Here is a 72,089-nt window from a genome sequence, read left to right as displayed (position 1 = left end):
TTGTTCCTATACCAAAGAAGACAGCAGCTACAAAATGTGAACAATACGGAACTCTAAGCCTAATGTCACATTCATTAAAAATTCTCATAAAAATAGTTCTGAAAAGAATTGAGGAGAAGGTGGAGGATATGCTGAGAGAAGATCAGTTTGGTTTCAGAAGGGGATTGGGAACAAGAGAGGCAATTCTGGCTGTGAGACCTCCTTATCGAAAATGAGTTACAGAAAAATAAACCAACTTATATTGCCTTTGTAGACATAGAAAAGGTATCTGATAACGTTATCTGGCAAAAGATGTTGAGAGTGCTGAGGAAAAGTGGAATGAAGTACAGAGATATCCGTGTGATCCTCAGTTTCTACAAGAATGAGGAGGCAGTGATTAGGAACTGTCACCAGGAACAAGGAGCATGCGTTAGAAAAGGGGTAAGACAAGGATGTGCTCTCTCTCCTCTTATATTCAATGCTTACATCCAGGAAGCTATAGACCAAGTTCGAGAAACTACTGAGGTAGGGATCAGAATTAATGGGCAAAAGACATACATGCTACATTATGCAAATGATATTGCTGTAGTCACGGAGACAAAAGAAGATCTAGACGAAGTCCTCAGAATAATGGAAAAAATCTATGCAATCAGTATGGAGTGAGAATAAACAAGAAAAAGACTAAAGTGATGGTATGCAGTACAGGGGCAGAATATGAACCTCTGAGAATGAGAATTGAAAGAGAGGAGCTGGAAGTGATAGAGGAATTTACTTACTTGGGAAGCAAGATCACAAGGGATGATAGAAGCCGGAAAGCAATTGAGAGCAGAATACAAAAGGCCAAAATTGCATTTAATCGGAGGAGGAACAACATCAGTCTGAAAATAAGGAAAGGTATCATGAAAGGTTTCGTTTGGAGTGTGATCCTCTACGGATGTGAAACTTGGACAACTGGAAGAGAAGAGAGAAGACGGCTTGACGCCCTGGAGATGTGGTGCTAAAGAAGGATGATGATCAGCTGGAGAGACAAAGTATCAAATGAAGAGGTGCTTAGAGGAGTACAGGAAACCAGATCTCTGTGGAGGCACATCCAAACAAAAAGGGACAAACTTGTAAGGCATATCCTACGACACAACAACATCATTGGATCAATAGCAGAAGTAGCTGTTGAGGGAAGAAATCGGCGGGGGCGACCAAGGATATCATACATACAACAGATCATGAATGACGTTGGATGTAACACATACGTGGAAATGAAGAGGAAGGCAGACAGGAGAGAGGAATGGCGCTCTGCTGAAAAACAACCTCAGAGTTGAACACTAAAAGAAAGATTTCCCTTATTTTCTTCGTCTACAGAGATGCCATGATGCAGTAAAAATAGCAATATCACACTTTTGTTTTTGACGGCCACGTAAAGTATACTTGTGAAAGTGTCTTTCAAACCAAAAAGATGAAAACGAAATTTCTGTGGACTTGGACGCCATCATTTATGGTTACATTTACTTTATGCATTGTTGCACTACCATTTAATGCAGCAGGAGGAATTTTCATGATATTATGCACGCGTATTCTGCTAGTTGATGGCACTAATTTACTCTATGTCCATCGTCCATCGTCCATCGTCCATCATGACCGATAAGGAGAGCACCAAAATGTAATTTGTATCATGTAATTCTTCGCTGCTTACTCTACTTGAGACATCAGAAGACGCGAATTGATCATCCTGAGGGTCGTTGGTTTCTAAATGTCTGCTGTCTCCCTGGTCAGAGAGAGTTCCATCTCCAAGTCTTTCAGTAATAATTGATTTAAAATTTTGATCACTTATGCTGAATTTAGATGCTATTCTTTTGTGTCTCGCAGGTAATATTGTTTGCCTATTATACGTATAGAATAAAAATATAATTACACTGGTTATGAAACTAAACTTACGCTCTTCTGAAAGTATTTTGTCATTGAGCAACGCACGTAGCTTCAAAAGAACACTCAGACGTAGCTTTTTCCGTACTTCTGAACTCCCTAGAGAGAATATGACTGTGTGGAAGTGGTAACTATTACCGATAAGTTATTACAAATAAAATAGTTTCTGCGTCAGTCACTCGTTTATTTTGCCACTACGCATTTCGATGGTTCAAACCATCATCTTATAGTGGAGAATTGTTTATTTGGAACGCTGGTGTTGGTGAAGAATACAGACGTTTTTCACAGTTGCAGACAAGGGAAGTGTACGTTAACTTGCGTCTTTTGAGGTACGGTAGAGTTTTAAAAAGTCTGCACTCTCGTCATTTTTTCTGTTTTCCGTCTTTTCCTAGTTCCTTTAAAATTCGTGAATGTATGTTCCGTCTATGCAACTAACTGAAGGCCTTTAATTAGTTGCATAGACGAAACATACCTCTACAAAGTCTGCGCACTGTTGCAAAGTAACCTACAATTCCCGTGGTCTGCAACTGTGGAAAGACGTATGTACTCTTCACCAACGCCAGCTGTGTAAATAAACAGTTCTCCACCTGAAGATGATGGTGTGAACCATAGAAGCGCGTATTAGCAAAATAAACAATTGACTGACACAAAAACTGTTTTAGTTGTCTTCATCAACAGTCGCACCCTCATAATGGCGTCCCTTATGGACGAAATGGTTGAAATATTCAACCTAACTTGCGACTTTAGGAAATGAGACACTTAAAGTAGTGAAGGAGATTTGCTATTTGGGGAGCAAAATTATTGATGATGGTCGAAGTAGAGAGGATATAAAATGTAGACTTACAATGGCAAGGAAAGCGTTGTTAACACCCGAGTATTGATTTAAGTGACAGGAAGTCGTTTCTGAAAGTATTTGTATGGAGTGTAGCCATGTATGGAAGTGAAACATGGACGATAAATAGTTTAGAGAAGAAGAGAACAGAAGCTTTCGAAATGTGGTGCTACAGAAGAATGCTGAAGATTAGATGGGAAGAACACATAACTAATGAGGACGTATTGAATAGAATTGGGGAGAAGAGGAGTTTGGGGCACAACTTGACTAGAAGAAGGGATCGTTTGGTAGGACATGTTCTGAGGCATCAAGGGATCACCAATTTAGTTCAAAAATGGTTCAAATGGTTCTGAGCACTATGGGACTTAACATCTTAGGTCATCAGTCCCCTAGAACTTAGAACTAATTAAACCTAATTAACCTAAGGACATCACACACATCCATGCCCGAGGCAGGATTCGAACCTGCGACCGTAGCAGTTCCGCGGTTCCGGACTGCAGCGCCTAGAACCGCACGACCACCGCGGCCGGCACCAATTTAGTACTGGAGGGCAGCGTGGAGGGTAAAAATTGTAGAGGGAGACCAAGAGATGAATACACTAAGCACATTCAGAAGGATTTAGGCTGCAGTAGGTACCGGGAGTTGAAGAAGCTCGCACAGGATAGAGTAGCATGGAGAGCTGTATCAAACCAGTCTCAGGACTGAAGACCTCAATAACAACTGTACCTCAGCAAAAGTAAACTAATTTTAAGGTTATTTATTGAGAAAATGAATAATTGACGGGTATAAAACACCCCTGTTATGCATCCAAAGGCTAAGTGGTTAGAATCATCTTGTCAGTTTTTTGATTATTATTAGAAATATCGCTTTCAATGAATAATCAACCGGATCACTTCACTCGTTTGGTGAGGCTGCGGTACGGTCGGCCGCTAGCGCCCTTAGGACCGGAACAGTGCCAGTACTGCTGCACAGCGCAGTAATTTGCAGATCAGTGGATGTCGGCGCGGCGCTGTCAACCTCCTCCCCCGTCTGCTGTCAGCAACGCAACTGCGCGGCCCTCCCGCGGCTGGCGCAGGCAGCTGCTAGCTACTGTGCGGGCAGTTGGATCCATTAACGCTGGCGAGCAGGCAACCCGCCAAACTGTGGACAGGCGGACGGGGCTCCATAACAAGCATTGGCGCGGGGAGGCAAGGGGAGGAACACAGCCCGGCTTTTGTGATCGGCCTGTTAGGGTGGCGGAGGAGGGGGGCGGGGAAGGATAGAGGGACGGCATAAATCCCAGGGGAGCGCACCCGCTAGAAAGCCATTATCCTCTGGTCGAGTAAATTGCCCGCGCCGCTAGAGGCGAAATGAGCGCTGTGGCAGGGCTGGAAAAAGAGAGAAAGGAGCCGAAGGACGGTAGCGGTTTTAAATGGGCGGCGGCGGCTGCGGGGGCGAATAAAAAGTGCCGAAGAGGCTCAACCCGGCTAACCACTTGCGGGAACACTTCCGTTTCGCCGTTATACCCACCCCAGCGGCAGGTATCGGCGGAGACACGTTCGTTAAATGTTGCGTCCGTCCACGAGCAGACGCCGTGGAGCCCACTCGCTATATATGCATACAGTACTTCGCTTTCCTGCTCGCATTCGAAAAGGATGCACAAGATACAAAACCAATCGAGAAAGGAAATTCTACGTCTGCCGTGTAATTCGAAATTATTGTTACAACTTCTGGAATTAATTTTTGTTAACATGATTTGACAAACTAAAGAAGAAAGTCGTCATAGTCTGAGATCCTAATAATACGTTTATTGAAGTCAAATGGCCATACAAGGTCAAAGTACAATTATTATAACACACGGAATTAGATATTTTACTTACTGTCGCTTGCATAGTTACTTACTGACTGCGTCCTTTTGATGCAGTGTTCTATATGGTAACGTTTGCATGTTCCATGACACACTTTGTAACTTCCCTCTTACTAATCGGCCTATCCTGCTTGCGATATAAAATATGGCCATGGATCTCAGGTATGCCTAATGGATTGTTTATAATTGGATAAGGCTATCTTTCCCGAAGAAGTGATACCGATAAGTACAGGGTGGCCAGTGGGCCCCTTCTGCTTGTGACTTGTGCCATGCAAACCGCTGCATGTACTTTTTCTGGCTGTTCTACGCCTCTGTGGCCTCTATTTTACTTCGCAACTGCTGGTGAGTGAAACTCCCTGTAAACAGACCTGCTCTTGGCTGTAACTTACGTGCTCAGAAATATTGCACCAAAACTGACTTTTCCTATCCCAAACGGTAGTGCCACTATACTACATTATTATCGTTATGTATCTTATGAAGTTAAATAACATGAAATAACTCAAAGAGAATTATTTAAGGAAGATGTAAAGTGACTATTAACTGCACTGTACTACATATAAAAATGCAAAAGTACCAGAGTGAGTCATTAAACTAGTCACAAACCTGGGTAGTGACATTAGAGCAGTGTGTATGCGCCTGAAAATTGTTTTCCTTTTCAACATACTGTTTTTGTAAACAACGTTCGACAAGGTGTCAAAAGACTGCAGAGTAGAAGTCTTGTGGCAGTGTTTGCATCTGACGAGTGACCTCTCAGCGTATAACAAGTTTATTTGGTTCCTTAAACTGTTGCAGCCCACATGACCGGTGGGTCCTGGGGGCAACGAAACATCCCTCGACGTGAAAACGAAGTGCCATCACTGAATAACCAGGGCGGCGAGGACGCTCCCTGTTTGTGATTTTTTCCTTGTCCTTTGACGAATTCCTGTTCCATCTAAACACACATTTCTATGAAATGCCGTTCTGACCATATATCAGACGAATTTCACTATGGACGTGCTCTGCGGGTAGTCTATCAGCTCACAAAAATCACGCTGTCCTATTTTGGGCACACACTCCTAGTACACCTGCCATCTTGGTCTGACTTCAGACTATTAACCATTGACCACGGAATACTGTGTACTGCTAGCTTCCACGCGACATGTGCTGCCACCTTCTAGTTACGTACAGGCGCGAAATTTAAGACGGTATGCGGCATTCTGCAGTTTGTGGCTTATTTATTGACTCACCCTTTCAATATTTGACTTTTATTGTTTTGAATTGCTTTATTTTATTTAATCCGTGACGATAACATAATCACAAATCAAATGGTAAAAATTTAATTGTTTATTTATACACACAATCACATTCTTATGACACAGTCATAACCGATTTCTGCCATACAACGACCATCTTCAGATTCTATAACAATAAAAAAGAAAATTTATATTAAAACCTAACAAGAAGTGCAATAAATAACCAGGCTTGTTAGTAATCTAACTGAATTTGTGCGAAATACATATAGTTCATACCTAAAAGCTTTTTAAAAATAAAGACTATCTTCTAGAGTACGCGCGAATCTTGCGCAAAGAGGGGGCAAAAAATATAACAAATTTTTATATCTATATAAGACCGGTGTTTTACATTTTATAGCTACTTTGACAACGCATGAACCTGTGTCCAGTGTATGCCGGCTTTAGGTATGAACTATATGTATTTCGCATAAAGTCAGTTAGATTACTGATAAGGCTGGTTAAATATTGTACTTATTTTTAGGTTTAATATAAATTTTCTTTTGTATTGTTATAGAATTTGAAGATGGTCACTGTACGGCCGAAACAGGTTATGACTGTGTCATAAGAATGTGATTTCATCTATAAATAAACAAAAAACTTTTACAAAATAATCAATCACTCACTCCATTGACAAAATGTCGTTTTTTCCAAAATCAGACAGTTTCACTTGAGTGGGGGTTGGTGGGAGATTGTTCTACCTCTTAAGCTTTACAGACTTTAGCGCCTCTGGGGATCCTGTAACAGAACTTCACTATAGTTTCTTATTTCATTTTGAGAAGACAGCACTGACATTGCGTGCTCTGCAGTCTTTTACTGAAATCAAGAAACTTACTTTGGAAAAGCAATGTTGTTCCAAATGTGACAAAATTACATTCTCATCTACCTAAGAACTAATATTGTATTCAAATTTAAATATGTTGTAATCGAGAAAATATTGAGAATACTGTATTTTAACAGACAATGTGTAACATTATTACTCTACTGCATAAGCAGGAATCAATAAGTGAAATCAAATTAAGAAATATTACCAGAAATAAAATTTTAAAATATTTTGAAATAGCAGCTATTGGCAACTGACCTAAATTTCTATTTTTCAGACGGGAAAAGTAGTTGACGTTAAAGAAACTCAATTTCTTCAATTTCTTTATGATTAGCTCACATTCTATGGTGGGTGACCTTCTTCTGTTTGCGGGTTCAAGACTGTGCACCACTAACGAAATAAGAGTTAACTGTCCAGTCGTTATGTAACCGCGTCTTACAATCATACGGTATTTTACTTTCTATAATACCTTAAACCTGAAGAATTAACAGTAAATTCCTAATTACTTTAATATATTATGCATCACGTTAGTGTGTTGAACGCGAATTATTTACTGCGGTGGTCTCTAGTGCTTATTTGTTCGTGTGAGTCTAAAAGCAATCACTAAACTGTATTACCAAGCAAAAGAAACGTCTTGTGTTCCTAGGTATATTATCCTCCAAGTGCCACAGTCTCCAGTACAGTGATAAACAAGCTATATGATTTGAAGTGTACGTCTGAACGTGGAACTTTTTCACGGACACGGAAGACAACCCATTGAATGGCCAAATGAGGGTAATAAGACAATCTAATATGCATACCCACGACGCTCTCTTCTACAAAATTTGTTACCGTTTCAGAGCTGGAGTGATTCTAGCGCTCCAAGCGGCGAGGAAGCACAGTCACGTGCGCGACAAGGACGATGTTTGATTTCATTCCTTTTCTACGTGATTTCTGAAAGATAGATTTTATGTTTTTTGCCTCTAAAAGTTGGTGAAATATTAGGAAACGTGAATGATTGCCTAATAATTGTAAAAACAGCCGAATCTTATTGATTGAGTGACATAAGCTACAACTGACCCACGAAGAAACACATGTGTAAGTGTATAACTGCTGCCTGTTCCGCTGAAAGAAAGAGAATATAAAGACATTTCATGCATGAGAAACATATATTTTAGTTGTTGTCTGTTTTTATCATTATAGGGACTTTCCTTGAGATGTAAAAATTATGAGATCTAATGATTCGTCCATTCTTACATTTCAATCGATCTCCTCATAAATGAATATTTTAGTAAGTGCGAGTGTTGAAGATTCTTTGCACTTGTGGGTCAGATGTACCAACTGTGGAATTGTTTTCTGTATTAGAAAACAGTTTTCTTACTTTTGATGCGTTATTACCATGTCTGTGAGAATTTCCATCCAGCTACAGGTATGGTGGCTTATTTGGAAACTCTAAATAATGTGGGTATTAGTTCCATACATGTGTTCTACGTTCCAAATTCACTAATTTGCCTGAAAGTAAAGCAAACAATACTTCTCGTTGTTGCATGGATGTACAACGTCTTTCTGCAAAATGTCAGGTTTTCTGGTGATTACTAGCAATTATTTGCTATGAAAGAAAAACAACAGTAAATATCTATACATTACAAGAAAATCATAAATAACCTGCCTTTTAATGTACCGTTTCATACATCCCAGGGGTCTTAGGAAGCTATAAAATGACGAATGTTGTATCATCTTTTAGTTATAGTCGATTTTTGTTGCAGAAGCTCCCTATTACTGAAACTATGTAACAAATCAATATAAACCATACTATTCACATTCATCCGGTATCTTCTTCCCAAGCGTCGCTTGCTGGCCGCCTGTGGCTCTGCGGTCGCATTGAGTAACAAAGACAAGGAGGCGGTATGTCGTGACTTATGTTAGAGTCTGGTAATATACAACAGAATTAACTATTTTCTTACTACGTTTCTCGTCTGAGATGCTTTTCCTTTTGCATAAAACCAACAACTATGTCGTTCATTTAATACTTGATGGCAAGCCGAGGCAAATGTAATGCACAAAAAATCCGAAAAGGACTCACGCACCGAGCGTTTCGTTAAAAACTTGTTTGTGTATGTAGACAGTTCATCCAACCCGGTAATCGAGATTATCGACGATTTTTGTTTGTTACCGGTATCGATATTTCCAAGTCAGATGTGTAACTGTTCCTGTCAAAAATATTTATGTTATGCCTTTGAAGAGCACATTTACACTAAACTTTATGTCCATTTCCCTGCTGTTTTCTGTTTACGTTCTGCCCAAGCTTCCCTCATGCCTTTGCTGTGTTTCTGCTTCGTTTAGGGCCTGTGTTCTCTTTGGCTGCTCTTTTTTCTTGTTCGTCCAGTGTTCCTTCATCCTTTGGTTTTGTTCTTGTCGTCTCTGTTCAGTCCACTGTCTTCGTTTGTTGTGTGGTGTCTCTTGTATTTGTTTCTTCTGATCAGGTTCCTAAGGAGTGTTTGGTTTTGTATTGTTTCCTGTGCGATGTTGAGTTGTTCCATGTCATTTCTTACTTCATTCATCCATTTGTTGTTTTTCCTTGTACTAACCCCGTCCAAGATCTGCCTCGTTATCCTATGTGGTGCCATTCTGCTGAGGTGTCCGTAAAACTGTAGTCTTCGTTTCCTGATTTGGTCTGTTTATTTTGTCTGTGTGTTCGTATAATTCTTTTTGGATGCGTTTTAACATTGCGGCTCATAAAAATGGACAGAGATCCTCCCAGAAATAATTGCTCAGCATAATCGAGCCAAACATACCACAATAACAATAAGACCAATCGACGTTCGTGATAATGGACTCATGGATACGGTGTACTATCGCATTAAAATGCTGGATCCACGCACACAGAAATTTAATGTAGGTGATTTGGTACGTATGTCAAAACACAAGACCGCATTTGAGAAATCATACCTACCGAACTGGTCAACAGAGATATTTACAGTTCCAGAGGTGCAAAGAACGATTCTCAAAACTTATATATTGAAGGATAGTAAAGGTGAAAATATTGCAGCTGCTTCTACACCGAGAAGTTGCAGAAGAGCTCAGAACTGGACTTGTTTCTCGTGGAGATAGTCATAAGACGTCGGGGAAATAAAGCACTAGTCAAATGGCTTGGTTTTCCTGCTGCGCGAAACAGTTGGACTGATGCTAACGGTTTGCTATATAATGGGGGTGCACAGCTCACAACCACTGCAGTAGAATAACATGCGTGCTAGGAAACGCATTAGAGGAGGTGGTGGTATCCTAGACAAACTACCAGTGATATTACACATTCCGGGTTGTAACTACTGTGGACCTGGAATAAAGCTTCAGAAACGCTTGTCAAGAGGTAATAAGGGGGTTAATCTGCTTGACGAAGCGTCTATGGAACATGACATTGCATACTCTGCAAATAAAGACCTCTCTGGTTGTCACGTTGCAGATAGGATTTTAGCTTAGAAGGCTAAGGCGATACGGAGAAGAAGGATATTGGTATAGGTCAACGCAATGAAATATTTGCCGTTGATAAAACCATGGGTTTAGGAGTGATGAACTTCAAGCGAGTTATGAATTGTAACGTCTATTAGCAAAGGACATATTATGTAGTAACGAGAAAACCTTGTGTATCATATTTTGTTATTGTATAAAATTATGTATTTTTTTTATTATTTATTTTAGATACTATCTGTGTCGGCGAGTACTGAAACCGCCACAGACGATAAATATCAAACAAAGATGAGAATGTGCAACTAGTATAAATAATACACAGCGAACATTAATTTCTCTGTCTTCTTCTTGGAGTTAAGCGAGTAGGATAGCCTGTGACGTTGTATTGTACGCTAGCGTAGCCTTCTTTTGTCAAGACTGAGAGATGTACGCCATTACGTACTCATTTTAAAGGTGTGTAATGGTTAACATATTTAAATGTTTTGAATAGAGTTATTTAAATGAAACCTTGCATTGTTATTTGTAATAGCTTGCTTGGCATATTATCCCATCCTTTTGAGACATTTTCAGTTATTTAAATATTATCCGTGGTGCCGAGCTGCGCTACGAACGAACGAGCCGCTGCCGCGGCGTATTCAAACTACATTAAATGAAATCTATCATACCGCAAAGAAGCGGGAAGGTAATAGTGAAATAAAATTATTTCTTTCAGCTTCCGGACTTGCAGAGCAGAGGAGCAGATTTTATGATGTGTTGCAGGTTGACGCGGGCCGCTGATAATATATATAACTAACAGTACAAAAAGATTGTTTACCTTCGGAATATAATAGGAATCTTGCTGTGCTTGGTTCTGGTCTGGCAAACCTTATAGTGAAAACGTATTTTTCTCCGATAATAGTCTCATGTTCTTGTGCTAGTCGTGGTACTGAATGGTGTTTTACTGATAACCAAAATCCAGTGCAAAATTTTGTTGTTGAACAATCATGCGAACTGTAACAGCAGTATTCATAACAAAGTAATTTTCATTTTCAATAACTGTAAAGTAGGGAAGATATGTTGACTTTTAGAGTGAGTTACAGTAACGAAAAATGTTCCTTTAATAGAAAGCCAGATACAGAACAACAAGAACCCAATATAGTCTGTTTTGTTGAAAATTAATGATTATAAAGAAATTCATAGCACAGCATTACTAAAAGGTATTTCGCGGCTCTTTTCATATATGCGTTGTTACGCAAATAATAATAATAATAGTAAAACAAAACAAAGCAAATAATAGAAAGGAGCATACGAAGGTGAAAGAATGCTGCACGTTGTGCATTAAACACGAAGAAGGGCAAGGTCGAGAAGCAGAGCTGTTCGAAGAACTGTATCCTGACAGCGATGTATGCAGCTAAAAACGTACTGAAGCAGAAAGGTGCGGGAAGAAGAAGAAGAAGAAGAAGAAGAGGATCGGTTAGAGCACCTCGAGTTCTACTAATACCCAAGACATCTGGCGTTTATCTTCCATTTCTCATACCGGACCTCTCATCACTCTCGGCGGTAAGGGCCCTCGCTGATGGTGCTGCAGCTATTGCTCGAACGATCAAGAACGCGCAAAACTCCAAAGTGCAGTTAGAAGAGGCAAGAAAACATAACCGCAGGAGGGAAGCCGCAGCCATCGGAAAAGGACTATACTTGAAACTGTACAGGAAAGGTCTTGGTCTATTCATAAAGAAAAGTCCATTAGCGGTCCTACCACATCGTCCACTCACAAATACAGATCTTCTTAAGTTTGTTAGAAACAGCTTCAACATTCCAAGATTCCGTGGTGTGTTTATACGGGATACATTGCCGAAGACTATGTGGAAAACTGGTGGATGTGACATTGTGAATTTAGATGTTGCTGGAGGCCCCGGGACCCACTTGGTATCATATATTATGAAAATGCCGATACCATCTACTATTTCCACTCATTTGGTGACCTGCAACCGCCAGAAGACTTTCAACGACACTTCACTCAGGGACTGATGACCTCAGACGTTAAGTCCCATAGTGCTCAGAGGTGTTCTATAATCATCGACGCTATCAGGACTTTAATACACACCTCTGTGGACATCTTTACATGATGCTTCTCATGACGTTTACAAAGAAGACGAAGAATGCTATGTAAGGAGGAGCTTTAAACATTCCTTCATCAGTTGAGGTTCAGATGCAATGTCGTACACTTTGACGTTAAAAGAACGATAATCTGTATTGCGTGCAAATTACTCCCCGCTAGTTGATTTGAAAATTGCTGAATGGAGTATTGCATTGATTGGTCTGGAGACGTACAATGCAGCATATCAAATATCACTGAGACTAACAACAAACAGCATCTGGATATTAATGGTGAAAGAGAGATTGTGGAAATAGAACTGCCTGCATACGATACCGATTATTTAAACGAAGTCTTAAAACAGTCTGGAAAATGTATTGAGCTACGTGCAAACATCAATACACTTAAATCTGAAATAAGGACTGTAAATACAACGATTGACTTTAACCAGAAAGATTCAATAGCGTACCTATCGGTTTTCACAAAACGACAGATTTGGAAGAAGGATCCAAGTAAACTTTACAATCAGAACAGACAGTGGACATACTTTCCGTCAGCACAATCCGAGTCGAGTGTAACATTGCAACGAACTCCTACTTCAATGACAGTCTGATTTATACTATTTACGGATTCTTCCCCTCAGTTGCAACGGGGTATAAGATTTTGAGACCCCTGCCAATGCAATATACCTTCCACTGTCAGCTGAAACATTGGACTATTTGGAGCTGCGTATTGTGGACAAGAATAAGCAACTTGTTGATTTTCGTGGTGAGGAAATTATTGTACGTTTTCATCTAAGGCAGGATGGGCGTACGGTTTAAAACAAGGGCACGCAATCCACTGCACGTCACTTCGCTACCAAACCGCAAAGTGATAACACGTGAGAACTATGAGTCTCTTAAATCGGTTGGCTTGAAACCATGCTTTGGAGTCGTTCTCTCAGTATAACCAGTCCAGTAGAGTATGATGAGACAATTATACGTCAGGAATACTTCTCTCAAAAACCTTACGCTTCAACCACATTTAATAAGAACGATGAAATTAGGATTGTCATCCAGCACCAAGACGCACTTACGCTTCCATGCAAGAATTTCATGTATCTAGAGCAGTCATTCAAGAAAACCGACGGCAGCGATACAGTGGGATCCAAGCTCACAGTAACGCTTTAGCATTCCTGTTCCAAGAGATACGCTATGAACTCAGTGGGTCTGATATCGACCGTACACGCAATGTCGGCATAACATCAACCCTTAAAACATACGTCTTTGCATCACCCGCAGATTTGCATCGTTTAGAAAATGCGAGGTGGTTTATAGACGATACGAAGGATAGAACAGTTGCAGAGTACAATCGATTTACGGCATGCATACCTCTAAAAATGCTTATGGACTGCTTTGAGGACATGAGACAGATTATTATGAACGCTAAACAAGAACTCATTCTGGTACGGAGTGCGACGGATAATAGCTCATACATTCAAGGAGCTCAAGAAGAGAATGTGATCACAATCAGCAAGATAATATGGAAAATGCCTCACATCAGTGTATCAGAGGAGGAGCGTTTGAAGCTTTTAAAAGTCCTGAATTCCAGTACATTTCTATCACTGACATTTCGATCGTGTGAGGTTTTCGAGTAGCCAGTGTTACCGACTGCGGGCAGACAAACGTGGGCTGTTAAAACCACCTCGCAGCTACAGACATCTAGATTCATCATACTTGCGTTTCAGACTGATAGAAGAGGTAATATAGCAAACTATTTCACCGTGTTCGACAACTGAAAGTTAACTAATGCCAAAGTGTACCTGATTTCAGAATTCTACCCATATGAAAATTTACATCTGCAGTGGAATGAAAATGTATACAGTGTAGCATACGACATGTAAGCAAGGTTTCGTACTTCTTACTATGAAACTGATGAAGAAGAGGGACGGGGGTGCCTACGCAGTCCACAAAGGTGCAAGGAGCTTTCACGGATCATCGTAATAGACTGCTCGAAACACAACGAGATAATTATGTCTGGACCTATAGATGTGCGATTTGAATTTGAATCTTCGACAATGTATCAGTGCTGTGCGCCATTGTTTCGGTATCTCTTCTGTTTCCCATTTCTACATCTACATTTATACTCCGCGAGCCACCCAACGGTGTGTGGCGGAGGGCACTTTGCGTGCCACTGCCATTACCTCCCTTTTCGGTTCCAGTCGCTTATGGTTCTCGGGAAGAACGACTGTCTGAAAGCCTCTGTGCGCGCTCGAATCTCTCTAATTTTACATTCGTGATCTCCTCGGGAGGTATAAGCAGGGGGAAGCAGTATATTCGATACCTCATCCAGAAACGCACCCTCTCGAAACCTGGCGAGCAAGCTACACCGCGATGCAGAGCGCCTCTCTTGCAGAGTCTGCCACTTGAGTTTGCTAAAAATCTCCGTAAAGCTATCACGGTTACCAAATAACCCTGTGACGAAACGCGCCGCTCTTCTTTGGATCTTCTCTATCTCCTCCGTCAACCCAATCTGGTACGGATCCCACACTGATGAGCAATACTCAAGTATAGGTCGAACGAGTGTTTCGTAAGCCACCTCCTTTGCTGATGGACTACATTTTCTAAGGACTCTCCCAATGAATCTCAACCTGGCACCCGCCTTACCAACAATTAATTTTATATGATCATTCCACTTCAAATCGTTCCGCACGCATACTCCCAGATATTTTACAGAAGTAACTGCTACCAGTGTTTGTTTCTCTATCATATAATCATACAATAAAGGATCCTTCTTTCTATGTATTCGCAATTCATTACATTTGTCTATGTTAGGGGTCAGTTGCCACTCCCTACACCAAGAGCCTATCAGCTGAAGATCTTCCTGCATTTCGCTACAATTTTCTAATGCTGCAACTTCTCTGTACACTACAGCATTGAAAAGCCGCATGGAAATTCCGACACTATCTACTAGGTCATATATATATATATATATATATATATATATATATATATATATATATATATATATATATATATATATATTTGTGAAAAGCAATGGTCCCATAACACTCCCTGTGGCACGCCAGAGGTTACTTTAACGTCTGTAGGCGTCTCTCTATTGATAACAACATGCTGTGTTCCGTTTGCTAAAAACTCTTCAATCCAGCCACACAGCTGGTCTGATATTCCGTAGGCTCTTACTTTGTTTATGAGGCGACAGTGCGGAACTGTATCGAACGCCTTCCGCAAGTCAAGGAAAATGGCATCTACCTGGGAGCCTGTATCTAATATTTTCTGCGTCTCATGAACAAATAAAGCGAGTTCGGTCTCACACGATCGCTGTTTCCGGAATCCATGTAGATTCCTACAGAGTAGATTCTGGGTTTCCAAAAAAGACATGATACGCGAGCAAAAAACGTGTTCTAAAATTCTACAACAGATCGATGTCAGAGATATAGGTCTATAGTTTTGCGCATCTGCTCGACGACCCTTCTTGAAGAATGGGACCACCTGTGCTCTTTTCCAATCATCTGGAACCTTTAGTTCCTCTAGAGACTTGCGGTACACGGCTGTTAGAAGGGGGGCAAGTTCTTTCGCGTACTCTGTGTAGAATCGAATTGGTATCCCGTCAGGTCCAGTGGACTTTCCTCTGTTGAGTGATTCCAGTTGCTTTTCTATTCCTTGGACACTTATTTCGATGTCAGCCATTTTTTCGTTTGTGCAAGGATGTAGAGAAAGAACTGCAGTGCGGTCTTCCTCTGTGAAACAGCTTTGGAAAAAGATGTTTGGTATTTCAACTTTATGCGTGTCATCCTCTGTTTCAATGCCATCATCATTCCGGAGTGTCTGGATATGCTTTTTCCAGCCACTTACTGATTTAACGTAAGACCAGAACTTCCTAGGATTTTCTGTCAAGTCGGTACATAGAATTTTACTTTCGAATTCACTGAACGCGTCACGCATAGCCCTCCTTACGCTAACTTTGACATCGTTTAGCTTCTGTTTGTCTGTTTTGGCTGCGTTTACACTTGGAGTGAAGCTCTCTTTGCTTTCGCAGTAGTTTCCTAACTTTGTTGTTGAACCACGGTGGGTTTTTCCCGTCCCTCACAGTTTTACTCGGCACGTACCTGTCTAAAACGCATTTTGCGATTGCCTTGAACTTTTTCCATAAACACTCAACATTGTCAGTGTCGGAACAGTAATTTTCGTTTTGATCTGTTAGATAGTCTTAAATCTGCCTTCTATTACTCTTGCCAAACAGATAAACCTTCCTCCCTTTTTTTATATTCCTCTTAACTTCCATATTCAGGGATGCTGCAACGGCCTTATGATCACTGATTCCCTGTTCTGCACTTACAGAGTCGAAAAGTTCGGGTCTGTTTGTTATCAGTAGTTCCAAGATGTTATCTCCAGGAGTCGGTTCTCTGCTTAATTGGTCGAGGTAATTTTCGGATAGTGCACTCAGTATAATGTCATTCGATGCTCTGTCCCTACCACCCGTCCTAAACATCTGAGTGTCCCAGTCTATATCTGGTAAATTGAAATCTCCACCTGAGACTATAACATGCTGAGAAAATTTATGTGAAATGTATTCCAAATTTTCTCTCAGTTGTTCTGACACTAATGCTGCTGAGTCGGGAGGTCGGTAAAAGGAGCCAACTATAAACCTAGCTCGGTTGTTGAGTTTAACTTCCACCCATAATAATTCACAGGAACTATCCACTTCTACTTCACTACAGGATAAACTACTGCTAACAGCGACAAACACGCCACCACCGGTTGCATGCAATCTATCCTTTCTCAACACCGTCTGTGCCTTTGTAAAAATTTCGGCAGATTTATCTCTGGCTTCAGCCAGCTTTCTGTACCTATAACGATTTCAGCTTCGGTGCTTTCTATCAACGCTTGAAGTTCCGGTACTTTACCAATGCAGCTTCGACAGTTTACAATTACAATATCGATTGCTGCTTGGCCCCCGCATGTCCTGACTTTGCCCCGCACCCTTTGAGGCTGCTGCCCTTTCTGTACTTGCCCGAGGCCATCTAACCTAAAAAACCGCCCAGTCCACACCACACAACCCCTGCTACCCGTGTAGCCGCTTGTTGCGTGTAGTGGACTCCTGACCTATCCAGCGGAACCCGAAACCCCACCATCCTATGGCGCAAGTCGAGGAATCTGCAGCCCACACGGTCGCAGAACCGTCTCAGCCTCTGATTCAGACCCTTCACTCGGCTCTGTACCAAAGGTCCGCAGTCAGTCCTGTCGACGATGCGGCAGATGGTGAGCTCTGCTTTCATCCCGCTAGCGAGACTGGCAGATAGCCGCCGGAACCCAGAGAGGATTTTCTCCGATCCATAGCGACACACATCATTGGTGCCGACATGAGCGACCACCTGCAGATGGGTGCACCCTGTATCCTTCATGGCATCCGGAAGGACCCTTTCCACATCTGGAATGACTCCCCCCGGTATGCACACGGAGTGCACATTGGTTTTCTTCCCCTCTCTTGCTGCCATATCCCTAAGGGGCCCCATTACGCACCTGACGTTGAAGCTCCCAACTACCAGTAAGCCCACCCTCTGCGACCGTCCGGATCTTGCAGACTGAGCGGCAACCTCTGTAACAGGACAAGCAGCCATGTCCGTTCGAACATCAGTATCAGCCAGAGACAGAGCCTGAAACCGGTTCGTCAGACAAACTGGAGAGGCCTTCCGTTCAGCCCTCCGGAATGTCTTTCGCCCCCTGCCACACCTCGAGACGACCTCCCACTCTACCACAGGTGAGGGATCATCCTCAATGTGGGCAGTATCCCGGGCAGCCACAGTCGTAGTCCGATCGGGGGATGCGTGGGACGAGCTGGCCGTTCCCGACAAACCCCATCCGGATCCCCACAGTGATGCCCATTGGCAATAGCCTCAAGCTGTGTGACCGAAGCCAACACTGCCCGAAGCTGGGAGGGATGCCAACTCAGCGTGCATCCGAACACAACAGCTGCAGTCCCTATCCATGCTAAAAACTGTTGTGGAAAGAACGTCTGATCTAATCTACAGAGAACACAAACAATTTGACACAAAATTTAAACGGTTATTAAAATACAAGATTGCCTAGTAAATGCAGTAATGCTGCTACTTGCGCACTGCTGACACACTGTTCGGCGGCGGAAGGAGACTACGCGATTTTACATGATGATGTGTTTCTGTTCTGTGTGATCCGGATCTTGTAGCTTCCAGAATTCCGCGACGATTCCATCCTCTTCTGGTGCTCTATTGTTCTTCTATCAGTGGCGGTTCTCTAGCTGAGTTTGGTGCGGGTTCCTCTGTGTCCAGTTTGTCTGTTGGTGATTCTGCGTTAATGTGTTTCTCGAAGTACTTCACTAGGAGGTTATAGTTGTTCTTGGTATTGGTCTCTAGGTTGTTGTCTGGTCTCCTAAAGCAAAGGTTCGGTGCTTGGTATTTCATCATGTTTTCTCTGAACGTCCTGTAGAGATTCTTCGTGTTGTTCCTTGTGGAGTCTGCTTCCATCTCCTATAGTTCCTGTTTGTCGTAGTTTCGTTTTTCTTTACGGATAATTTTACTTGTCTGTTTACATATTTTTAGAAATTCCTGCCAATTTTCTGGTATCTTGTTCCTATTGAACTTTTTCCTTGTGTTGATTGTCTTTCGATTGCTAGGTCACATGTGTGGTTTCACCAGCGGTGTTTCCTGGTTCTCGGTGCTATTGCTAATTTCATAGCTTCCTGAAGCTTTCTTGATAGTTGTTCCCAGTTTTGCGTTCTTCCTATCATAATTTTCTTCAGTATTTTCTTTTAGTTGACTGTTAGATATTCAGGGTCTGGTCTAATGATCTTCGTTTTCTGCTGTTTCCTCTTAGAGGTTAGGAGTGTCTTTATTGTAGTATGTGGTGATCCGAGTCAAAGAAGCCCTTTCGTGTGTTGATGTTCTGGATTTCTCTCCCGGGTGAATACAGGGCTGTGAATGCAGCGTTATAAATACAAAATCAAGTAGGGGTAATGCAGGAGTAGGTTTAATAATGAATAAAAAAATAGGAGTGCGGGTAAGCTATTACAAACAGCATAGTGAACGCATTGTTGTGGCCAAGATAGACACGAAGCCCACGCCTACAGCAGTAGTGCAAGTTTATATGCCAACCAGTTCTGCAGATGAAGAAGAAATTGATGAAATGTATGAAGAGATAAAAGAAATTGTTCAGATAGTGAAGGGAGACGAAAATGTAATAGTCATGGGTGACTGGAATTCGATAGTAGGAGAAGGAAGAGAAGGAAACATAGTAGGTGAATATGGATTGGGGCTAAGAAATGAAGCCGCCTGGTACAATTTTGCACAGAGCATAACTTAATCATAGCTAACTCTTGGTTCAAGAATCATTAAAGAAATTTTTTATACATGGAAGAACCCTGGAGATGCTAAAAGGTTTCAGATAGATTATATAATGGTAAGACAGAGATTTAGGAACCAGGTTTTAAATTGTAAGACATTTCCAGGAGCAGATGTGGACTCTGACCGCAATCTATTGGTTATGAACTGTAGATTAAAACTGAAGAAACTGCAAAAAGGTGGGAATTTAAGGAGACGGGACCTGGATAAACTGACTAAACCACGGGTTGTACAGAATTTCAGGGAGAGCATAAGGGAACAACTGACAGGAATGGGGGAAAGAAATACAGTAGAAGAAGAATACGTAGCTTTGAGGGATGAAATAGTGAAGGCAGCAGAGGATCAGGTAGGTAAAAAGACGAGGGATTGTAGAAATCCTGAGCCTAAGACTTATCTTAGAAGAAAGATTAAGGAAAGGCAAACATACGTTTCTAGCATTTTTTGACTTAGAGAAAGCTTTTGACAATGTTGACTGGAATAATCTGTTTCAAATTCTGAAGGTGGCAGGAGTAAAATACAGGGAGCGGAAGGCTATTTACAATTTCTACAGAAACCACATGGCAGTTATAAGAGTCGAGGGGCATGAAAGGGAAGCAGTGGTTGGGAAGGGAGTGAGACAGGGTTGTAGCCTCTGCCCGATGTTATTCAATCTGTATATTGAGCAAGCAGTAAAGGAAACAAAAGAAAAATTCCGAGTAAGTATTAAAATCCATGGAGAAAAAATAAAAACTTTGAGGTTCGCCGATGACATTGTAATTCTGTCAGAGACAGCAAAGGACTTGGAAGAACAGTTGAACGGAAGGGACAGTGTTTTGAAAGGAGGGTATAAGATGAACATCAACAAAAGCAAAACGAGGATACTGGAATGTAGTCGAATTAAGTCGAGTGATGCCGAGGGAATTAGATTAGGAAATGAGACACTTAAAGTAGTAAAGGAGTTTTGGTATTTGGGAAGCAAAATAACTGATGATGGTCGAAGTAGAGCGGATATAAAATGTAAACTGGCAATGGCAAGGAAACCGTTTCTGAAGATGAAAAATTTGTTAACATCGAGTATAGATTTAAATGTCAGGAAGTCGTTTCTGAAAGTATCTGTATGGAGTGTAGCCATGTGTGGAAGTGAAACATGGACCATAAATAGTCTGGACAAGACGAGAATAGAAGCTTTCGAAATGTGGTGCTACAGAAAAATTGGGGAGAAGTGGAGTTTGTGGTACAACTTGACCAAAAGAAGGGATCGGTTGGTAGGACATGTTCTGAGGCATCAAGGGATCACCAATTTAGTATTTGAGGGCAGTGTGGAGGGTAAAAGTCGTAGAGGGAGACCAAGAGATGAATACACTAAGCAGATTCAGAAGGATGTAGGCTGCAGTAGGTACCGCGAGATGAAGAAGCTTGTACAGGATAGAGTAGCATGGAGAGCTGCATCAAACCAGTCTCAGGACTAAAATAACAAATTAACAATTTTAGGATTCTGCCCGTTATTTCTACCGTAAAGCCTTGCATCTTTCATCTTGTCAAATTTCAGGATTCTGTAGGTCAAGGGGACGGCCGCGGTGGCCGAACGGTCCTAGGAGCTTCAGTCCGGAACCGCGCGACTGCTATGGTCGCAAGTTCGAATCCTGCCTCGGGCATGGATGTGTGTGATGTCCTTAGGTTAGTTAGGTTTAAATAGTTCTAAGTTCTAGGGGACTGATGACCTCAGATGATGAGTCACAAAGTGCTCAGAGCCATTTGAATCATTTTGTAGATCAAGGGGAAGTAATGTATATCTTTTGATGAGTGAGTTAGCCTACAGGGGACACCGTCGGAGGTTTGAATCCTCCCTCGGGCATGGATGTGTGTGTTGTCTTTAGCATAAGTTAGTTTAAGTGAGATTAAATAGTGTGTAAGTTTAGGGACCGATGAACTCAGCAGTTTGGTCCCATAGTAACTTCCCACAAATTTCCAATTTTAATTATTGCCATTCTAATTCTCGTATCATGTCTGTCGCACAATCTGCCCTATTTCGCGATAATACAAAATGAGCTGCCCTTGTTTGAACTTTTTCGATGTCATCCGTCAGTCCCATCTAATGCGTATTCCACAACGCACAGCAATACTCCAGAATATGACGGACAAGCGTGGTGTAAGCAATATCTTTAGAAGACCTGTTGCACCTTTTAAGTGTTCTGCGAATGAATCGCAGTCTTTGGTTTGCTCTACCGACAATATTATCTATTCGATCGAAACAATTTAGGTTATTTGTAATTGTAATTCCTGAGTATTTAGTTGTATCTACAGCCTCCAGATTTGTGTGACTTACCGCGTAATCGAAATTTAACGGATTTATTTTAGTACTCATGTGAATATCTTCACACTTTTCTTTATTCAGGGTCCACTGCCTCTTTTCACACCAAAGATCGTATCTAAATCATTTTGCAATACGTTTGGGTTATCTAATGACTTCACAAGACGGTATATGACGGCGTTATCTGCAAACAATCTAAGAGGGCTTCTGATATTGTTTCCTATGTCGGTAATATAGATCAGGAACAATAGGGGGGCCTATAACACTTCCTTGGGGAACGCCGGATATTACTTCTGTTTTACTCGATGACTTTCCGTCTATTACTATGAACTGTATCCTTTCTGACAGGAAATCACGAATACAGTCGCACAATTCAGGCGATATTCAATAGGCACGCAGTTAGGTTTGAAGAATTTTGTGCGGAACGGTGTCGAAAGCCTTCTGGAAATCTAAAAATATGGAATCAGTTTGACATGCCCTGTCGATAGCACCCATTACTTTATGAGTATAAAGAGCAAGTGTGTTCACAAGAACGATATTTTCTTCACCCGTAGTGACTATGTGTCAATAAATCGTTTTTTTCGAGGTAATTCATAATTTTCGAACACAGTGTATGTTCCAAAACCCTACTGCAAATCGACGTTAGTGATATGAGCCTGTAGTTCAGCGGATTACTCCTACTTCCCGTTTTGGGTATTGGTGTGTCTTGAGCAGTTTTCCAATCTTTGGGTACGGATCTTTCTGTGAGCGAGCGGTTGTGTATAACTGCTAAATATCAGCGTACTCTGAAAGAAACCTGACTGATATACAATCTGGACCGGAGGCCTTGCCTTTATTAAGTGATTTAAGCTGCTTTCATACACCAAGGATATCTACTATGTTTCTCATCTTGGAAGTTCTCGATTGGAATTTAGGAATACGTACTACTTCTTCTTTGGTGAAGGAGTTTCGGAAAACCATGTTTAATGACGCTGCTTTAGTGGCACTATCATCAGTGACTTAACCGTTGTTATCGCGCGGTGAGGTATTGATTGCGTCTTACCACTGGCGTGTTTTATGTATGACCAGAATCTCTTTGGGTTTTCTGACAGATTCTGAGACAGAGTTTTGTTGTGGAAATTATTGAAAGAATCTCGCACTGAAGTACGCGTTGTTATTCGAACTTCTGTAAATTTTTGCGAAAGATTTTGCGTTCTTTTAAATTTAGCATGCATTTTCGTTGCTTCTGCAACAGAGATCTAACCCGTTTTGTGTACCATGGGGGATCGGTACCAACACTTATTAATTTATGTAGTATATATCTCTCTAATGCCGTCGATACTATGTCTTCGAAATGATTCCCCATCTTTTCTTCGCTTAAAAAAATGGTTCAAATGGCTCTGAGCAATATGGGACTCAACTGCTGTGGTCATAGGTCCCCTAGAACTTAGAACTACTTAAACCTAACTAACCTAAGGACAGCACACAACACCCAGCCATCACGAGGCAGAGAAAATCCCTGACCCCGCCGGGAATCGAACCCGGGAACCCGGGCGTGGGAAGCGAGAACGCTACCGCACGACCACGAGATGCGGGCTTTCTTCGCTTACATGATCAGGTCGGTAGCAGTGGAGACTGTTTCTTAAAAAGGCGTTAAGAGCATTTTTATTAGCTTTTTTAAATATATGTACTTTGCGTTTCTTTTTTATGGTTGTGGGTGTTACGGTATTCAGCCTAGCAGCAACTGCCTCGTGGTCGCTAATCCCTGTATTCGTCATGATACTCCCTATTCGTACATCGTTATTTGTTGCTAAGAGGTCAAGAATGCTTTCGCAACAATTTACGATGCTAGTGGGCTCATGAACTAATTGTTTAAAATAATTTTCTGAGACTGCATTCAATACAATTTCGGATGATGTTTTACGCCTGCTGCCGGCTTTAAACGTATGCTTTTTCCAGTACATCGAGGGTAGATTGAAGTCACCTCCCATTATAATTATGTGAGTGGGGCACCTATTTGAAATGAGACTCACGTTTTCCTTGAACTGATCAGCAACTGTATCTTGTGAGTCGGGCAGGGTGGGGAGGGGGGGTCGGTAAAATGATCCAGTTAATAGTTTAGTCCGATTGTCAAGTATAACCTCTACCCATAGTATTTCGCAGGAACTATCTACTTCAATTTCACTACAAGTTAAACTACTTCTGACAGCAATAAATACTCCACCACCAACCGTATTTAATCTATCCTTCCAGAACACTGTTAGATCCTTTGGAAAAAATTCGGCTGAACTTTTTTCCGGCTATAGCCAGCATTCCGGACCTACAATTATTTGAGCTTCAGTTTTATCTATTAGGGCTTGGAGCTGTGGTTCTTTCCCAACACATCTATGACATTTTACAACCACAATACCGATCGTTTCTACAACTACATTACTGTGATTTACCTGCCCCCTATTAGACGAACGCCCTTTATGTGGTTTCCTGGGACCCTATAACCTAAAAAACTATCTAGTCCCTTCCACATAGGCCCCGTTATCAGTGAAGCCGCCTCCTGTGTGTAGTGGACTCCTGACCTATTAAGCGGAACCTGGAAACCCACCACCCGATGGCGCAGGTCAAGGAATCTGCAGCCTACACGGTCTCAGAACTGCCAGTGCCTCTGATTCAGACTCTCCACTCGGCTCTGCACCAAAGGACCACAGTCGGTTCTATCGACGATGCTGCAGATGGTGAGCTCCGCCTTAAACTCGCAAGTAAGCCTGGCGGTCTTTACCATTTCCACCAGCCACCTGAAGCCAGAAATCAGCTCCTCCGATCCCAAATGACACACGTCATTGATACCGACATGAGCCACCATTTGCAGTTGGCTGCACCCTGTACTCTTCATGGCATCCGGAAGCACCCTTTATACATCCAGAATAACTCCCCCTCCCCACCCCCACCCCCGGTATGCACACGGAGTGCACACTGGCTTCCCTCCCTTCCTTGGCAGCAATTTTCCTAAGGGGCCCCATTAAGCACCTAACGTTGGTGCTCCCAACTATCAGCAAACACATCTTCTGTGAGTTCCCAGAGATTAGAGGCAGAGAATCTTTCTCTGGAACAGGGTGGACGACTGCATCCGATCAGAGACTTCGTCAGTCACAGATAACACCCGAAACCTGTTCGTCAAACGAACCAGGGAGGCCCTACAATCGGCCCCTCGGAAAGCCTTTCGCTGCCTGCCAGCCTTTGTAATGATCTCCCACTCGACCATGGGTGAGGGGTCAACCTCAGTGCGGGCAGTACCCAGGGAGGTCACAGCAGTGGACCGATCGGGGGACACGTGGGACGAGCTCGGCGTCCCTCACATCCCCGCGTCCGACCCCCCACACAGTGATGCCCCGTGGCAGCAACCTCAAGCTGTGTGACGGAAGCCAACACAGCCTGGAGCTGTGAGCGAAGGATCAGCATCTCAGCTGACATCTGCACACAGCAATCATAGTTCCTATCGATTGCTGAAATCGCTCCTGTTTGAAGCTCGTAAAAATATGTAACAAACGAACAGTGTACTAGCCTTATTAGTAGCAGGAACTCGAGGTGCTAAATGACAAAAATTTTTCTATGTGATATAATCACAAATTGACAATTACTGGATTTTTTTCCTTTGCCTGTACTGTGAAACCTTTCTTAATGCCAGATTTCATGAGCCTAGGTCAACCATATGTGTACCATACGTTCTGATGAGTAAGTTTGCAAATACCAAAATATGTAACATACATGACAATATCTTTTGATTGCATTGACTTAAGCTTCAATTCCTCACACCAGTAAAGGACTGTAGACCTTAGTATATGACAGAATTTCAACTAGATACGTCTACTCGTTACTGAAGAAAGGGGTTCGTAACAGTCTGACAGACACACAAGAAAACAGAACAAAGTGATCCTATAAGATTTAATTTTCTACAGACTGAGGTACAAACCATAGAAGTGTCAGTGTAGTCCTTGAAAATGGAATTCCAGTTCGTAACACATTGGATCAGAGCTGGAGGATAAATTATTTTAACTGAAGACGGTGGATAAGCATGAGTATTCTTAAGTGTTGTTGTGTACAGATTATTTGTATTGTCCACCCTGTGTACATCCATGCCACTTTGTGAGCATCGCTTTGCCCACGAATGCGGGCACCACTTGGTGGTGAGATGGGGGAGAGCCCCCGTCGGTTCGCCGCCATCACGCCGCCGGCCCTGATGGCGCCCGCGTCAATACGCGCCACTGGAGCCCGCTGGAGAGAGGGGCTGTCCAGGCCTGGAAGGCAGCCAGCAGCCGGCGCCGAGTCATCAGTCCGCAGCCAGTAACCACGACACTGCTGGCGGTCCCAACACCCGCGTAGTCTGTCGTTAGTTGCTTGTTCTGTCGATTATATTCGTGATCAACGTAATGACGGGGATCGTGTTAACATAACGAAATTAGACCACACAATGGAACAAGTCAATTATTACCAGTCACTGCTTATGTCTGCAACGCACTTAGGAGTAAATCCTAACCATTTCGCTTCTGTGGCCGTGAATACAAGTCCTGCTACGACATTTTCCAGGTGTTGTGGAAGTGTACAATCACACCGCTTGGGTTTTCCTGTGGTGCTGTGGCGTCTGAACTCATCCTGAGCTGCCAATCTCTGTCGCGACGAATTACTTCAATTTTTTGGCAAATAAAAAGGCTTCGAGTATTTATCATGCAGCATATGAACCACATTGCGTGCTATCATTTCCAAAAAAAAAAAAAATAATAAAATAAAATAAAATAAAATAAAAAAAATGAAAATAAAATAAAATAAATAAATAAATATAAAGGTGGAAGTAAAATAAAAATATCTTTAGTGGTCACGGGCTCCTTTCCTTGTGATGTCATGTACACCTTCAGTTTTCTGACACCGACAGAAAAAGATGGCGTTTCACACGTCATTTTAACGTCGAGTTCAATATCGACGGCCGCATGATCGGCTATCCACTTTATGACAAAGAAAAATATTAATGTTATTGCTCCTCGATTCACTCGCAACAATTTAAGCTGTTCTCTCAGATTCCTGCCTAACCACACGCTCGGAAGTCGCTACATATTCGGAAATAAAGACGCAAATATTTGTAGAAGGAAGAATATCAATACCTATGTTGCTCGTTTCACTCACAGTAATTTAAACTGTCCTTTTAGGTTCCTGCCTAATGACATGTCCTGGAATCGCTAAATACACTCCTGGAAATGGAAAAAAGAACACATTGACACCGGTGTGTCAGACCCACCATACTTGCTCCGGACACTGCGAGAGGGCTGTACAAGCAATGATCACACGCACGGCACAGCGGACACACCAGGAGCCGCGGTGTTGGCCGTCGAATGGCGCTAGCTGCGCAGCATTTGTGCACCGCCGCCGTCAGTGTCAGCCAGTTTGCCGTGGCATACGGAGCTCCATCGCAGTCTTTAACACTGGTAGAATGCCGCGACAGCGTGGACGTGAACCGTATGTGCAGTTGACGGACTTTGAGCGAGGGCGTATAGTGGGCATGCGGGAGGCCGGGTGGACGTACCGCCGAATTGCTCAACACGTGGGGCGTGAGGTCTCCACAGTACATCGATGTTGTCGCCAGTGGTCGGCGGAAGGTGCACATGCCCGTCGACCTGGGACCGGACCGCAGCGACGCACGGATGCACGCCAAGACCGTAGGATCCTACGCAGTGCCGTAGGGGACCGCACCGCCACTTCCCAGCAAATTAGGGACACTGTTGCTCCTGGGGTATCGGCGAGGACCATTCGCAACCGTCTCCATGAAGCTGGGCTACGGTCCCGCACACCGTTAGGCCGTCTTCCGCTCACGTCCCAACATCGTGCAGCCCGCCTCCAGTGGTGTCGCGACAGGCGTGAATGGAGGGACGAATGGAGACGTGTCGTCTTCAGCAATGAGAGTCGCTTCTGCCTTGGTGCCAATGATGGTCGTATGCGTGTTTGGCGCCGTGCAGGTGAGCGCCACAATCAGGACTGCATACGACCGAGGCACACAGGGCCAACACCCGGCATCATGGTGTGGGGAGCGATCTCCTACACTGGCCGTACACCACTGGTGATCGTCGAGGGGACACTGAATAGTGCACGGTACATCCAAACCGTCATCGAACCCATCGTTCTACCATTCCTAGACCGGCAAGGGAACTTGCTGTTCCAACAGGACAATGCACGTCCGCATGTATCTATGTGCCTGTGGTTCTGTCAGTGTGATCATGTGATGTATCTGACCCCAGGAATGTGTCAATAAAGTTTCCCCTTCCTGGGACAATGAATTCACGGTGTTCTTATTTCAATTTCCAGGAGTGTACTTAGTTCGTCCTTCGTTTTCAGATCAGATTGAATGTAAATAACATCCAATACTGCAGAACATTAATTACATTCATAAGAAAGTAACAAAATGTGTTAACGAAGCTAACACAAAAAATTGCATGTAACGGAATGTGAACCAACAATTTAGGACTCCAGAAACTACGACGTTTTTCATTACGCTAGCACTTAACCATGCAATGTTTAACTATGGTCTCGATTATCGTGTTCTATCTTGAAGGCTTGGTTTGTTGATGCGTTATTAAGCGACATTTAATGATAATGGCGATGTGTTTGTGATGAATTTCTGTGCCCCGTTACATTGAAACGGCACAGTGCAAATCACAAAATGAGTGTTTCATTCATTCTTAATTAGTAAATTATTGGCGATAATCCTAAGGGAGCACTCTTATATGAAGGTGTTAACCGTCGATAAATCCTTACATGACATTTTATTATAACAATAATTATAATAAATCATTCGAAGAATGACTTGTTTTTGTATATGCCCGGTACATATCTTGTGAGAGGCCCGTATCGAATGCTAACTAAAGTCGATAGCCGATCATGCGGTTGTCGATATTGTGTGTGACGTCAAAATGACTGCATATTTGGGGGAGTTTTTGTGAAACGAGCGTTACCCCTATAATAAGTGCAGAGAACATATAGCAAAACAAAGCACAAAGTCGGAGCAAGTGTCAAAGCACTGTCGAGATCTTTGGTTGCATAGATGAACAAAATTGCAAGTTAATTTTGACAGAAAACTTGTTACTTCATTCGATAGCAGTAAGAGACACGGCAAAGTTTTGATAATAAAAGAACATAGAACACATATATCTCTAAAAAAGATGAAAAATATTTCTACAGCTACATGTTCTCCATTTACAGCCTTTTTCTATAAAAATGACTTTCTACTTCTCTTCAAAAAGAGTATTTGTTATAGAAGGGATTGTTAAGGAGGAACGTAGGTAACCTAAATTTGAAGACATGTGTCAGACATTTTATTGCTATGGATTGCCTGTCAAAAACTTGGATTCCATACCCCTTTCGGTGGAAAAATGAGATTCATTAAAGAGTTAACCATCGTTTTTCCTTGTGCTGGTGCTCTTGTGAATACCTATGTCACTCTCAAACACAGATGTATTCTTGGTAACAAATTTCATAACCGAATAAATGTAACATGATAGTCTTGTTAGTATTGCAAAGTCCAACGCTTTGAATCCCAACAATATGAAAGTAAACTGAATTTTGAAATTTTTCACAAAATTATCCTCTATCAACATAATAAGAAACGAATGCAGGAAGAAACTCACGAAAAGTAAACAATAAATTTTCCAATTTGATATATTATTTTAAAGTTTTTCTAATATTAACCTTTATTATCCTAGTAAGCAACCTATATTAGAAGAAATTGGCAAAAAGTAAACAGTGTTTCAAGAAGGTGGTTTCAAATGAAATTACAATTTCAGAGACTTCACTGGTCTCATATAGGTATGATTTTATGTATATAGACTGAAGCGGCTAGCGAACATGCAAGGTCTCAGCAGTTCTGTACGTGTTTGTGGAGGAATTTAAAGTAGACTGGATTTGGATCGAGGAGGGAGGTGTGCCAGGGTAATTTGCGCAGCTGTGTGAACCACTGTGCCAAGGTAGCTTAGTGCCGCCGGCACGGTAGCTCAGCGTGTTCGATCAGAGCCGATTGACCTCTGTAATAAAAAAGCTGAGTGAAAGGATCATTAAAGGAACTTGAATGGATGTTATTGAGACGTCCACAACGACCAAACACAACGATCAACAACGGACAAAATGCTAAAAAAAAAGTGCCTAAAGCACCTGCCTAGTAAGCAGGAGATTTGGGTTAGGTTCCCAGCGTTGGTACAAATTTTTCACTCTCCGCTTCATTCTATGTACATAAAGGTGGCTTCACTTTGGGACATCTGGGATATACAGTTTTCAACCACCCATCATTTCTTGAGATATAACTGGAAGCAATTTCGCATTTTTCCTAGAGGCATTCTTACATCTCGAAACTTGCATGGACTCATAATGCCTACAACACATTACAGTCCTAAATAAGAAGCAAAAATGGGCCTAAAATTTAATAACTTTATATCAAAAGCATATATTGCTTTAGTGGTTTCATTTCGAAACCACTCGTTAAAGCAGTAGTATAAATTCAAATTTACGTTACAGTAACTTTACATATACTTACTTACACTGTCAATGATCTCAACATGATTACAATAAAATAAAAACCGTATGTCACAAGCCCTTTCCATAATGTGGCATAATCTCCGCGCCGTCTGTTGTTTTGAACGCTGCGAGTGACTGCTACAACGCAGCACAGTCGTAGAAGTACCTCTGTATACCACTAGACGTCTCTGTCTTGCAATAGCATCGGAGGTTTCATGCGAAAGGCGTCAAGACTTGCTTACAAAGTGTATGAATGTGGATCCCACACATAATCCTAATAATTACTTTCTTCTGTGCAGTGAACACTTTTCGCCTGATGAATTGCTCCAGAATATTACCCCATAACACATGAATGAATGAAAATATACAAAAATGTGACCTTACTAACTTCTGCATCCCACAAGTTGGCGCTTATTCTCAAGGCAAAAGAACGAGAATCTACAACATTTTAAAAGGTCTGCATTAGAGTATTTCCATCCTCAGAGAATGCACCTTCTCCTTCCTGACTGTTCTTACCAATCTATACAACGTCATCCTCTCTAGCTGCTTCCACCCCGACCTGTGGAAGACTTCCCGCGTTCTCTTACTTCTCAAACCCAACAAACTCCCTTCCGTCGCCTCTTCCTATCGTCCCATCGGCCTCACCTCCGTATGCAGTAAGGTCTTCGAACCCATCCTCTCCCGTCGTATCCATCACCACCTCCGTCAACCCCACCTCCTCCCCCTTACCCAGTGTGGCTTCCGACCCTCCTTCTCTGCAGAAGATCAACTCCTTAACCTCGTCCACCTTCTGTCAATTGAAGATTGAACACAATTTCAACAACACGAGAATAATTAAATTACAATACATTAAGGTAAATGTTTGGATCTCAGTGCACATCAAAATTTGTATAAGGTGGCGGCCACAAGCTAACGGATACAAACTCAGAATTACTCCAGGTATAAACTTGAGCAGGAACATTAAGTAGTGCGGCTGCGGTTGGAGCAAACAGCGTGAAAGACAGCTGCGAGCTGACGAGTGTATGCACTCCAAATGACGTAAACATTCGGGTAAGCATACCGACGGGCCGTGAGTAAGTGGGGCCCGATCCTGCGTAACACGGACCAGCAAAGTGGTACAAAAGATTATTAATGACAGTTCCCTGCAGCACAAACGATTTTAATTAGAATTCCAGCACACGGCTGTGCATCAGATAAATTTCTCTTTGGATAGAATTAACCTGAGCTCTTACCAAAAACCATGACAACCAAAAGATCTAAGAAACCAACTACAAATATTTTAAACAAGAACACTCGCATGACATTCAAAGCTCGTCCGTACACATATTCGTCCATAGCGGTTTGGACAAATGGGTCCTGCAACAGACTAAAATTTATCTGAGTCGCTTAAATGTAGCAGATGAACTATATAATCTCTCAACAAAATGGTTCAAATGGCTCTGAGCACTATGGGACTTAACTTCTGAGGTCATCAGTCCCCTAGAACTTAGAACTACTTAAACCTAACTAACCTAAGGACATCACACACATCCATGCCCGAGGCAGGATTCAAACCTGCGACCGTAGCGGTCGCGCGGTTCCAGACTGTAGCGCCTAGAACCGCTCGGCCACACCGGCCGGCTAATCTCTCAACAGCATAGGCGGAGGAGGGGGAGGATATTAGTGTTTAACGTCCCGTCGACAACGAGGTCATTAGAGACGGAGCGCAAGCTCGGGTGAGGGAAGGATGGGGAAGGAAATTGGCCGTGCCCTTTCAAAGGAACCATCCCGGCATTTGCCTGAAGCGATTTAGGGAAATCACGGAAAACCTAAATCAGGATGGCCGGAGACGGGATTGAACCATCGTCCTCCCAAATGCGAGTCCAGTGTGCTAACCACTGCGCCACCTCGCTCGGTATCAACAGCATAGGCCTTTGGCATTAGCTGTAAGGAAACCAGAGCAACAAAAGCAAATTATAAATGGACCAGTAAAATAGCAAAAGCGACACACATTGTGATATGAACAATTAAAGGTCCGTGGTAACTGGTAATAGTAAATATTTCACTGTCCCTCCAACTGAAAACTACATGACCAATAATTTACTTTAAAATCAGATATGTCAATGGGAGGTGGACAAGACGTAGTAACGCGTACACTAATGCACACCGCCAGCCTCCCAAATAAGCTTCCTTCTGGAGCATAGCGCTTTACACTGACTAAAGCTTCACAAGCACCACAGATATATGAGGTTAACAAATAAAACAAATTATAATAAGCTGTCAGGCGATAGATCAGTCTAAAAGGTCTACATGACCTTGGCATCACATTGCCCTTGGAATACCAAGACACGGGCGTACGTACGCTACAAACACAAGGTAGACTGACCGAAATTACAGTGAACACTGCCCTGACAACTCGGCGCCCTTCTGATAAACCACAACACAAGCCACGTCAGTAGTCGATAATTTACACAGGGTAACATGATCCCAGTATTGGTCGCCCGCCAAATACCATCACCGTGGCGAAGAGGCGCCACGAGCAGCTCTTTACAGTTTCGTTCCTCGTCTCATACCGGTCACCACGCCCAGAGCTGCCACACCAGAGGGCGCTGCGCTCCAATGGCAGCACTTTAGTCCAAGATCCTAAGAACAGTGCCGGCCGCGGTTCTAGGCGCTTCAGTCCGGAACCACGCGACTGCTACGGTCGCAGGTTCGAATCCTGCCCCGGGCATGGATGTGTGTGATGTCCTTAGGTTAGTTTGGTTTAAGTAGTTCTAAGTTCTAGGGGACTGATGACCTCAGACGTTAAGTCCCATAGTGCTCAGAGCCGTTTTTTTTTTTTTTTAAGAATAGTAACACCGATACGCTGTGAGAAAGCCGCGACTGCTCAGAGTTAAACCTAAAACACTTTGGATGACTCTGGACGTCCAGCAGCATTCTACATCTACGTGGATACTCTGCAAATCACATTCAAGTGCCTGGCAGAGGGTTCATCGAACCACCTTCACAATTCTCTATTACTCCAATCTCGTATAGCGTGCGGAAAGAACGAACACCTACATGTTTCCGTACGAGCTTTGGCTTCCCTTATTTTGTCGTGGTGGTCGTTCCGCCCTATCGGTGTCAACAAAATATTTTCGTATTCGGAGCAGAAAGTTTGTGATTGCAATTTTGTGAGAAGATTCCGTCGCGACGAAAAACGCCTTTCTTTTAATGATTTCCAGCCCTAATCCTGTTTTATTTCTGTGACAGAGCTCCCATATTTCACGGAAATACAAAACGTCCTGACTTTCTTTGAACTTTTTCGATGTACTCCGTCAGTCCTATCTGGTAGGTATCCCACAGAGCGCAGCAGTATTCTAAAAGAGGACGGACAGACGTAGTTTGTGCAGTTTCCTTAGTTGGTCTGTTACATTTTCTAAGTGTCCTGCCAATAAACCGCAGTCTTTGGTTAGCCTTCCCCACAACATTTTCTATGTGTTCTTTGCAATTTAAGTTGTTCGTAATTGTAATACCTAGGTATTTAGTCGGCTTATAGATTAGACTGATTTACCATGTAACCGAAGTTTAACGAGTTCCTTTTAGCACTCATATGGATGCCCTCATTCTTTTCGTTATTTAGGGTCAAGTGACACTTTTCGCACCATTCCGATATTTTTTCTACATCGTTTTGCAGTTTGTTTTGATACTCTGATGACTTTATTTGACTATAAACGGCAGCGACATCTGCAAACAACCGAAGACAGGTGCTCAGATTGTCTCCAAAATTGTTTATATACACTCCTAGAAATGGAAAAAAGATCACATTGACACCGGTGTGTCAGACTCACCATACTTGCCCCGGACACTGCGAGAGGGCTGTACAAGCAATGATCACACGCACGGCACAGCGGACACACCAGGAACCGCGGTGTTGGCCGTCGAATGGCGCTAGCTGCGCAGCATTTGTGCACCGCCGCCGTCAGTGTCAGCCAGTTATCCGTGGCATACGGAGCTCCATCGCAGTCTTTAACACTGGTAGCATGCCGCGACAGCGTGGACGTGAACCGTATGTGCAGTTGACGGACTTTGAGCGAGGGCGTATAGTGGGCATGCGGGAGGCCGGGTGGACGTACCGCCGAATTGCTCAACACGTGGGGCGTGAGGTCTCCACAGTACATCGATGTTGTCGCCAGTGGTCGGCGGAAGGTGCACGTGCCCGTCGACCTGGGACCGGACCGCAGCGACGCACGGATGCACGCCAAGACCGTAGGATCCTACGCAGTGCCGTAGGGGACCGCACCGCCACTTCCCAGCAAATTAGGGACACTGTTGCTCCTGGGGTATCGGCGAGGACCATTCGCAACCGTCTCCATGAAGCTGGGCTACGGTCCCGCACACCGTTAGGCCGTCTTCCGCTCACGCCCCTACTTCGTGCAGCCCGCCTCCAGTCGTGTCGTATGCGTGTTTGGCGCCGTGCAGGTGAGCGCCACAATCAGGACTGCATACGACCGAGGCACACAGGGCCAACACCCGGCATCATGGTGTGGGGAGCGATGTCCTACACTGGCCGTACACCACTGGTGATCGTCGAGGGGAAACTGAATAGTGCACGGTACATCCAAACCGTCATCGAACCCATCGTTCTACCGTTCCTAGACCGGCAAGGGAACTTGCTGTTCCAACAGGACAATGCACGTCCGCATGTATCCCGTGCCACCCAACGTGCTCTAGAAGGTGTAAGTCAACTACCCTGGCCAGCAAGATCTCCGGATCTGTCCCCCATTGAGCATGTTTGGGACTGGATGAAGCGTCGTCTCACGCGGTCTGCACGTCCAGCACGAACGCTGGTCCAACTGAGGCGCCAGGTGGAAATGGCATGGCAAGCCGTTCCACAGGACTACATCCAGCATCTCTACGATCGTCTCCATGGGAGAATAGCAGCCTGCATTGCTGCGAAAGGTGGATATACACTGTACTAGTGCCGACATTGTGCATGCTCTGTTGCCTGTGTCTATGTGCCTGTGGTTCTGTCAGTGTGATCATGTGATGTATCTGACCCCAGGAATGTGTCAATAAAGTTTCCCCTTCCTGCGACAATGAATTCACGGTGTTCTTATTTCAATTTCCAGGAGTGTACTAAGGTGACACGCATATGTGATAGTGCTAGCAATCTAAGAAAGGTTTTGAAAACTGAGAGTTTTTGTCGGCGGTATTCTCGTCGTTGACTACTTACGCAGAGTACTTGCGCCGTGTTAGCAATGGGAAGGGGAGATGCACTGGCAGGTGCAGAGACAGGTGAAGGGGGCCGAATCGGTAGTGACGTAAGGCTGTATGTGACGCACTAGGTAGGGAGCCTGCGGCAATATAAAAAAAACAAGTCGTCCATTGTTGGCCGCGTAATGGGCAGCTGCGACAGCCAGCTGGCTCCGTGCTGCCGGTTGCGAGCAAGTTTTCTCGTGGAGAGCTTTCATGTCCGTCCACTTGTCGAAGCAGCCAAACCTTCCCTTCATCATGAAACAGATTTCACGACGACTTTCCACAGCTTGTAGGACTTTGAAGAATTTCCAGCTCTGGGGAGGGAGAGGGTGGCGTGCAATATGTCTTCAGGTTTACAGTCCCGTTATTGACACAATTTTTTTTAACACAATATGTAACTATTATCAGCAATTGCAAATTCATGAATTCATCTCGAACATCCTTTGTGCGATGAAAAATTCTCCTTTCTCCATTTATTTGCAGAGTGTGTTCTAAAAATGGCCTAGTTCGAGACAGACGGTTTTTAAAGATTCTTTTACAGTTTGTTAAACTCCTTTCTCCATAAGGACGCATTAAATTTTTAGATATACCAAATGTATCGTCTCCGACAATGACATATGGCATCAGTACTCCCTTGTTTGATATGAGGCTTTTCTGTGATATTTGTAAATTTTTGTTAACGAGATTGTCATGCAAAACTGATTGCATAAAAATAGATGGGTCCTTATATTTTTCATTTTCTTCAATATCTATGTAAGTGACCTTAAAATCCGCAGTGCATAATGCAAGTAAAAGGAAGGAAAAATAATTTTTATAGTTACAGAAACGTATGTTATGAGAAAAAAGCATAACATATTCCTCATGCATCTCACTTGGTTGATTGGTCACGACTGTCTGTCAGCTAGCTGACTAAATTGGCGCATTATCCTCCTTGAGTTCGTTTTCCCTGGCCTGTCTCAAATAACTCGGCAATTGTAATTACTTCTTCCCTATTCTCTTCTCCTGTTGTGCCTGCCTCTGACAGTTCGTTTTCTTTCTCAGTATCTTCCCAGTTAATTTCTTCCCAATAAGATGTTGTTGTTTTACTGCATTTACCTGATCCCTGCTGTCCTCATTTACTGCTTGTCATGACAAAACGTTTATTGCTCTCGATGGCACGTTATCCTCTTGGAATCGGCTCTCCCTCGTTTCAGTATTAAATAACTCTGCAATGCTAATTACTTTGCCTTTTAACTTGACTTCCGTTATACCTGCTTCATTTGGTTCCGGTAGTCCATTTTTTGCGAAATCCTCCAACGAATTCCTGTACAACCTGATGTTTGCGGTATCTCGATTTCTTTCGGTCTCTGCGTTTCTGTTTCTTCATCTTTCACCTCTCCTGTCTAAGTGTTTATTTGTTTCGTTACGTTGCTGCTGCTTGCTTCGGTAGGTGCGCTGTTCTCCTTGACTTGGGCGCTCTCTCGTCAATTCCAACGTCTATCTGCACGTCTTCTTTCGGTCCTTCCTGTCTTTGTTTGACTTGTCGATACGGGTTTCGTTGATGGAAATTTGTCGGCCAGTTTGTCCTCCAATACCCGTTGCGATTGCCGTTATTCCCCCTGTAGTAATTATTGCCATTACTGGGTGGATAACCATTACCGTTTCTTGTTCCGTATCCGTACCCATTTCTCTGTTGGAATCGATTGTCATTTCTCGGCGCGAAGTTATCACGCGGTTTGTAATAGCTGACATTTCGTCGTGCGGTCTCCGGAGCATTTCGAGGACTTTCATCCACATTTGCACACGGGTTTCACTTTTTTCCTTGCCTCATCTTCCAAGAATATGAATTCTAGTTCTCTCAAAACTCCTTTGAAGACTTGCACGTCATTGCCTTCGCGTCCTACCAGTGACTGTTGGTATTTTAGTGGCGGCTTCACGGTACACAATTTAATCAATTCTCCATCGCTGTATGGCACATCCAACCATTGGTTTTTCCTTGCCATTGCTTCAGAAAATTTTACAGGCTCTTCCCTCCAGAATTCTCAAAGTATGGGTTTTGTTGTAGTTCATACTTCTCCCAATTTTGTGCTCCACTCGACCAATAGCGTGAGAGAAACTTATCTCTGAAATTTTCATTTTATCGACATGTAGCTGTTACATTTTGCATCGTTTCTGCTATTCTTCCAGACATATGGGCACAGATACAGTCTAGTATGTGTGCTAATATCCAATGTTCTGGTAGTTCTGAATTGATCAATGAAGGTTTGTGGATGCATTGAGTTTCCTTCACGGAAATGCTGAAGCTTCCTGACAGTGAGCAAATGATCGTAGACGCATCGTACGAAATTCGAGAGTCCTCGCCACTTCTGTTCCCGATCATTTCACGTGTCAGTCTCTCAGGTTTGGTAAATCCATTGGATATTTCCCACTGCAACATTCACCTAGTCTTGCATGATATCGTTGTAATGGAACGCAGTGACTTTCTTCCATCGGCTGCGCGCGAGTGTCGGTATGCGTTACGCTATAGTCTTCGCGTACGCGATGTCTTCGTGGTGCCGCATGATCTTCGTAAGTTTCGAAACGTGTTTGTGGCGTTACAGGTGGTCGGATATCGCGTAACTTCTTCTCCGCCTGTGACTGGGATTGTGTTTGCCTGAAATCTTTTTTGATCCACTGTGAAAGTTCTCGCCTTTCTGATGGCGTTATTGACTCGGAAGTTGTTACGGATTCACAGCTTGTATGATCTTGATCTCTTCGCTCTGTTGTAATTCACAAGAGTTCTTTGAACGTTTCAAATTGATTCTTCGTTTTCGCTTCTCATGAAGCGAGTATCATACCTCTTGAGAACCGCTTTCGTGATGCATTTTTACAAAACACTCTCTTCAACTATTTATCGTGCTGTGTCCGCTGCTTGGCGTGTAACTGCATTAATCTGTATGGTTAACTTTGCAATTTCGCCGTGAGCATCGTCACGTAATGCTTTGTTGTCATCAGGTAACGTATTAATTTCACCCTGAGTGTCGTCACGCAACCTTTTCATTTCTGTCTGGATGTCATCCCACAATGTCTGCACGTCCGCTTTGACCTTGTCAGTATCTGATCTTAATTCCCTGTGATCTGTTATAAAATTTTTAATCACCTCTCAGGACTCTTTCGCCTCTTCCTCAATGTGACGAAATTGTTCTTTGACCTCGTTTTTTTAATTTCACGCAGTTGTTTCGTTGTTTCTGCGCTTTGCTCACGTATTTGTTTCGCTGTTCTCACACTCTCCTCACTCTGCTCACATATCTGTTATTTTATGTCTCTGTTTTGTATGATTATGGTGCTCTTTAAGTGCTGGACAATTTCCGACAAATTAACGGGTCCTATCACCTCTTCTTCCAACGCGCTTCGTTCTGTGCTTACATTCTCGTGTCTGTCTGCAACTGATTGCAGTGAACTATGCGGTGACATATTTCGACTTGCACTGCCTGTACTTGGTTGTGAGGGAGGTCGTATTAGATGTACTATGGGTTCTACGTATTAAAGGCGTTCCTCATCTTCGGGCACGTCTGCAATGTGTTGATCGCCACTTTCGGCAGCTTTTTGTACGGTACTTACGTCCTGCTGCAACCCCCTAATCCATTTCTCGCAGCATTGTGTCGTCTATTCTTCTGTTCTGAGGTTCCCGTACGTTATCTTTCTGGGTATCAGTCTCAGTTCGGTCAAGGTCTCGATCTACCATTGCTAACCTCTCTGACTCCAGTTTTGCAATTTTAATTGACATGCCCTACTTCGCGTAATCATGCGTTCACACGACCTTACTCGCTGTATAAAATTATTACCTTCACCCTTTCTCTATTGTTCCTAGTTCCCTTGACACAGTAACAAGATTGTACGACTGTCACTCACCAGTTTGGACAGAACCAACTTACCAAGGCCGTGTCGGCCTCCTGTGCTGCAAGTAAAACTTAAAGCTAACAATGGCGTTACAACTATACTGTGGGGATACTGCGTACGCAACTCAGTGCATTACACGTCACTGCCTCCCTACTGAGTTGTCAGACACAACACAAAAATTTAATACAAAAACTTATTTTAGAGTATATTTTTCTGGCCTACTAATTACATACGGTCGACCACTTTACAATGGTTTTTACCATCCTGACCGGGTCGCCATTATCTAACATGAGTGCTTCTGATACATCTTCCTAGCACAGCTGCACAAGGATGCTCTGTGGTTTAGGAATTTGTGTTTGTACCTATGGCCTGAAAGGTGAGAATACACCAGCTCACCACAAAGGTTTCAGAAGACTGAAGGAGTATGGACAGAGATGTAATCAGATAACGCTCTCAATGTTGATTCTACTACACTTCCTGTATATAAACAGAAATTAGTGTACACGTTCAGGCGTAACTATATGTTAGTAAAAAATGAAAATATTTGAGTTTCGTTAGTAAGGTTTATTTTTGCTCTAAGTATGACTTCGTGACATATAATTATAATGCATACAGGAGAGTAAAATATTGAATCTGCATGGGTTTAGAAAAAGACGATCGTGTGAAAACCAGCTCGCGCTATTCGTCCACGAGACTCAGAGGGCCATAGACACGGATTCCCAGGTAGATGTCGTGTTTCTTGACTTTCACAAGGCGTTTGATACCGTTCCCCATAGTCGTTTGATGAACAAAGTAAGAACATGTGGACTATCAGACAAATTGTGTGATTGGATTGAAGAGTTCCTAAATAACAGAACGCAGCCTGTCATTCTCAGTGGAGAGAAGTCTTCCAAAGTAATAGTGATTTCAGGTGTTGCGCAGGGGAGTGTCGTAGGACTGTTGCTATTGACAATATATGTAAGTGACCTTATGGATAACATCGGAAGTTCACTGAGGCTTTTTGCGGATGATACTGTAGTATATCGAGAGGTTGTGACAATGGAAAATTGTACTGAAAAGCAGGAGGATCTGCAACGAACTGACGCATGGTTAGAGAATGGCAATTGAATCTCAATGTAGACAAGTGTAATGTGATGCGAATACATAGAAAAAAAAGATCCTTATCATTTAGCTACAATATAGCAGGTCAGCAACTGGAAGCAGTTAATTCCATAAATTATCTGGGAGTAGGCATTAGGTGTGATTTAAAATGGAATGACCATATGAAATTAATCGTCCGTAGAGCAGATGCCAGACTGAGATTCATTGGAAGAATCCTAAGGAAAAGCAGTCCGACAACAAAGGAAGTAGGTTACAGTACACTTGTTCGCTCACTGCTTGAATACTGGTCATCGGTGTGGGATCCGTACCAGGGTTGATAGAAGAGACACAGAAGATCCAACGTAGAGCAGCGCGCTTCGTTACAGGATCATTTAGTAATCACGAAAGTGTTACGGAGATTATAGATAAACTCCAGTGGAAGACTCCGCAAGAGAGACGCTCAGTAGCTCGGTACAGGCTTTTGTCTAAGTTTCTAGAACATATCTTCACCGAGGAGTCAAAGCAGTATATTGCTCTCTCCTACGTATATCTCGCGAAGAGACCATGAGGATAAAATCGGAGAGATTGGAGCCCATACAGAGGCATAACGACAATCTTTTTTTCTACGAACAATACGACACTGGAATAGAAGGGAAAACCGATAGAGGTGGCTTGCGGACTATGGATGTAGATATAGATGTAGATATGGGGTGTTCACAACTGTGAAGCGAAATTGCTAACTATTGTAAGGGTATTTAATAGTAAGGTGTTTGATGACCATGTTCAAAAAATGGTTCAAATGGCTCCGAGCACTATGGGACTTAACACCTATAGTCATCAGTCCCCTAGAACTTAGAACTACTTAAACCTACCTAACCTAAGGACAGCACACAACACCCACTCATCACGAAGCGGAGAAAATCCCTGACCCCGCCGGGAATCGAACCCGGGAAGATGACCATGTGTGGGGGTCGAAGAAATACAAACAAATTAAATACAATTGGGGCTAGACATATCAGTTAAGCTAAAAATGCACAATTAAATTAAACAATTAGTGTACGGGGTCGGTAAAAAGCAGTCAAAAAGAAGGACACAGTTAAAACAATTTAATAACTTCAGGGGTTTGAAGCACTTTACAGTGGCTGATCAATTCTTTTTGTTAAATTGGATGTCTCGCGTTTCTGCTTCAATTAAGTCCGATAATCGTGAATACGTTTAACTACAGGTCATGTCTGAATGTACAAAAAGGAGTAGGAGAGACGGAGACGATCGCACTTCTGAGTGTCAACTGAAATCACTTGCTGGTGTAGCGCGAGCGCGCTTGTTTACCTTACGTTGGCGGCGGCAGTGGCTGCTGTCGGCGCGAGCTGTGAACCTGAGAAAGTATTTTAATTCTCTCTCGATTTTTCAACACCAGTCTGATACATTTCCTAGGTCTTCAGGTAATCTGAGTCTCCTAGTTGCTCATTATCTAAGTTAACTGGCATAGTTACGCTATTTATATGGGTATGGCACATACAGCGTTTCCCTCAAATCGCTCGCAAGCGTTAACTGTCAGTGCTTGGTGCAATTATCCAGTCTAGGAGACTTTGCTGTTTAACTCCTTACGAGTTAAGACGATCCTGTGAACAAGGGTTCACATAATGACTCTCGCAATCATCTCAGCATGGTGCGAGTCACCTTGCTCAAACACTCAACAATTTCCTGCAAGAGAAAGAGCGAATTCTTCTGTCTACATTTGCGTATATCAAAGCTGGTGGCCATGCATTTCCTTTCTGGCCAGTCAGAGCACTTGTTATAACTCCACCCACTAGAATTTTTATAGTCTGTCGCAGGCACCGTTTCTTTCGTCGGGCTGTTTCTTTTACGTGAGTTTTAACACAGGTGGGTACAAGTGCGACCAGTGTTTTGAGTTGGGTTTCTCCAGACGTTTGATATGCCATCTCTAGCCGTGTTCCTGTAGAAAGGCTTTCCGAAGTCTCTTCGTTAAAAGCAGGGATAAAGGCGGCTTTTGCCACCGGCGGTCTGCACAATGACTCCAGTATCTCACTGTGACCGCTGGATGTCCCGCTTTGAAGTTTTCGGCCTATATGGGATCGGCAATGCTATTGTAAAATTCTCCTTCCCTCAGAACTGGGTCTTGCAGTTCGGGTCTGAGAAATTACTTGCACGCAATTACTAATGTCAGTGTTAGTGGTTTATATTCACAAAATGCTGGCTTGTTTATTCGCTTTTTCTATCAATAATTCGTACATTTTCACGTAACTAAGTCGTGTGACATATCAGTGTAACTATAATTGTTTCAGAAATTGAATGTAAGGTGTGCTATTTGTTCAACACTTTAAGTGGTTGCAGGTGGTACTCTGAGATGAAGAGGTTGGCACAGGAGACGTATTTGTGGCGAGCCGCATCAAAGCAGTCAGAAAAAGCAAAGCATTTCACCGAACACTCAGGCTGGACGCATTGTTTGCAATGACTACAAGCCAATGCAGTGTCGGCAGTTAGGGACGTAGCTGTTTTCTGAACATTAAGCAGTCTAGATGGCAAACAAGGAGCTTCAGAGGCCCACTCCACAGGATGAGATCCTTGCCATTCAGAAGGACACAAAAGAGAAGATTGAAGCATCACAACATCTGGGTCGACTGATGCAATTTCATGGTCACCAATCCGGTCCACTGCATACACAATAGTTGGCCGTTCTGTCATCAACTGAATGGCTGACAGCAAGGGAATAGGATCAAATGGTTCAAATGGCTCTAAGCACTATGGGACTTAACATTCTGAGGTCAGCCCGCATCTCGTGGTCGTGCGGTAGCGTTCTCGCTTCCCACGTCCGGGTTCCCGGGTTCGATTCCCGGAGGGGTCAGGAATTTTCTCTGCCTCGTGATGGCTGGGTGTTGTGTGCTGTCCTTAGGTTAGTTAGGTTTAAGTAGTTCTAAGTTCTAGGGGACTGATGACCATGGATGTTAAGTCCCATAGTGCTCAGAGCCATTTGAACCATTCTGAGGTCATCAGTCCCCTAGACTTAGAACTACTTAAACCTAACTGACCTAAGGACAGCACACACATCCATGCTCGAGGCAGGAATCGAACCTGCGACGGTAGCAGTAGCGCAGTTCCAGACTGAACCGCTCGGACAAGAATAGGTAATTTTAGGGGATTCTCAATTTGGTGCTGCTGAATCGTTGAAACATCGGAAGGTTCAACAAATTCCCCACCCATTGGTGATTCCAGAGGTGTTACTTCAACAGCAGGAGGAACCCTAGGAGATACACAAGAACTCAGCAGTTGTTTTTGAGCTACCAACCGCATCAGGAACGCAGGACTAGACACTACAAGATACAAAGTTGCATAAGGGAAAGATGGATGAGGAATAAATGTACCCTTCTCCTCACCACCCTCACTTTAGACACTGCCGGTCTGGCAGTAATAATTTCAGGATCATGCAGTGAGAGAGCAGTACAGTGTGTATTACTCTGTTGTTCCGTTGCACCTGGGAAGATGTGGCATGAATCTTGTGAGCTGTAGAAAAGAGATCACCTTATGTGAATTTTCTGTGTTGTTCAAACTGCTGCTAGCAATTAGATCTAAGGTGGCCACTTCCACTGCAGAGAAAGCATGTCCACTACACGTGATATGACTGCGGCTACCACATACCTGTAGATGGGAAGGTATGCTACGCTTTACTACCATTTTCACTGAATGGATTCCTCTATAACATTGCAATAGGTGTGGAGTGGACTAGATCGGCATCATATACCGTACCCTTCACTTCATGGAGCAACACTTCCTTCAGTAAACCGTCATCTACTTACGGCGTGAGACTGACCACTCGGACAGTTTTATAGTCCAGTTCCATATTAGCAAGAAGCATCACTCTTATGGAACCATCAGGATGTTTCGGAAGAACTTGAGAACCATGACGAAAAATCAACATATGTAGTTGTAGTGGATCCAAAAACTTTACGAAAGAAATATATCAGAATATAAATAGGCAGTATGAACCTGATCACATGTTATTTGAACTGTATCAACGAGCCAATCATGAGTCTACAAAGACCAGAGCTGCACGGAACGTGTGGATTTATCGAAACTAAAGCTGACAGTATCTTTTCACGGAACACGCTTGGAGCTCATGGAGGACACTATGAGTGGACTATGCTGCTGTTAACGGACACACACAACTAACACTACGGGCCACACAATAGTGCGAGACACTCGAAGACACAAACAAGACTGCGGAAAAGCGCTCCAGGCACACCCACTCGGCTCTCGAAGCGGAACTGACCGTTGTTGAACTACTGTACAGCGACGTTGTTATTTTTGTGATAACTCGTTGTTCCAAAATTTTGGTCTCAGTGGTGCAAAATATTGTTATTGGATGCTGTGTATTAGTTATGGTCTTCTGATTCTTTATGTTTGTTTGAGACCCATTTTCCAGCCGGCCGGGGTGGCCGAGCGGTTCTAGGCGCTACAGTCTGGACCCGTGTGACCACTCCGGTCGCAGGTTCGAATCCTGCCTCGGGCATGGATGTGTGTGATGTCCTTAGGTTAGTTAGGTTTAAGTAGTTCTAAGTTCTAGGGGACTGATGACCTTAGAAGCTAAGTCCCATAGTGCTCAGAGCCATCTGAACCATCTGAACTAATTTTCCAAAGTTTTGGAATATTATTTAATTGTACTAGGTATCCAGTCCAGGCCATTTGATACACTGGACGCTAGTTCCTGGTTTGTGTTGTCTCATCCATGCTCTCTGTATTCACGTTGTTTAGTAAAACTGATTTTCAATTTGTTGAGATCTATGCCTATACAACACGTAGCCACTTTCTACTGTTTGCTGCCTTGCAGCCCAAGGGCCGGAAAACTTATATACTTTTGCATTTGATATTGGACCCAAATGAAACGGAGGTGTAACAGGATATAAATAAGGTCAGTGAAAAATTAATAAAGAATTTGGCAGTTGGAGCTGTAAGTGCAGAGATAAAAATGTGATAAACCTTTAAAAAACACAGTGAATTCTACAAGAATTACTTCAAGGGAAGGCGAAAAAAAACCAATAAGAACTATCTAATATAACGAACACACATCTCGTAAATGAGGTAGCACACATACATAAGCACGCACCCACTCACGCACGCACTCACACACACACACACACACACACACACACACACACACACACACACACATGCAGACATAGGGCCAAATATATGCACGTGCTGACAGCGGGAAACACTGTTACAGCTTAATGCTCTACATACGTATTAGTATATCTTCACTGTTATTGCCGCCGTTTTACAAGGCAAAGCCTAGCTTTGATGCTATCAATAATTTAAATGGGGCCCACAGTGTTAAGTCAATTTTTCATTGCAGGACGTTACCTCATTTTCATTCAGATATTATTTTGTCTGGAAAGGGTATTGAAAATAATAATGTAATTCTTTTGAGTCAGATACTATGTTGATGCCATTCATTTTACAGTTTGTAAGTGAGCGCCTATTACGGAACTTCAAGTTTCCAAACATTGTACTTCCCTCATTACAGCCCGCTATTTACACGAGTCACAAGTTTTCTCTTAAAGTGGCATCTCCAACGAAGCAGTCTCTTTATTTGTCTGCTCGCCTCAACAACTTTACTTCCAGATCTCGACCATTAAAAAGTTTTTAACTATATTGCGCTCCTAGTCCTTAACTTCATTATGTCTCGTTACTGCAGCCTGTGAAAATTGATGTCTGCGTCTGCTTTAATAAGCGGCATCAGTTCCTTCGCGGCTCTGTATTCCGTTGCCTCGGTTCCCGCTTATTCACTCCAGGAAAAAGAAAGGCCATCGACACTAGTTTTTCCATCAGCACAGTCTGCACGCTGTGTCTCTTGTGTGGTCTATTTAGTGATTCAAGTAGAAATTAATGTTAAGTCATGGGATACCTTCTGATATTGCGATGTAACGCCTGAAATTTACTATTCTCGGCGCACTCTTGCGCTGTGGATCTCGGAATATTGAATTCCTGTTGTTGTTGACGTTCTGGTCTTCAGTCCTGAGACTGGTTTGATGCAGCTCTCCAAGCTACTCTATACTGTGCAAGCTGCTTCATCTCCCAGTACGTACTGCAGCCTACACCCTTCTGAATCTGCTTAGTGTGTTCATCTCTTGGTCTCCCTCTACGATTTTTACCCTCCACGCTGCCCTCGAATACTAAATTGGTGATCCCTTGATGACTCAGAACATGTCCTACCAAACGATCCCTTCTTCTAGTCAAGTTGTGCCACAAGCTCCTCTTCTCCCCAATTCTGTTCAATATCTCCTCATTAGTTGTGTGATCTACTCATCTAATCTTCAGCATTCTTCTGTAGCACCACATTTCCAAAGCTTCTATTCTCTTCTTGTCCAATCTATTTATCGTCCATGTTTGACTTCCATACATGGCAACACTCCATACAGATACTTTCAGAAACGACTTCCGGACACGTAAATCTATACTGGATGTTAACAAATTTGTCTTCTTCAGAAACGCTTTCCTTGTCATTGCCAGTCTACATTTTATATCCTCTCTACTTCGACCATCATCAGTTATTTTGCTCCCCAAATAGCAAAACTCCTTTACTACTCTAAGTGTCTCATTTCCTAATCTAATTCCCTCAGCATCACCCGATTTAATTCGACTACATTCCATTGTCCTCGTTTTTCTTTTGTTGATTTTCATCTTATATCCTCCTTTCAAGACACTGTTCATTCCGTTCAACTGCTGTTCCAAGTCCTTTGCTGCCTCTGACAGAATTACAATGTCGTCGGCAAACCTTAAAGTTTTTATTTCTTCTCCATGGATTTTAATACCTACTCCGAATTTTTATTTTGTTTCCTTTACTGCTTGCTCAATATACAGATTGAATAACATCGGGGAGAGGCTAAAACTCTGTCTCACTCCCTTCCCAACCACTGCTTCCCTTGACTCTTATAACTGCCATCTGGTTCCTGTACAAATTGTAAATAGCCTTTCACTCCCTGTATTTTACCCCTTCCACCTTCAGAATTTGAAAGAGAGTATCCAGTCAACATTGTCAAAAGCTTTCTGTAAGTCTACAAATGCTAGAAACGTAGGTTTGCCTTTTTTTAATCTAGCTTCTGAGATAAGTCGTAGGGTCAGTATTGCCTCAAGTGTTCCAATATTTCTACGGAATCCATACTGATCTTCCCCGAGGTCGGCTTCTACCAACTTTTCCATTCGTCTGTAAAGAATTCGCGTTAGTATTTTGCAGCTGTGACTTATTAAACTGATAGTTCGATAATTTTCACATCTTAGATCACCTGCTTTCAACGATTTACAGTATTGAATGTGTGTAACTCCAGCTACCATTCAATTCTCAGTCTGTTAATTCCTGTCGTGCGGCCATAAATGAGAGCAAATGATAACTGCGTCAATGCGCTGCCCTTTTATACCACGTGTGCGTGTACTACCCCCGTCTGTATAGCACGCGCGTGCCGATATAACATGATTTTGTCGCCTCTGTGGAGAAATGAAGCACGACGGAACACACACAATAACCTAGCTTGCTGAGTGTAGATTGCCATGAAAGGTGGATATCGTCGTCTTATTCATCCATTAAAAACATTGGGTTTACTTCGAAATTAATTCGCTGACTGTGAATACTTCGGTATTAGCTGTATTAGGTACATACCTTGTGCCAGATCGATCATCACGAGTGGCTGCCTTAACCACTTCAGCTGGCCGCAGTGTTACGCAATAAAGTTTGACAGTAACCTACAAGATAAGTTGTTAAGGTGACCATTCGCGAAAAGCGTGAAATCCGGGTTCAATTGCCGGCCTGTCACAACTTTTCATACGTCACTATTGGATAGTACGTGCCACAACCGCTATCAAGGAACTGGCAGTCAGCGAATTAATTTCGAAGTGTTTCGTACAGCCGTGATCATCAACAGTGCCTGTTCTTTCAGTCACGCATCTAAATTCTGGGCTTATTCCCATTATGCGACAACACAAACTGGTCACTCTGTCGAGACGATATACACTGCTAAAAAAGGTACACTCTTTTAGATGTTTCCAGTTCACTCAAGATTTATTGGTGCAACAGTGCATGTGGAGTACCTGAAATGATTACATTTCAGATCAACAGATGAACAGGACAAGCGATTCTGAGGTACCAGGCATCGACCCATGCTGAAATACCCATGTTAGTTTGCGGTGTAGCCTCTACAGTCAGCAATGCAAGCTCTGCATCTGCCATCCAGTCGATTGTGCAGATGGCGAATACTGCTCTGGGATACGTTATGCCATGCCTGCTGGACCTGTTCACGTAGCTCTGTAAGAGTTATTGGTTGATGCGTCGCACGAGTCACTTCACGTCGACACGTATCCCATAGTTGCTCTGTTGGAGAGAAGTCCAGAGATTGTGCTGGCCGGGTAACAGGAAAGTTTCTGCACGTCTTGCAGAAAATTTTGAATTTAACACTCAGTGTGTGAGCGACCATTGTCCTGTTAGGACAACACAACACATTACTGTTGCAAAAACGGCAGAAGAACGGGTCTAAACGGGTCTAACTACACTCTGCACGTACCGAGCACATCGAGCGAGGTGGCGCAGTGGTTAGCACATTGGACTCTCATTCGAGAGGACGACGGTTCAATCCCGCGTCCGGCCATCCTGATTTAGGTTTTCCGCGATTCCCCTAAATCGCTCCACGCAAATGCCGAGTAATCCAATGAGACCGATGACACAGGCCGCGGTGGCCGTGCGGTTCTAGGCGCTTCAGTCCGGAACCCCGAGAATGCTACGGTCGCAGGTTCGAATCCTGCCTCGGGCATGGCTGTGTGTGATGTCCTTAGGTTAGTTAGGTTTAAGTAGTCCTAAGTCTAGGGGACTGATGACCTCAGATGTTAAGTCCCATAGTGCTCAGAGCCATTATGAGACCGATGACCTCGCTGTTTGGTCTCTTCCCCCAAATCAATCCAACCCACGTACCAAGCGCTGGTTAGCGTCACCTCGAGATACATCGAAGATGAACGAGAGTTTTAGCTTGTGGCACCCCATACCACGAGGCCTGGTGTGGGGCTGGTGTGGTTTGAACGAATATACTCTATGAGACAGTGCTCACCTGGTCTATGACGTATGTAGAAACGAGCATCACTTACGTGCTTTCATCGCTGAAGACCCGCCGCGCCATTCCATCTTCCAAGTGATCTCTTACAGCAGCAGACGAACCGTGCCCGTCGATACTGTGGCGTGCGAGGAAGACGAGCTAGGGATGTGAATGCCCGTAGTCCCACCGCTAACGCCCGGTTCCCAACAGTTCGAGTTGACACCTCTGGCCTCGCAAGCCCTCTTACCTGTGCTGTGGTACCTGTACGGTCTGCCACTGCTGTCCTTACAGTACGAAGATCCTGGCGGTCGTCTGTGCCGTGTGGGCGTCCAGGACCTCTATGGGTGTGAGAAGTAAAATCCGGTGTCCCCCAAGTAAGTGTTATAGGCCCTCTATTTTTCCTGATCTATATTAACGACATAGGACACAATCTGAGTAGCCGTCTTAAATTGTTTGCAGATCATGCTGTCATTTACAGTCTTTTAAAGTCATCACATGACCAAAACGAATTACAAAATGATTAGATACGATATATCTACAGTGTGAAAAGTGGCAATTAACCCTGAATAAAGAAAAGTGCGAAGTTATTCACATGAGTACTAAAATAAATCAGCTAAATTTCGATTACGCGATAAGTAACACGAATCTGAGGGCTATAAATTCAACTAAATACTTAGGGATTACAATTACAAATAACCTAAATTGGAACGATCACATAGATAATATTGTGGGTAGAGCAAACCAAAGACTGCGATTCATTGACAGAACACTTAGAAGGCGCAACAGGTCTACTAAAGAGACTGCTTACACCACGCTTGTCCGCTCTATTCTGAAGTATTGCTGTACGGTGTGGGATCCGCATCAGGTGGGACTGACGGATGACACTGAAAAAGTACAAAGAATGGCAGCTCGTTTTATATTATAGCGAAATAGGGGAGATAGTATCCCAGACATGATACGTGAATTGGAGTGGCAAACATTAACAACAAAGGCGTGTTTCATGCAACGGGATCTTCTCATGAAATTTCAATCATCAGTTTTCTCCTCCAATTGCGAAAACATTCTGTTGGCACCCACCTACATAGGGAGAAATGATCATCACGATAAAATAAGAGAAATCAGGGCTCGCACGGAAAAATTTAAGTGCTCGTTTTTCCCGCGTGGTGTTCGAGAGTGGAACGGTAGAGAGACAGCATGAAGGTGGTTCGTTGAACCTTCTGCCAGGCACTTTATTGTGAATAGCAGAGTAATCACGTAGATGTAGATGTAGATGTAGAATGTTCAAGTGACCACTGATACCTGCATCGTTACACAGCTGACACAGCACGTCCAATTTGCGTGGCAGTTCTCCGAAAGGACCATCCCACCTCTCGGATGACCACAATTTGACACCTTTCAAACTCGTTCAGTTGGCTGTAGGAAGGACCAGTGCGTCTCCGTGTCATGGTTGCCTGATTGATTCACACTTTTGCACCACACTGAGCCTTCTGGCTGTGAGAATTCCCTATTAAAGGGTAGAGAAAGACGGCTCTCTGGTAACCATTCGACTACAGTGTATGTTGACGGAGGAGTTGAAATCATTACCAGTGCATCTACTATGCCCCAGGTGGCATATTTCGTCATCAGATCAAAATCGACGTCGCCTTTCCAAGTGTGCTAATACTTTTTTCCGGCAGTGTAGTTCGACAGTCTCTCCTTCATGGAGGACAGTATTCATATTCTTTATTTGGTAACATACCTCCTGACGTATTAGTGATATCTTGGTTGTTCTTTACATTGGTTCTTTTAGTTCTTATATGCTACATAGCATTGTTTTACAATATTTTCACTTTTCACTTTGTTCATTAATAATATTTTACTTTTCACTTTTTTCATTAAAGTTAAAGGACTTATCGAATCTTTACCGTAGAGAGTCGCTACGGTATTTGTTTTTAAAGGTGGACCAAACCGCTGTTTAGCAAGTGGTCATAATGTTTTCACCCATCAATGTACATTTTCATCAGTACGCTGTAGCAAATGTTTCTTTTTTACATAGTTTTTAACTGTGTTTATCGTTATTTTGCGATCATTCATATTTGCTGACATCTGAATAAAACTTTGGGGGGCACAAAAAGCAAGAAAAATTTTAATTAATCATCTGGGAAAATAGATAAAACAAATCTTATTCTTGTGGCATATATAGAGTGTGACTCGGTGGCTTAGAGTTCCGTGAAGTTTCAGATGAAAAAGTCTAAGGTCTGAGTACTGTTATCCGTCACCTATAATTTCTTTCACCTTTGCCAATGTTTGTTAAGAAAAAAATCCGAGATCCATTCTGGGTGGGAGCCCACGTAAATGTGTATGTCCCCCCTAATTCCTGCGGATACAGCCATGAATTGCCCCACCATTATGACAGCATGTAACAGATGCTACGCTGGCATGAACTGTACTGCAGGCTTGGATATGGAAATGATTAATATTTCAGGGCGACAGCAGAGGTAGGATTAACGGCATCTATAGTCAAGCCGCTGAAACAATGTCTGTGACAGCTGGCGGCTGCGCTGCCAATGCTAGTACGCGCCTGTTTGTTTTAGGCCGTGTCGGTCGCCTGTCCGTGAATTTCACTGCGCAGAATTGTGGAGGTACGCCTCGGAAGTTGGGCGGTCAGTGCGGAGAACTGCTAACCAAAGGGGGCCGGATTCGATGCCTGGCCGGGTCGGAGATTTTCTCCGCTCGGGGACTAGGTGCTGTGTTGTCTTTACGTTCTAATCCTCATAACTTGTAACCTCCCCCTCACTTATCGATCTTAATGACAGTGAAAAATTAAACCGCGTGTACCTAATGGAAATTTGGGAAAAGCAATCTTCCCCGAAGTTAATCTATCGGTAAAGAGAGAGGAAAGGGTTACATCTAAATGAAAGGAAAAATGCAAATGAAATTGGTGGAAATTAAATTTGAAAAAGGGTAAAGTTAATAAAGAAAGTAAATGTGCGGTCATTACGTTCACAATTAACTGGCGTTAATTAGATATTTGAGATTTGGGGGAAATTACGGTCGCCAGTCCTATGGACAACTACTATAATAACTGAAAAAGAAAGGTTGATGCACATTTAATTAACACTAGAAGCGTGGCAACTGAAGGTTGACACGTGTTGTGTGAAAACTGAATGTTTGTCAGAAGTAATAAATTTCGCTATACTCTGACTTAATTTAGCAAAAGAATTAATAAAACCGGAAAATTCAAAGTTAATTTAGTGATTGAAATTAATAGTGAACTTTGCTTCTGAAGCACTACGAAATTAAATAAAATAAGGTTAGTCTTGGGCTACCGCTACAATCATCTCAAAAGCTACTTGAATCTGCGCAATTTAGAAATAAGAGATTTAACTTTGAACTTGAATTAAATGATTCTGAACAATTAACAATAGTAAAATTTAGTACGTACCAAGCTGAGCTGCAGTCACATTTTAGCTAAAATATGGTGACAAAACTCTCGCTCTTATTTGTGCTTGTGTAATCTAAATATAATTCTGTTTGGTTATGGTAGCCAGCTATGAATACCTTAACTGAACTTTGAAATTAAAGCAGTGAAATGGAATGATATTGCTTTAATGCTGGCGTTTGAATTTCAGCGACACTTGGTTCATTCCGGAAAAGGAAGGGACCCTGCTTGGTAATGCAATTGGGACAATGAGCAACAAAGGTTCATGCTAAGTTGCTGTATTTTAGTGAGGCAAATGGAACAGTTTGAAAAGCTGAGGTCTGCCATACAGTTCTAAAACTTTACGTGCTTTCAGTCTTCCTTGTTGGTTGATTGAAGGTTTGAAGTCGTCGATCAAGGAGGTGGCGACAATCGCTTACTGTCGGCCGTCGCTGTTGCAGAAGCTGGATGTTGGCGCGCCTTCTTCCTGACACGGTCACCAGGCGAAACGGACTCTTGATGTTCGCCACCTAATGCTTCCCGTCCGCGACACCGTGTCAGAAACTATCATAGCAAGTCGAGCGCAATTACATGCTGCCAAACCCCGAAAGCGCGGCAACTCGCGGGGGCGTCACACAATACACCTGCTCCACCGCCCTACTTTCAGCCAGACTCTGTTCTGCCCGCGCTCCACGCGCAGAGCCAACACTACCAAAGATCCTAAACACTTTGGTTCTTCACACGACCTATCGATGTAATCGTTCGATAGCATAGTTTTCCCTAGGCAAGACCCAGCGTAAAAATACAAATAATATTTACAAAACAAACCAATTATACATCGACATAAATGCATAAACATATATATACAAATTGTAAAACAATTACAGTATATAAAGACACAGAAATATGATATCTGCAGGTAACAAAATAAGGAAAAAATTTATAGTACAATAGATGGAAATAGGAGGATATGCATTTCCGGCGTCACACACTGACATGAAAATCGTCTCCATGGCACTGACGTATGGTCTCCCCACTACTGTGACGGCTGCATTGGCATCTACAGAAAGCCAATAAATCATAATAAAACCGATTATAGAGCCGTTGCAATGGCGTATTACTGAAGCATGAAAAAACGCTAATAACCTGAAGGGATCTAGCTCATTGTAATTAAAAAAGAGTTAGGTATAGTAAAGATAACGATGTTCCAAGATTTTAATTCATATTTCAAAGCATGAATTCATCTATTACCTACATTTTACTGAAGAGAATAAATTCCACAGTCCTCACAGGGTGCGTCTTCATTACGGTATCCTTTCCTAATATTACTATTACACCTCGTTTCTCGTTATGCCTCTTCCAAAATATGCTACGTATATTTGACAGTATTGTTCTGTTTTGTGGTAGTACGTTCTCCTGAATGCCTTAGCGCTACAAATTCGACATATTTTGATTTAAAATTACTTCTCTCTTTGGAGCATATAATTTCACATAAGCCCACACGATCTGTAGTGCATTGAAATGGCAAAAATATGGTGGCAGACCCAACACTGTGTGACCGTTTTCATCTACAATTTTTTCAGTCTCGTAAACGATTCTGTGTGATTCGTGCTCTTTCAGGATTTCCAGCAGTTCTGACTATCTAACTTCCCTATCAGATAAATCTATGTCATTCTTCTCCAGCCAGTTTACTATGCCACTCTTCCTGCTATTGTATGTAAGTGCTTAGCTTAACTGCGTGGAGTGGTATGGTGAATTATCGGATATTATAGTGGAGTTCTTTAGTATGTTTGGAAGCAAAAAGTATGTGAACCACTCTTTCAATTTCGTTGCCGTTATTTCCTAGTGGTAACCCCCATATTTCTTTGACGTAATCAGCAACAAAGCGTTTGGTGGAAGTCCACCGATTGTTCCAGCCTGTAAGAGAATGAGCCAACTTACTTTTGCGCGTGGAGCTTTCATCGTTCAGTCCACGCAGCCCGTGTCGAATGACCAACATTTAATCACGTTTCGTCGAACGAAATAATTTCGAGAGGTTAAGACTTAGATATTGCCCTCAAAACACTGCATCTCCATACAACGATATCCTCTCGTTCAGGCAGAACTGTTTTTCCAGAAAAAAGTTTTCCATCGGAAGCCTAACTTCTTTAATGCAACTGAAAGACTCGTTTTCTCTCCGAAAAACAACTCACTGTCCCATAGTGAGAGAAGCAGCTTCTTCAAAGTGAGACATTCTTTCCGCGCACAGTACTCATGTACTGTATATGTCTCCGAGTTGCGTCTACTTCAAAATGATCGACTTCCGTCGTTTTAATAGAGCGGCTTTTGCTGGAGTCTAATAAGAAGCACTTGGTTCCTGTAGATCTCCAGAACACTCCTCCGTCATTGTTTTCTTCACAGAGGTCGTTGCAGAATTCAGAGCTGTAGCAACTCAATCACCTACTTTCGACCACTTTAGATTTATTTATTTTTCATAATTACAGCCTGTTATCTGAAAAGCAAAAATAGGCCATACAAGTCACAATTCCTTGGATAGTAATAAATTATATATTAAGTATTTATTTCCGGTACTGAATTTTTTAAAAAAGAAAAATAAGTACTACTACTACTACGAAACTAAAATGAAACCATTAACAAATCACCCAACTACTAATCTCTACTACAAGCGCTACAGAATTTGTCCTCTGTTTGTTCATTTACTTTGGTGCGTTTAATATGTAGATTGTTGTTTCCGCTACTGGATCCGCCCTCATACTACCCCGGTCAACACCCATTGTCTGCTGGATTCCTTGGGCGTTGGGAAGCATGTCATCAGCGTTCCCACTGTAGTGAGTAATTCCAGCCATCACTGTTACTTCTTAGTCCGAACTTCCATGATCACTTGCACCAACGCAGTGTAGATTCTTAGGACAGTATTTCATTCGGTGGTCGCCGACCTCTGTTATTTCATCTTCATCTACAGAGTACATTGTCTAGCTTGATTGGCTGCACGATGACGTATGGCTGAATGCGTCGTGAAGTCTTCCTTGGCCTTCCTGGATACTGCAGTTACAGTATCGTCCAAGATGCGCCAGATCGACTCGCCCCTTAGTGCTGTTATGGGATCCAACATCCTTAACACCTGACGTTCATTACTCGCTGCATCTTCGTAAAGCACAAAGTGTGTTCTGGTGTGCCACACTGCCACAGGTGCAACTATCGTTCAGCTATCTTCTGATATTATATAGATACCTAGTATCGGTCCCAGGACAGTCATGCAATGTATCAGTCCGATCGACGGTATATGAGGCCCCTCTTATTCCGTTCTTCCTCAACACGCGCTCTCGAAATTGGCTGCTCAAGGAACCCCTCGACCACCGCTCCCCCAACCCTCACCCACTTTTCTATGGCTAGCGAAAGAGGCCACATCACATACATTTGAAACTGGCCGCTGTTTACAATGCACCATTAACACGAACTGACTCAGTAAGTCACGATCTGCGATAAATGGCGACCATGCGACAGATGCTTTGCAGCCACTGAGAAAGCATGGTGCACACGCCATCTTGAGTGGTAAAGGTGGCAACGCAGCACCGTCACCATGGCAACGTTCACGAATTCCAGAGCTCGAATTTGCGCTAGAGTGTTCCCTCCACATTAAGTGATTCGCGCGTGAAGTGTCAGGGACGTTCTTTTAGCGGACTGTATTAAGCAACGAGCTTCTCTTTCAGAAACCGTACTTGAATGTGAGTTGTCTATGAGGAGATCGCGTCACAACTCAAAGTTTGTCTGAATTTGACAGCTGTGGGATCTCGACATCGTTACGCAATGTTGCCTCACAATGGTTTCATGAGCGCCATGCGATTACGGAGTCGATGGGCTCAGGATAGCCATAGTCACCATCACCATCGAACCCAGTGATCCTACGTGATTAGCGGCACTCAGCAGTGCAAGAAACTGCAGCCACGTCATGGACAGTGAGTCAGGAAATGGACTGTGCTTCGACGCCTGGGGCATTACTGACTGACAGGAGCACGGCGACCAGAGTCAAGTATATCCTTAAACCTTCGTACTAATATATAATCTGAAGTAATATGTTGTGTTGTTTCTTTAAATTATTTTTCTTTGGCTCAAGGATGGCTGAGTACCGAAACGCATAATCAGAAATAATAAAGTGCGACCATGACAGAAAAAAACTGTGTTTAAGGGAATAACAACTTTCTCCGCATGGGGTGTTGCGGCTGTATGAATCAGACTGGTTTAGAAATATGTACCTCAGGCATTTTGGGCAGGGTTTGTGTGGAGTGTGATTTGCACTGGTATTGTGCAGGCTGGGCTTATAAAAGCACTAGCTGAGTGCCCTGCATTACCCACACATGTATTTATTCTGATCTTCACTTACTACATTTGCTTCTTCCCCTCTCCACCTCCTCCTTCAGCTCCTCTCTGTTCATTTCCTCCTTCTCACTTTCTCTGTAAATCTGCTCCTCACATTTCTAACTCCAACCCTTCCACCCCACTCTCTCTGTCCATCTTCTCCTCACCCTCTAATTCCATCCCCTCCTCTCCCCTCTCTGTTCATCTCCTCCTGTAACTTATCTGTGCCCATGTCCTCCTTTTCCCTTACTTGGTTTCCATGTCCCCCTGCCCCCTTCTCTCTCCATATTATCACTCACAGCCCAATAGGAGGGTGGTGGTTATGCGGTGGTTCTGTACCAGATTTGGTTGACATTTTTCCATGGGTTTAGGATGAGTTTGTCCACACATGCACGTCAAATATATGTCACATATTTAACATGTTTAACATATATCTTGCTTATTTGTATAAATATTTCGTCTGTATCTATAGCAAATTTCTCCCTACAGTCTCATTTTCATGCCTCATACTGCATGAAGTAGGTGCCGTACACTGATACAATTTCTCTGGTATATTCAGTGTTATATGTAAATACTACATGCCAAATGTGTCGCCAATACAGTTAAGTAGTAAAGGAGTAACAAATTAGAACGTCATGCTTTATGCAGCAGTTTCACTGCGTGAAAAGCGAAAATGTAGCATATGATACTTTTTTTTCCTTCAGGTTTTGGTGGGGTTGTAACCCAGAAACGGTTTCGTAAAGTAATAAAAGTTTCTCAGGTTTCCAGCTGAGGCAAGTGGTTTAAAATCCACTAGCTTTGGCCGAGTTCGCCTCGGCCATTGACAAGTGGTGACTGTCTTCTGTTTGCTGCTGCCGTCCTTATATAGCCGCGCTGACTTCCGTGACGTCACTGGTACCATATGTGGCAATGTTTGCGCTGCAAGGCCGCCGTGCTCACTTCAGCTTTCCGATGGCCGGGTCCCACGCTGTTTATTTTGCTTTTATTGCTTTTTTATTGCTTTTATTATTCTGTCCCAAAAACTGTTAGTCTGTGTGATAACAAGATGTCTCGTCGAATGACTATACGATGACTATTTTCTAATGCATGCTCTGCCACCGCTGATTTCTCGGGGTACCGTAGATGAAAACATTTCTCGTGCTCTACACAGTGCTGTTCAGAGGTACACACAGTCAGTCCAATATAGAACTGTCATCGTATTGCTTTCAACGAGACAGCTATTATCGCACGAACCAAAAGTTTTTGTGACAGCATAATAAATGAAGCGATCGAAATAAATTTTTGTGACAACACGCTCAATAGAGACGGCAGCCTGCAGCTAAGCACAGCGTGGGACCCGGCCATCGGAAGGTCGAAGCGGATGCGGCTGCCGCACAACGCAAACTTGCCCGCGAAAGGCAAAGGTCCCGAGTTCGAGTCTCGGTCGGGCACACAGTTGTAATCTGCCAGGAAGTTTCATATCAGCGCACACTCCGCTGCAGAGTGAAAATCTCATTCTGGAAACGCAAACATACACTCCTGGAAACTGAAATAAGAACACCGTGAATTCATTGTCCCAGGAAGGGGAAACTTTATTGACACATTCCTGGGGTCAGATACATCACACGATCACACTGACAGAACCACAGGCACATAGACACAGGCAACAGAGCATGCACAATGTCGGCACTAGTACAGTGTATATCCACCTTTCGCAGCAATGCAGGCTGCTATTCTCCCATGGAGACGGTCGTAGAGATGCTGGATGTAGTCCTGTGGAACGGCTTGCCATGTCATTTCCACCTGGCGCCTCAGTTGGACCAGCGTTCGTGCTGGACGTGCAGACCGCGTGAGACGACGCTTCATCCAGTCCCAAACATGCTCAATGGGGGACAGATACGGAGATCTTGCTGGCCAGGGTAGTTGACTTACACCTTCTAGAGCACGTTGGGTGGCACGGGATACATGCGGACGTGCATTGTCCTGTTGGAACAGCAAGTTCCCTTGCCGGTCTAGGAATGGTAGAACGATGGGTTCGATGACGGTTTGGATGTACCGTGCACTATTCAGTGTCCCCTCGACGATCACCAGTGTGTGTACGGCCAGTGTAGGAGATCGCTCCCCACACCATGATGCCGGGTGTTGGCCCTGTGTGCCTCGGTCGTATGCAGTCCTGATTGTGGCGCTCACCTGCACGGCGCCAAACACGCATACGACCATCATTGGCACCAAGGCAGAATCGACTCTCATCGCTGAAGACGACACGTCTCCATTCGTCCCTCCATTCACGCCTGTCGCGACACCACTGGAGGCGGGCTGCACGATGTTGGTCCGTGAGCTGAAGACGGCCTAACGGTGTGCGGGACCGTAGCCTAGCTTCATGGAGACGGTTGCGAATGGTCCTCGCCGATACCCCAGTAGCAACAGTGTCCCTAATTTGCTGGGAAGTGGCGGTGCGGTCCCCTACGGCACTGCGTAGGATCCTACGGTCTTGGCGTGCATCCGTGCGTCGCTGCGGTCCGGTCCCAGGTCGACGGGCACGTGCACCTTCCGCCGACCACTGGCGACAACATCGATGTACTGTGGAAACCTCACGCCCCACGTGTTGAGCAATTCGGCGGTACGTCCACCCGGCCTCCCGCATGCCCACTATACGCCCTCGCTCAAAGTCCGTCAACTGCACATACGGTTCACGTCCACGCTGTCGCGGCATGCTACCAGTGTTAAAGACTGCGATGGAGCTCCGTATGCCACGGCAAACTGGCTGATACTGACGGCGGCGGTGCACAAATGTTGCGCAGCTAGCGCCATTCGACGGCCAACACCGCGGTTCCTGGTGTGTCCGCTGTGCCGTGCGTGTGATCATTGCTTGTTCAGCCCTCTCGCAGTGTCCGGAGCAAGTATGGTGGGTCTGACACACCGGTGTCAATGTGTTCTTTTTTCCATTTCCAGGAGTGTATATTGTGCCAGAGCGGGTACGTCACGGAAGGCAGCGCGGGTATATAAGGACGGCTGCAGCAAACAGAAGACAGTCACCACTTGACAATGGCAGAGGAGAATTCGGCCAAAAGCTCGTGAATTTTAAACCACTTGACGCTGCTGGAAACCCGAGAAACTTTTATTACAACATATTGCTGAGAACTCCTATATTATTTACCTCTATGGGGAGGAAAGGTGGCGCAGCATCAAACGCCTCGGAAAGCTGAGTGTCAAGAAGACTAATTTATTGAGTCTCTAGCCATTCTATTACGGTGCTGTGAAGAGAAGACTATTCCACGTTTTGCTTACGTGAGCCACCATATTAACACTGCTGCTGCCAAGAGAATATTTCGTCGCGCCTGCTTCGCCGTGTTGCGAGAGAGAGGGTACATCATACTAGAAAGCAGTTGGATACAAACAGACGAGAGCTAATGGCCGTCCACTTGCGGAGTCACTCTCGGCTTTGGATTGGTAATGGATTGATTCAGTCACAGTAGTACAACAAATGTCATCACAGCGGACAACCACGGAAAGGCAGAAAGGGAAGTTTAGCAGGCTTTCACAACAACACGCAGGAGCAGAGCGGAAAACTACAGAACGCATCGTTATCAACATGACGACAAGAAACATCGACGGGGGTGCAATGTCGGCTTTCAATAAGGAACTTAATTATGCACCATCGCCGCGGAGTGTCCCTTTTGCTGACATAATAAGTGACGTGGAACAAGCAGTTCACAAGATGCCCAGCGAAACAACAGAAGAAATTCGCTGAGAAACGAGCCACATTCTTTCTAAATCCAAACCGCCAACTTCAAACATGACGAGAACTGAGCGTAATGGTCTTCGTGAACTCCACAACTCCGGTTGGTGTGACCGAGCGGTTCTAGGCGCTTCAGTCTGGAACCGCACGACCGCTACGGTCGCAGTTTCGAATCCTGCCTCGGGCATGGATGTGTGTGATGTCCTTAGGTTAGTTAGGTTTAAGTAGCTCTAAGTGGTAGGGGACTGATGACCTCAGCTGTTAAGTGCCATAGTGCTCAGAGACCGTTTTTTGAACTCCACAACGATCTGCATCTCGTAGCCCTGCCAGCTGACAAGGGCAATGCAGCCATCATTATGGAACGAGCCGACTATAACGCGAAGATTCGGTTGATGCTGGAGGAAGAGACATATAAAAAACTGTCAAAGGACCCGACTTCAATAATAATGAGGATGACGTAGGAGCTTCTCAAAAGGTCTCCACTGGAAGAGGATGTCATCAAAAATCTCCTTCCTCGGGTACCTCGACCACCTACATTATAGCCTTCACAAGAAGCACACTCCTCTACGCCCCATCATGTGCACCATTGCATCGCTGACTTACAGACTCGCAAAACATCTGGCCAACCTCATTACCCCGCACGTTGGTCATTGTGTGCGCCACATCAAGAATACAGCCGACTTCATCAGTCGAATTAAATTCCTGCATCTAGGAGAAGGGGATAAGGGGATATTATGGTCAGCTTTGATGTAGTGTCATTGTTCAGGCGCGTTCCCATTAAAGACTCTATAGATCTGCTCTCCCAGTTATTTGACGACAGTGTTATAGATTTATTCAAGCATACTCTGACGTCATCGTGTTTCTTGTATGAAGGAGATTATTTCAACCGACGGTGTTGCGATGGGAAGCCCATTAGCTTCAGTTGTAGCCAATCTGTTCTTGGAGTACTTCGAGAATATTGCCCTGGACACGGCCCCCGAAAAGACTATTTACTTTTGTCGTTACGTCGACGACACATTCGATGCCTGGACTCGTGGACGTGAAAAGCTGGGAGAATTCTTGGACCACATCAGCAACGTCCATGACAACATCAAGTTCACGATGGAGATAGAGACAGATGGTCCCTTGCCGTTCCTTGATGTCCTCGTCCGCCGAAAAGCAAATGAGTGTCTCAGCCACAGCGTTTACCGGAAACCCACCAACACAGACCGATATCTTCACGCTAACAGCTACCACCATCCGTCGCAGAAACGTTCTGTTCTGAGAATCGAGCCGAAGCCGTCTCAGATTCTAAAACTTGCCGAGGGAACTGAGCCACTTGCGGAAAGTATTCAAGGAAAATGGCTACAACAACCGCCAGATTTCGCAAGATACCTTTCCGAAAATACGTAGGCAGAAAGTCTCCGAGGAGGACTCGAAGAAGGTTACGTTCTTTCCGTTCTGTGGCTCAATAACATGAAAGATAAGCTGGCTCCTAAAGGGGTATAAAATGGATTCGGTCTTCAGGGCTCCAGCAAAAATTCGACAACTCCTGAGGCCTGTAAAAGACACTTCTATATCAGAAGGCTGTGCGTACCATTTAACAGCGCTGTGTAGAATACGAAAAGATGTTTTCCTCTACGGTACGCTGAGAAATGAGCGGCAGCAGAGCATGCAATAGAAAACAATTATCGTATTGCATTCGGCGAGACGTCTATTTTCACGCGAACTAACAGTTTTTGGGATAGCATAATAAGAAACGATCAAAATAAAATTTGTGACAACGTGCTGAATAGAGACGGTGGCCTGCAGCTAAGCACAGAGTGGGACCCGGTCATTGGAAGGCTGAAGCTGGCGCGGCGGCCGCACAACGCAAACATTACCAGATACGCTGCCGGAGCGGGTGCAACTGACGTCACGGAAGGCAGCGCGGCTATATAAGGATGACAGCAGCAACCAGAAGACAATCAACACTTAACAATGGCCGAGGAGTACTCGGTCGAAATTTACGTGGATTTTAAATAACTTTACGCGGCTGGAAACCCGAGTAATTTTTTTCTACGTATCACAGTTAAACTATACACTCCTAAAGTTCCGTAAAGGTTTTAAATTATGAGGAAAGTGAGTTGCAAATGAACCATGAACCATGGACCTTGCCGTTGGTGGGGAGGCTTGCGTGCCTCAACGATACAGATAGCTGTGTACTGTAGGTGCAACCACAACGCAGGGGTATCTGTTGAGAGGCCAGACAAACGTGTGGTTCCTTAAGACGGACAGCACCTTTTCAGTTGTTGCAGGGGCAACAGTCTGGATGATTGACTGATCTAGTCTTGTAACACTAAACAAAATGGCCTTGCTGTGCTGGTACTGTGAACGGCTGAAAGCAAGGGGACACTACAGCTGTAATTATTCCCGAGGGCATGCAGCTTTACTGTGAGGTTTGGGTCTCCGGGCGCGGACTACTCAAGAGGACGTCGTTATCAGGAGAAAGAAAACTGGCGTTCTACGGATCGGAGCGTGGACTGTCAGATCCCTTAATCGGGCAGGTAGGTTAGAAAAATTAAAAAGGGAAATGGATCGGTTAAAGTTAGATATAGTGGGAATTAGTGAAGTTCGGTGGCAGGAGGAACAAGACTTTTGGTCAGGTGAATACAGGGTTATAAATACAAAATCAAATAGGGGTAATGCAGTAGTAGGTTTAATAATCAATAAAAAATAGGAGTAGGGGTAAGCTACTACAAACAGCATACTGAACGCTTTATTGTGGCCAAGATAGACACGAAGCCCACGCCTACTACAGTAGTACAAGTTTATATGCCAACTAGCTCTGCAGATGATGAAGAAATTGATGAAATGTATGATGAGATAAAAGAAATTATCCAGGTAGTGAAGGGAGACGAAAATTTAATAGTCATGGGTGACTAGAATACGAGAGTAGGGAAAGGGAGAGAAGGAAACATAGTAGGTGAATATGGATTGGGGGCAATAAATGAAAGAGGAAGCCGTCTGGTAGCATTTGCACAGAGCACAACTTAATCATAGCTAACATTTGGTTCAAGAATCATAATAGAAGGTTTTATACATGGAAGAAGCCTGGAGATACTAGAAGATATCAGATAGATTATATAATGGTAAGACAGAGATTTAGGAACCAGGTTTTAAATTGTAAGACATTTCCAGGGGCAGATGTGGACTCTGACCACAATCTGTTGGCTATGAACTGTAGATTAAAACTGAAGAAACTACAAAAAGGTGGGAATTTAAGGAGATGGGACCTGGATAAACTGAAAGAACCAGAGACAGTACAGAGTTTTAGGAAGACCATAAGTGAACAATCCACAGGAATGGAGGAAAGAAATACGGTAGAAGAAGAATGGGTAGCTTTGAGCGATGAAGTAGTGAAGGCAGCAGAGGATCAAATAGGTAAAAAGACGTGGGCTAGTAGAAATACTTGGGTAACAGAAGAAATATTGAATTTAATTGATGAAAGGAGAAAATATAAAAAATGCAGTAAATGAAGCAGGCAAAAATGATATCGACAGGAAATGCAAAATGGCTAAGCACGGATGGCTAGAGCACAAATGTAAGGATGTAGAGGCTTATCTCACTAGGGGTAAGATAGACACTGCCTACAGGAAAACTAAAGAGACCTTTGGAGAAAAGAGATCCACTTGTAAGAATATCAAGAGCTCAGATGGAAACCCAGTTCTAAGCAAAGAAGGGGAAGCAGAAAGGTGGAAGGAGTATATAGAGGGTCTATACCAGGGCGATGTCATTGAGGACTATACTATGGAAATGGAAGAGGATGTAGATGAACATGAAATGGGAGATATGATACTGCGTGAAGAGTTTGGCAGAGCACTGAAAGACCTGAGACGAAACAAGGACCCCGGAGTAGACAACTTTCCATTAGAACTACTGACAGCCTTGGGAGAGCCAGTCCTGACAAAACTCTACCGTCTGGTGAGCAAGATGTATGAGACAGGTGAAATACCCTAAGACTTCAAGAAGAATATAATAATTCCAACCCCAAAGAAAGCAGGTGTTGACAGATGTGAAAATTACCGAACTATCAGTTTAATAAGTAACAGCTGCAAAATACTAACGCGAATTCTTTACAGACGAATGGATAAACTGGTAGAAACCGACCTCGGGGAAGATCAGTTTGGATTCCGTAGAAATGTTGGAACACATGAGGCAATACTGACCCTACGACTTATCTTAGAAGAAAGTTTAAGGAAAGGCAAACCTACGTTTCTAACATTTGTAGACTTAGAGGAAGCTTTTGACAATGTTGATTGGAATACTCTCTTTCAAATTCTGAAGGTGGCAGGGGAGAATACAGGGAGTGAAAGGCTATTTACAATTTGTACAGAAAGCAGATGGCTGTTATAAGAGTCGAGGGGTATGAAAGGGAAGCAGTGGTTGGGAAGGGAGTGAGACAGGGTTGTAGCTTATCGCCGATGTTATTCAATCTGTATATTGAGCAAGCAATAAAGGAAACAAAAGAAAAGTTCGGAGTAGGTATTAAAAATCCATGGAGAAGATATAAAAACTTTGGGGTTCGCCGATGACATTGTAATTCTGTCAGAGACAGCAAAGGACTTGGAAGAGCAGTTGAACGGAATGGATAGTGTCTTGAAAGAAGGGTACAAGATGAACATCAACAAAAGCAAAACGAGGATAATGGAATGTAGTCGAATTTAAGTCGGGTGATGTTGAAGGAGTTAGATTAGGAAATGAGACACTTAAAGTAGTAAAGGAGTTTTGCTATTTGGGGAGCAAAATAACTGATGATGGTCGAAGTAGAGAGGATATAAAATGTAGACTGGCAATGGCAAGGAAAGCGTTTCTGAAGAAGAGAAATTTGTTAACATCCAGTATAGATTTACGTGTCAGGAAGTCGTTTCTGAAAGTATCTGTATGGAGTGTAGCCATGTATGGAATTGAAACATGGACGATAAATAGTTTGGACAAGAAGAGAATAGAAGCTTTCAAAATGTGGTGCTACAGAAGAATGCTGAAGATTAGATGGGTAGATCACACAACTAATGAGGAGGTATTGAATAGAACTGGGGAGAAGAGGAGTTTGTGGCACAACTTGACTAGAAGAAGGGATCGGTTGGTAGGACATGTTCTCAGGCATCAAGCGATCACCTATTTAGTATTGGAGGGCAGCGTGGACAGTAAAAATCGTAGAGGGAGACCAAGAGATGAATGCACTAAACAGATTCAGAAGGATGTAGGTTGCAGTAGGTACTGGGAGATGAAGAAGCTTGCACAGGATAGAGTAGCATGGAGAGCTGCATCAAACCAGTCTCAGGACTGAAGACCACAACAACAACAACGAGTTGTAAATCTCTACGTTTTCTCATTCTCAAATATTAGATTATCGAAGTGAGGATATTAGCCTGCGAGCATATTGGTTTACACTGTTTCTTCGCCTCCCACCCCTACCACTCTGTGAGATCCCCCCACCCCTACCCCTCTGATATGTAGGTGGTTCCATCCCCATAGCAAAGATATGTGTATCAAGTTTGGGTGAAATCTGTCCAGTGGTTCAGAACGAGATGTGGAACGTACATATATACAAGCATAAATACACTATATGATCAAAAGTGTCTGAACACACCCAAAAAGTTACGTTTGTCGTATTAGGCGCATTGTGCTGTCACCTACTGCCAGGTACTCCATATCAGCGACCTCAGTAGTCATTAGACATCGTGAGAGAGCAGATTGGGGCGCAGCGCGGAACTCACAGACTTCGAACGTAGTCAGGTGATTGGGTGTCACTTGTGTCATACGTCTGTGCGCGAGATTTTTACATTTATCCCTAGGTCCACTGCCTGAAATGTGATATTGAAGTGGAAACGTGGAGGGACACGTACAGCACAAAAGCGTACAGCCCGACCTCGTCTGTTGACTGACAGAGATCACCGACAGTTGAAGAGAGTCGTAATGTGTAATAGGCAGACATTTATCCAGACCATCACACAGGAATTCCAAACTGCGTTACGATCCATTGCAAGTATTATGACAGATAGACTGCAGGTGAGAAAACTTGGATTTCATGGTCAAGCGGCTGCTCATAAGCTACACATCACGCCGGTAAATACCAAACGACGCCTCGCTTGGTGTAAGGAGCGTAAACACTGGACGGTTGAACAGTGGAAGAACGTTGTGTGGAGTGACGAATCATGGTACACAATGTGGCGATCCGATGGCAGGGTGTGGATATGGCGAATGCCAGGTGAACAACATCTGTCAGAGTGTGTAGTGCCAACAGTAATATTCGGAGCCGGTGGTGTTATGGTGTGGTCGTGATTTTCATGGAGGGTGCTTGCACCTCTTGTGTTTTTGGGCGGCATTGTCACAGAACAGTCCTACATTGATGTCTGAAGCACCTTCTTGCTTCCCACATTTGAAGATCAATTCAGGAATGGCGATTGCATCTTTCAACACCTGTTGATAATTCATGGCATATGGCTGAGTGGTTCCATGACAATAACATCCCTGTAATGGACTGGCCTGCACAGAGGCCTGACTTGAATTCTATAGAACACATTTCCGATGTTTTGGAACGCCGACTTCGTGCCAGGCCTCACCGACCGACATCGAGACCACTCCCAGTGGAGCACTCAGTGAAGAAAGGGCTGCCACTCCCCAAGAAACCTTCCAGCACCTGATTGAACGTATGCCTGCGAGAGTGGAAGCTGTCGTCAAGGGTGTGGGTGGGCCAACACGATGTTGAATTCCAGCATTACTGATGGAGGGTGCCACGAACTTGTAAGTCATTTTCAGCCAGGTGTCCGGGTACTTTTGTTCAAATAGTGTACGTACACCCGTTTTTATAATGTGTATGGATTTATTAACTCTCTAATGCCGACTGTGGCGAGTTCGAATTATAAAAATCGGCAAAGGCTGATGTAACATGTTACTTTGGAAGTGAATAATAACGCTAAGACGAAGAAATTTACTTCTTCAGTGTACTCATTTCTTGGTTGTACTAACCTAGGTTACGGTATTATCAAAGTGCTCACTAAATGCGATGTGAAAATTCGAAGGAATCGCTAACACTCTGACGCATTAATTTGAGTGCCGATGACTCCCTGAGGTTTTATGCTCCACAAAATGTAAATGCACATTTAAAAGCTTGTGTAAAAAGGCCTTTTTCTCTGTTATGGTGTATACTTAACTTACGCAAATATTTTGTCCTGTGTCTCCTGTTATAATTTTATGTTGGCAAGAGCCTTTACCAGTGGGTATTTATTCAGAAGTAAGATTAATGTAATCTGGCTGCTGTCTAAAGTCATGGCATGTGATAATTCTCGTTTTTATGTCAATTTTATATATGACAATGGCAGCTTGGCTTCAGGTAATCTAATGTATCACCATGTGATGTAAGGAGGCCCAGTCCTCCTGAAGAAGATATTTTGAGAAATATCGAAACCTAGGTCAAGGGCTAATAAACCTTTGTTTTGCGACTGATTGGCTGATTTTTGAACCTCTTGAATTAATAATAAATCTACATTACTCTGGCCACAGTACTCTGTTAGTGTAGGAATGGGCATAATACTACAATAAATACAAAACGTTCCTAGGCAAGACAATACCTGTACAACCCAAACGTATTTCAATCCCCGTGACACACAAGCAGGCATCAACTAAGAAACCACAGTATCCACACTCTGGGCCCGTAGTGTGTTAAAATCAGGGAACTGCATAAAAACAGTACAAGAAACAAATAAAAGCACAACAGGACCACCTTTACTACCAAGTATCTCCACCAGCAATTTACTGATGCTGCATACATTACTAGAAAACGCCTTCAGCTTCATCGTAAATGGACTATAGAACTCTCTCTTGTACAAGGGTAAAACATGCCCTCAGTTTTGAGCTGTGACACAATACAAAAAGCACATTCTTGCGCCTCCTCCCCCTTCCTCCCCCCCCCCCCCCGTTTCATATTCAGTTGTGAAATGTTAACTTTCACGGCCGGAAATGTCACAATTAATGAAATTTACGGAGCTATTACGCCGTGGTCGAATGGACTTCACATTAAAATCCAGCGTTCCATCGCCTTCTGCGGAGTACATTTTCAAGGGGGATCGTAGTTTCTTTGAGTGTCCGATTCATGCCCTGGCTCGCTACTGACTGCGGCAAAGTTCCGCTTCCGCACTGTGGCATGATGTCACATATTTTGAATATCCGAGCGCAGTTAGCCGTTGTCGACTGCCGTCATCACCCAATGGTGGAAGACTGGTAGACATCTTCTCCAGCACCGGAATCAATATGTCATTCAATTTCACGTCCTACTCCTTCCTTACAATCTCTATGGCCTCTGTGTACAGCATTTCATCGTATCCGCTTGTGGCTGCGAGTACGTGAGTCCTATTGAAATCAATGTGGTGGTCTCCTGGGTGCAAAGTATGTTCTGCCGATGTCCTCTCTCCTGCAATTGCCGTTACGCTCTTCTACTCGGTTTTTGACTAATCTTTTTGGGTACTGCAAAAAGAACGTTCAAAAAACAACTAGAAGCGTTGTGAAATGTGCAATTACCGGACTACAAGAACTCAAATAAGAAGCAAAGTACATTGGCTGAAATGGCTACAGTTGTTAACATCTCCGCAGAAGAAATTTACCAGAACATCCACAATTGAAGGAATCAAGCAAACTAATTTTACAGCGTGGATTTACTAACATAGAGAAACAAGTGAATTTATGTTTGAAAGTAATTGTTTCGGAACTCAGAAGATTGTTATTTAACTGTAAGTAGCACAGGTGTACCGTATTTACAATTTTACGTGCGTGGTATTTGTTGATTATATTATACTGAATGTTGAACAACAGACCTTCAGGAATTTACGGGTGGTCTCTTACGTCGATACAAGTAAAATATTTAAAATAAATAAATGCCCAGATATGCTTCATTTATCAGATATTGGTCCTATTTGGCTTTTCAACATCTATGGGTGTCAAGATGAAATTGATGTAGTTATTTCATCGTAATTGTTATTTTACCAGATATTAAAGAGAATAAGCGTAGTTGATGTTAGAAATGTTAGTGTCACAACCAGTCTTGTCTTGAATATTAATGGATTTACGCGCAGTAGTAACTACAGTAGCAATATTGGGTCCAATTACAAAGCGTATTTCTTCCATCCGCATCGCTGTCTTTCTGACACTTGCAGAAAGCATTCGCAAGGAACTATCTGAGAGTAACTATAAGAAAAAAAACCCTCTAGCTTAAACAATTCTGCGAGTATTATCTGAGAGTACCAAACTGTCTCAGAACAAATAAATCTCGCGTGTACCCCAGCCCTTATATTTGTATATTCTGAAATATTCGATGTCCGCATAAATATCTCCACTCTCCGTCCAGAAGGTCACTTTAGTTATGAATCTACGTTGGTGTCAGTGGCAAACATGCTTTCAGTTCTGAGTGCTGTGCTTCATTGAGAGCCCTGCCTTCGGATTTGGACTTGATTGTGACCATTTACAAGTGGTCCGCCACTGATTCGACAGCTCAAAAAGCGAGTATTACATAAGGGTAGGCACGTTACTCGCAAAAGTATCACATCAAAGAAATAGCAAAATGAAACGGTGAAGTAGTATTGGCGGTGAATATCGGACTTTCTACCCTAACTGCAGCTTCCTCCCGCTACCTTTAGATAAATAACAGCTAACTTGAACGATCCTCCTGTGTCCTTTAACATGGCAGCATGTAGGTTCCCTACAGCAGCAGATCCAGCTGGAAAGCGTTGTAGTATTAGGGATAGTGGAATGGTCACTGGCATGTAACAAAGATGTAGTCGAATAATTTTTTTTATTCTGAACGGTAAACACAACTGAAATGTGAGGTATCCTTTACAAACCGAGACACTACCGATCCTAATTGACTGATTATCTGAAGTAATCCCTGTGGTACACTGATTTTATAAAAGAAGAATTTAAAAGGTGAAAAAAAAAATTGTCCTTCTGCTAGGAACTTCTAATTGGCACACTAAGAGAAGGGATTGGTTGGTCATGAAGGTGAATGAGACTCGAATGCAAACAGCAGCAAAACTGGAAAATACAATCGAAGTAGCACCGACATGTGGTGTGCAGTCGTCTCGCAATGCAGACTGTTTACTTCCATATTTTCTGGCGATCGCAGGTGGCATGCTACGCGCAAAATCCGTGGCCGCTAGATGCGCAGTCGGGCGGGGAAGCGTGAGGGAGCGGCAGAGGTGGTGGGATGTCGCCTAGACGGCTGTAGGGGAAATGTCATTCGAAACTGAAGCCTACACTCACTTTGTTTGTAAATATTAAGTGGGACCCCTCGACCCCCACATTTGCAACGTCACCATTCAAATAGATCTACGGTCGCCTCTGCTTTTCTTGGTATCTGGAAAGAATTCCGTCGAAAATGCAGCTATTTATTTTGGCATGGCTTTCAAAGAAGCGTCACGAGTGGCTGCCATGTCAAAATTTGTTTCTTTTGCCGAAACACAGCGGTGTTTACACTGTCTCGCCTCGCTAACATGTTGTGCAAACACAACTCTGAGAGAATTCTGAAACAGTGGTTTATTAAGCTTATTAAGTGGGGAAGTCAGGAAAAATAGCAGCTTATAAAAAAACACATCCTCGGTACCAAATAAAAAAACACGTAATGTCTTCTCATATGTTGTTGCAAAACCCACAGCATTTCTCCTCTCATCAGCTATCGATGGTCCTTAAAAATTACATTCTTTTTCTGTAGTTATTCGAATATCACGGTAGATAATGGAGTTTTAAATACACTACTAGCTATCAAAATTCCTACACCAAGAACAAATGCAGATGATAAACGGGTATTCCTTGGACAAATATATTAGACTAGAACTGACATGTGATTACATTTTCACGCAGTTTGGGTGCATAGATCCTGAGAAATCAGTACCCAGAACAGCCAACTCTGGCCGTAATAACAGCCTTGATACCCCTGCGCATTGGAGGCAAGGAGAGGTAGGATGGCGCCTACATCATGAATAGTGACTGGC

The sequence above is a fragment of the Schistocerca cancellata genome, chromosome 1 (genome assembly GCF_023864275.1).
Source record: "Schistocerca cancellata isolate TAMUIC-IGC-003103 chromosome 1, iqSchCanc2.1, whole genome shotgun sequence".
NCBI classification, from domain to species: Eukaryota; Metazoa; Arthropoda; class Insecta; order Orthoptera; family Acrididae; genus Schistocerca; species Schistocerca cancellata.
Note: the sequence above shows the minus strand (reverse complement) of the source record.